Here is a 71,612-nt window from a genome sequence, read left to right as displayed (position 1 = left end):
AACATTGATGGATTTAATCCAAACCAAAATAACAAAATATATCAAACATTAAGCATTTTATTATTTTTTTTGAAATGACATTCGCATTGACATTTCCACAAATGTGGTGATCCACATAGTGAACTGAACCAAAAGCCAGGATTGAGGGGAGGGGGTTAGAATGTACCCAAAGCCAAATTTAATAACACGAGAAGAGTGCCCGCCCAAAGGGCAATCTTGTTCCAAGCATGCAACACGTTCTTCTGATGCACATCATTATTTGGATGGTGCACTGTATAGGCAATTGACAGCCCTGAGTAGGCAAAAAAAAACAACCCATCATGTGCATGAAGCACAAATATACCTACTGCCTATAATTTTAAACACCTCACTGCAGAGGAAAATGTGGGGACAGGAATACTGTACTGTAAATGGTGAAGACTTGTAATACCCCCACCTGGAGGCGGTGCACGATACACATTGACATCGAGAATTTGTGTCCCTCCCTCCCTCTCCTCCTCCCTCCCCCCTCAAGACCACCAGCAAAGATATAAACACCCCAATACACTAATTGGTGTCATGCTGATCCGATGTAGCAAGTCTGAATGTAATCAGCCCAGAACTGGAGGAGGAGTAGCGTGACAAACAAACACACAAACAAACACCATAGCAAAATAACAAAATATATAAAACATGAAGAATTTTCTTACTTTAAAAAATTGCAGAAACAAGAAAAAAAAATTCAAAAATGTAAAAACCAGGAGGGATCCATCCATCCATTGGAACCATACTCTGTGCAGAGTGTTGGAGCTGCCTAATCAGTCTCCTTGACTGTTGGACACAATCCTCGACGAGTCGCCACTCCGCCACAGGATACCAGCAAGTTGGCACTCATTTTTCCGACCTCGGAAGGTTGACAGGCAGAGTCAACCCCACCTGGTATTAATTCAACAACTGAGTGGGATTTGAACTCAGGACCCTTGGATCCCAAGCCCACCACCCAAACCATTAAGCCAACACCAAGCATAGAGGGATGAAATCTCAAAAAAAGCAACCAGGCAAGGTATGAATGACACCACATTACGATTCCACAACACGAAACCACAATCCTCTTATCGTTTACAATCACGACATCTTTTGACGTTCTTCCATCACAATCCCACCAAAAAGTAACAAAGCGAACCAAATGCTTAACCCCGCTTTTTGGCTTGCATGCACAGAGTAATTACACCACTGGTAAAAGGGAATTGAAACACAAACCTCGAGACTTCAAACTAACATTGGTAGGTGAACACCGATTGCAGAGTTTGCCTCTGCATTTTAAAGTTTTGTTCAAGTGGGTATACGAGTAAATAAAACATGATCCCATGAGCTTTCTGGTTGTGCGATTAACAATGCAACTCATGGATTTGCCAGGACCAATTAAATCTCAAACAAACTATTTTTGGTTGAATGTCAATTTAAAAGCTTCAATGTCAAATCGTTTTCTCTTGTTTTAGATCATTAAAAAGAGATATTACATAACCCTGTAGGGACGTGAGACAGGTGTTCAAAATGTTCGACTGTCCCACCCAAAGCAGGGTTGTTGTCATGTACACTCCTCTCAATTTTAATCTCTCTACAGTTCTGGGCTTGAATAAACCAGAGATCTACATCTTGCTAGTTGGAGTTTTCTCGATGTTCATTCTTTGCTTTTGACTCAATTAACTCTTTTATTAGCTCGCCGGTTTAAAGAACAGAGAGCTATAGCGATACCCCGGCGTGAGCGTCAGCGTGAAAATATTATTTACTTTCTAATGTTTTTATCTACCACACTATTTTTTTTACTGATTACAATATACAAATACATATATTGCTTTAAAATTATTTGGATCAGACTTCACTGTAATGCTTTATAAAAAAAAAATATTATTAGACTAGTCCGAAAAATGTGTAAACAGGCGAGCATTGGGTGGCTTTGACACCAACTCTCTGATTTCCCTTTGCATCCACATTCCTGCCATGAACAGATGGTTTCCCAAATAAGTTGCAGTGCCTCAATGTTCCTGTGTTGGAGGAACAAAAATGCATAAACGCTTATGGTCCAAAAGAATTTTCCTACAACATGTTGTGTGCCGGGTACTTGGATGGAAAGAGGGACTCTTGTAAGGTATGTACACTCACAGCATACTGATTGATTTACCTACTTCTGTATGATGTATCTATCAATCGCTGTGGAAGCCATGTCTTCTCTATGATTTTGGGGAAATCCATTTGCAATGCCATATGTGTTTCACAGCCAATGTGTCCTTTAAAGAAAAACGTACATGACACCTTTTCTTCTCTTGTTCACTTGACTCTTTTTTTTCAAACAAGGAATTTAAAAGTTTCATTGCTGATGTCCTTACTCAAATCTTATTATTTCATCTTCTGCTGAATAGTTCTGATGTAGCAAGAATGTGTAACATCCTCCTCTCACTGTGCTGTCTTCCTCATACCCCTATCCTTGTATCCTTTGTACCCAGGGTGATTCTGGTGGCCCACTGGTATGCCATGGGCAGCTTCAGGGCATCGTTTCTTGGGGGAAAGGATGTGGGAGGGAAAGCAAACCAGGAGTTTATGCCAAAGTGTACGGTGCAAAATCTTGGATCGAGGACGTTGTTGATGACAGTTTCAATTCCTATTCCTATTATCACCACATTCGTTCAGGTTCATGGTTCATGAATCATGGAAAGAAATTGCACAGTCACAGCCACAACTGACACTTCCAAGTCTGTCCAATAATCTTAAGATCACCTTCTGTCCTCTTAATTATGTGACAGTTGCGATAATGCCATAATTAGCCAGATTTTTTTTTAAACGTGCATTAATTAATATGGAGCACACATTTTAAGGAATGTACCCTTCATAACACTGTTGGTTTATAATTATTTATCATCCAAAAATGGGTTAATGGATTTATTGCACAATACAAATGCATGTTATTATTTCTATGAGGAATTTCAAGGTTGAAGTTAATTTTTTATTAAAAATTACAAATTTCACGGAAGGTAATAAAATGTCACATCTTTCTCAAGGTATTTGGTTACACACGATTGTCCCATTGATGTAGGAATGTGATGATGCTTTCTACTAGAAATGTTTTTGATGGGTACATTGCCATTTCTGGACAAGTGCTTTGATGTATTTCGCAACTTGTTCTTTGCATTGTCCAAAGAAGTGAAAAATCACAATATGATAATTCTGGACTGAAGGAAGGTTGATTTAGAACTAACCATTCAATCTCTGCTTGAGTGTCCAAGTCCTTTTTTGTTTGTTTTTTTGTTAGTCTGGTGGGATTGAAATCCTTTGGTACCCACATATAACACTAAGGGCTGAATTTATGAAAGGTGTTTAAAAGTTAGACTCATGTCAAATTGCTAATTGTGCAATGATCACCCATTCAATGTTAATCGCCAATCGCTGAAGAGTGATTATCTAATGCAAACCCAATCATACATGTTTAAATAACAAAGAAACTTCCACATGCTAACGAGGGCATGTTTGTGAGTGTGTTTAAGGGTTTGAAACAAGCACTGCACGGGGATAATAAGAGGTAGTTCACATGGGATGGTGAATATGGATGTGTTAGGAGTGCTTTAATTCGCTCAAGAGGAGGCAGAAGTGGACAAGAAGAGGGCAGTTCATCAACGTGTATTGAGAATCTTGTCGGAGAGATGCAATTCTCTGGAGAAGAATGACAATATCAAATTTGTCCGGAGATGCAGAATCTCTAAGGAATAATTTCGTTGTTTGCCGAATCTAGTGCAAAATGACCTGGATCAATGTATGATGAGGGACGATGTGCTGAATCCCCTCCAACAATGGTCTGTGGTGCTGAGATTCTAAGCAAGTTCATGTTTTCAATTGGATGCTGGAAAGATTGTGGCGTTTCACAGGATAAATGGCCATTTATATGCACACAGCTAATCGGCTGCACTAAATTTCAATGTTCAACTATTTTTTTTAAATATTCTACAATTAACAATCCACACATGACCCTGAAACTGCCCTCATCTAGTTTGTTTCAGTAATGTGGATGTGCAGGCCTGTGATCTTTACTGTATCCACTGGCACTCTTTTTGCCACACTGTGATTGAAAATCTGGCCATAATATTTGACTATTTAACCTCGAGCTTCACTTGCTTTGTTTGGTTTATTTCATTTATATACATAACTCACTTTACCATAACACTTTTGTTTCATTGTCATTTGTAAAACCCGACAGACCCTGTAAAGTAAAATAATGTGAAATTGATCAACCTTACATTGTCCACTCATGTTATTGGTCAGTAAAGGGTGTTTGCATGTGTTTATGAAAGTTTACTATATCATGTCTAGGACCTTCTAAACCTATATTTGTACTTCTTACACATTTAAAATTTTATTCTTACACACATTTAAAATTTTATTCTTACTCATTTAAAACTATTTTCTGAGGATTTTATTCAAATGTGTCAATAAAAATGTTGTAGCAACTGCACTATTGTTTTCTTTTTGTATTAACCAATGACAAAATTAGCTAAGATTGCATGTTCAGTTTCAACAAGTTTTAGCATGGGAAGTAGCTTACCTCTGTTGACAAGTTTGTCTGAATCAGTAAACTTGTGCCCATATGAGTCCATATTTGTGCCAGTCACTGTCCATGTCTGTTTGTCAAGTTGATGATCATGTCATAGTTTGCATTAATCAGTGAGCCTGAAGGATTTTTCTTTCAGTGAAGAATCATAAAAATAGAGTTATAATCATAAAATCATAAATAGCTAGAGTGGTCACAAGCATCTAAAAGGATTAAAACGTTTCAGTATTTGCTGTAATTTTCAGATTTCAGTAGAATGGAGCTGGTAACACAAGTTTTCCTGAAATACTTGCAGAAGTAAAATAAATGAAGCTTTGGATACATTTTGTAAAACAGAACTCTGATAATGGGAGCACCACAGTGGAACGATGTGCGGTTCCTGCTAATGTAAATGAAAACCCTCTTCTGTTCCAACTTACGTCACTCATGAGGCATCAACAAAACCCTGAAGCATCAACAAAACTGTAGGGCTGAATCTGACATACGTTGGCATCACACCAACATCAAAAAGCGACAAAATATTTGAAAAACAGAATGAAAAGTTATTGAAGTCAAACATGAAAATCAGATGCTCATTCACTGTCAAATGTGAAAATCACATTTTTTTTTTCAATTTTATGTTGAAGGCTCCAGGCATGGGCTGAATAGTCCTCATCGAGGCCAAGCCTTAAATAAATGAACTGCATGAATCGAAAAGTAAGGAAAGAGAATAGTCTCAGAGTTTTGAGAAAGTAAAAAATCTGCTTTTTGAAAAGGGGAAGGTCAGAAGTGTTTGGGAAGACTTGAGAAGGTAAAGAGTTCCAGAGTTTGGCAGTGGAGGGGAAGAAATAAACATCGTAATGGCTCACCCTTGAGTTGCCAATGGCCACACAATAATCATGTGATGCAGGCTTGTCGAGTATTCCTTGGTCTCGCCAATGGTAGAGGTACACAAGCAGCAAGTTCTTGCAAGCAGAAACCGAAGTAATATCTGTGGAAAAGAGAAAGAGAGCCTACTATGCGGCGTAATTTGAGCGGGTCAAGTTTTGAGGTCACATTGGTAGAGTTGACAAGTCGAATAACTTTGGATTCAATTCTGTCAAGAAAGTATGTGGAGCTGGAACCTCCCAGATGAGAGCAGTACTCTATACAAGGATGAATCAATCCTTTATATAGTTGGAGAAACTGTTCAGAGGAGAAGAATCTTTGACATCTGAGCAGGACTCCTAATTTCTTCGAGGCAGACTAAGCTATTTGTGTAATATGTGGATTCCAGGATAAATTTGATGTTAGAGTAATACCAGGTAAATTTATTGTATCACATGGTGTAATTATAGAGCTTTCAAAGGAGATTGGAGAGTTGAGAGGAGTTTTATAGAGAGAGAGATGAGAAGACATTGAGTTTTAGAAGCAATAAACTTAACTTGATTACATTTTCCTCACTGGGAGATCTTGTCGAAATCCAAATTTAAAGAGGTGACTGTGATGAAATGAGATGTAGATTGAGTGAGGGAAGATGAAGCAGATGGGAAAGACATAGAGGAATGTAATGTTGAGTCGTCAGCACAAGAGTGCATTTGGTTATTTGTGGAAGAAAGAAGGTCATTGATAAAAAGAAGGAAGAGTGTTGGGGACAGAACGGAACCCTGAGGTACACCGCTGTTGATGTTGAACCATCAACAATTATGGAGATAGAGCGGTCAGAGAGAAAGATCGATACGAGAGAGCAGAGTGAAGGAGGAAAGCCGAAAGAGGGAAGCTTGGATATCAGACCCTGATGCCAAACTCTGTCAAAGGCTTTTGAGATATCAAGGCCTCCAACAAAAGATTCCCCAAAGTCTCTCAAAGAAGAGGCCCGACATTCGTAATGTAAGAAAGGATGTCACCTGTAGATCTTGCCTTGTGAAAGCCATATTGGTGGTCAGATTGAAAACTGTGAGATTCAAGATGCTTGAGACAATTGGAATTGAGAAGACATTCAAAAACTTTGGACACAGTTGAAGTCAGAGCAATGGGACGGTAGTTAGAAGGGTTTGAACGATCACCCTTCTTTAGAATTGGCTGTACGAAGGCATGTTTCCAGGTAAGAGGAAAAGTTTGGGTTTTTAAACAAAAACGAAACAAACGAGCAAGCATGGGTGCATGTTCTGAAGCACATTCCTTCAAGACACGGGGAGGGATGCATTCTTGCCCGTAGGCCTTGCTTATGTCCAGAGAGAGGAGTATTTTTTTGACTGCATGAAAAGAGATTATAGGGAAGGACATAGGATTGGTGAGGGGGATATCAGAGAGATATAGAATGTTAGAGTCATCCAGTGTGGAGTTAGAAGAGAAAAAGAACCAAAAAGAGTTGCTTTATCAGTCGGAGAGATAGCGACAGAATCATCGGAATGGAAAAGCAAGGGAAAGGTAGAGCGACAGAAGTCGTTGGAGATACTTTTAGCTAAGGACCAGAAAGATCTATTAGTGGAAGGAGATGAGAGGTTGTCACATTTCTTTTGAATAAAGGAAATGCTTCGCCTCACGAATAACATGTTTGCAATGATTTCTGGCATATGTGAAAGCTGAATGCGAGTCGGAGGAAGAAGAGTTGCTCCATGTCCGATATGTGGCATCCCTTGTATGAATGGCCGCAGAACAGGAATTATTGAACCAAGAATTGGTCGGAGAGATAGATTTGAAAGAGAAGGGGATATAAAGCCTCCATTCCTGCAACAATAACCTCAGCTAGACGTTCAGCAGAGATGGAGGCATCGCCCGAGAAGAGAAGATAGTCTTTCCAGGGAAAGTCAGAAATAATTTTCGTAAACCAGCCCAGTCAGCATTATTGAAATGCCAATACTGGTGTTTCGTCGGAGCAGTCGGAGGAGAAGAAGTGGTGGTAAGTAAAGTGATGTTCACAAGATTGTGGTCAGAAGAACCAATTGGAGGTGAAATTGTGAAGTTGTAATGCAACGGATTGGAAGTGAAGAATAAATCCAAAGTATTGGTTGTGTGGTCATGATGATCTGGGATATGGGTAGGATGGGTGATAGTTTGTTCTAAATCATTAATAATGGGAAATGTAAAAGCTTCAACTTCCTCAACATCCATGTGGGAAGATTTCAGCCACTCCCTGCGGTGTACATTGAAGTCTCCGAGATAGAGAAATTCTGCTTGAGGGTGTTCGGATGTCATGGCCTCATGGCAAGAGTCAAGATAGCCAAAGAAAGCTATAAAGTTTGTAGAATTGGGAGAGCATTAAGTGAAACAGAGAAAGATAGTGATGGTTGGGAAAAGAATCTTAAGCCAAAAGACATCAAAGTTTGGAGATTCGAGGGCCACGAGGCGAACAGCAGGCGTGTCGATGTTGGAGTCGATACAGACCCCTCCTTTGAAGGGGAATCGTGAGTGAAGATTGCAATTTGAAATGTCAGAATTAACATGAGCATCATGTGATAATTGGGTCTCTGAGAGAGGCAAGATATGAGGAGAGGAGCTTGCTCGATGATGTTAATCACAGGAAAGAATTGAAGAAAGACCATGAATGTTGGTGAAATGAATTGAAAGGGTCACGTTAGTTCAAAAGGCAAGGGTCTTGGGAGGGACCGATACTATTTCTGCCTGAGACCCCCTCCGTTGGCAGCAGAGACAGGCAGATCACCGGAAATGCTTCGCACCTCATAATGCCGGGAACTTGGGGGCCATTAACTTTTCGGACTTTATCATATTTATATTTCATTGGAGGCTGTCAGAGGGAAATGATTGGAGAGAGAAATATAAGAGAGAGAAAGTAAAGTGAGGAGGGAAAATGAGTGAGAAAGAAAAATGTATGATGAAAAGTATATGATGTTTGTTTGCAAGAAAGAGATATTAAAGCTGGCCCGGTAGCTATAGTTTGAGTGAGACAGAAAGTAAGACCAGCAGTCCTGACATGGAAAGTGTAAGATGGTTCCGGGTACCACTTTAACACTCCTAAGTCAGAACGGTAGGACCACCCAGAGCGGTTGCTGTCTAAAACCTACTACCTAAAAAACCGGTCTAACCGGATGGGTGTTTTTTTGGAGACACCATCTCCTTACTGGATGGCCGTTGGCTCCCTAAAGGAGCTGATCCACCCTTTATCAGGTGTTGTTTGTTGTCCTGGCAGGGTGTCACAGTCACCCTCTCCATTGGCAAAGCTAGAGGGGTTTCGGTTTAGTCGCCGACTACCCGACCATGCGGCAGGTAGCACTGGGTTACACGTCACCAGTTGGCAGTCAAGAAACCTGACTGACCTGACACTAATGAAGAACATGCTCATTCACTGTCCAACATGAACCATGCCCTACAGTCTACACCAAGCGCCAATGCTGCCGAAGCAGTTTCTTTCACTAGGGTTACAATACTAGATGGGTCTCCACTCTGACATAGGAAGTTAGCACAGGGTTTTGGAATTTGGCTGCTTCGGCAGCCAATAGGAGTGCTTGAATACGGGAATGGTGCCGATGATAGCTCACCTACTCCTCACGAAGGACACCATGGGATCTTTAACATCAGCTAATGCTAGCAGACAGGATGCCCAGTTTAATGTCCATCCAAGGGAGAGTGCACACATTGATGAATCATCTTGTCGATGGAACACTGGGATGACAGTGTTGTGGTTCTGTGAAGCCAGCACTCCCCCAAGGCAATGGCACCCAACACATAGGGTGTTCTTGGGTTCCGAGGCAGGGTTCCTTCTTGGCGAAGCCCATCGGAGTGCTTCGATACGCCTACAGGGCGTTTTGATCCAATTTTTGACTCCTACTTCGCCCAGACTCTATAAACTAACTGCAAAGAGCTGAGAGGCGAGGCGCCGAGTCATTGCCAAGCAGTCACCAAGACATTAGCGAGCAGATGCCGGGTTATCGTCGATGAGTCCCGGGTCATTGCCGAGTCATTACCAAGTCATCTGTGCTCTGCTTCGTCCTCGTTCCTCTTCGCCAGCTTCCTTTCTCAGCCATTCTTCGTTCTGCTCACTCTCAATTAGTATTTACATTTACCTACTTTCTCACACACCATATGAGTTATCTCATCCCACGTTCTTCTTCTCCAATCTTGTCTCCTCTGCTGTGGATGCACAAATACTGAAAGAGCAACCACAGACACGCAATCCTTCATTCTTCCTCTCTGCATTACATTTGTATCTCATTTACACCTCATTTGCACCTCCTACCCACGCACCACAGACACCCCCAGTTTTTTTCCCTCCGAAGTCACTGGAAAGCGTGGGCCCATCAGCCATGCCAGGTATTGAAAGAGGTTGTAAACACCTCAAACTGCCTCTCATCTTTTTGTGCTAATTTCCTCAGTTGTGTTTCTGATGGCACCTGGTATGTTAGATTAATGATAAGATTATAGAAGTTTATTATCGGGGTAAGTGTGCTCTGTGTCCTGCCTTACCTCTTTGCAGATATTTGCATACCTTTTTACCTGCTTATGAAAATAGCCTTTTTTTGTTTAACTGTTTAATAAATTGCTTATCTATCTATAATTCCAGCAATCTGTGTGTGTGTGTGTGTGTGTGTGTGTGTGTGTGTGTGTGTGTGTGTGTGTCTGTGTCTGTGTCTGTGTCTGTGTCTGTGTCTGTGTGTGTGTCTGTGTCTGTGTCTGTGTCTGTGTCTGTGTCTGTGTCTGTGTCTGTGCCTGTGTCTGTGTCTGTGTCTGTGTGTGTGTGTGTGTGTGTGTGTGTGTGTGTGTGTGTGTGTGTGTGTCTGTGTCTGTGTCTGTGTCTGTGTCTGTGTCTGTGTCTGTGTCTGTGTGTGTGTGTGTGTGTGTCTGTGACCGCTGTTTCTCGACAACCGCTGGTCCGATCTAATTGAAACTTGCCAGGTATATTGCTGGGGACCTGAGGATGTGCCTTTTCAAGGTTTGATATTAATCGGACAAGTGCTTCCCAAGTTATGGCCATTTATTTACCAACCAATGACAGGACACGTGCTGCGTCGGCGTGGCCGATGCGCCATTTAGTTACTAATCACAGGACACATTGTTGCGTGGGCGTGGCTGCGTAGGCCGGTGCACGGCCGGCCGACGATGACGTCACGTGCCGTGCTGGTTGCGATGGGGATCGATCGGTGCCTTGGTTACCGTGGGGTAGGAGTGCCAATGGTAAATGGCAGCGAATGTCATGGCAAGCAAAGATAGGGAGGTAAACTTGATTTTAATTAACTCTGTGTGTAAGTATCACAGCAGTTGTTACTTCAATGCAAGCGATAATTTGTGGAATGACGTGAACATTCCGTACGGGCAGCACTACTTTTGGATAGTGATGACTTACTGTATTCTAATAATTTCTCGATTTCTTATCCGCATTTATAGATAAACACAATGCCCCAATCCAGTCATCGTTTATGAGAGCGAAGGAATGGCCTGTGTGTTTGTTTGAAAGTTTTTTTTTTTGCATCTAACATGATCTCTCTTGGGCAAGCCAGGTTCAAAATTTAGTCCGGCAGATATGTGAAATATTCTGGTAGTTTTGTGCCTTTGATGATACAAGCATGAAATTTGGTACACAGTTATAGCATACCCTTAGGAAACATTTTGGATATAGTGACATTCCAGATTACCCCTAGGGTCAAAATGGTGGCCATTTTACAAAATGTCTGCCACGAATAACAAATTCTGCCTACAAGGTCAGCAAAGTCATATGTGCTTGGTGCAAAACACAATGTAGTGAGTATAATATGATTATTATCAACTAGTATGCACATGCTTCATTATCTACTTCATATTTGACTAAAAATATGGTGGTCATCTACGGTGGTCTATGGGGGACACAGATAACAGTTTACCATCGCAATAATGCATGGCTGGAACAAGAGCTCTGCAATATGATCATGCATGTGAATGTTACCTGAATATTGTTTCTGGATATATAAATAGATAAAAAATCAAATTTGGTGAAAGGAACTTAGACTCCATGAATATTTCCATTATTAATTACATACTGGTAGCTGGCAATGTCGCGATTAAATGCATAAATTTGCGAAATCGATATTGATGTACTCACTGTATTAATTTTCATGATTGTATAATAGAAATGTTCAAACTACAATGGTGTGTTCATATTGATTTGGGTTTAACATGGTCCTGTCCAGCGCAAAGAAATAATGTATGGTGGCCTATTGGGGACATCGAGTGACAATCACCCAAGATCGCCATTGTGTATATATGCATTTCCTCTGGGCTGGGGTTCGTAGTTGAAAACATTTTAACTCTGCTATTCTGTTTTCAGGTGATAACTCCACTGTAGTGTACCCAAAGACTAATCCCCTGCTTGGTGGTGGTTCTTCCCAATTTTACAGTGACTGATTGGTGGTGGTTCAAGACAATGGCCAAGCATTTCAAACTATTAGACCCCCAGCAGCGAGGGCCAAGTACATCTGTTACATCAATTAACCAGACAGACTGGAACCTATGTGTGCTGTTTCAGATGGACACCACTGAGCCTCTTCATTGTCCAGCTGACTCCAAGCGAAGCACAGGAGGGTCTGGATACCAGACTCTGGCAGACAACCTCCTCAGGTTCAGTGAGATCGACTGCTTGCCAAAATCTCTCAACATGTCCCGCTTGGACGATGGTGAGGGTATTGAGTCCACCTTCCAGCACCACAGGGCTAAGTGGCATGATTCGTGCAGACTACAATACAACAAAACTCAATTGATTCGGGCAGAGAAGAGGAAAACAACCAGTGGGGATACCAAAGGCGTGACACGAAAGTATACCCATCAGAGTGTGGGCCACACAGAGTCACTGCTCGAAACGTGTTTCTTTTGTGACAAGCCAGCAGGTAACGAGTCTTTGCGCAAAGCTTCTACCTTTGACCTGGACAGACGAGTCAGCAAATGTGCTCTGAAACTAGAAGACAAGCCACTTATTGCTAAACTGAGTGCTAGAGATATGATGGCGCAAGATGCCCTGTACCATGTGAAGTGTCTGGTTTCCCTTTATAACAAAGCAAGGGACACAAAGAGAACCTTGGATGACCAGGATGATATCAATCATGGCATAGCTCTTGGAGAACTGGTGTCCTACATCAATGATGCCCGCATGGACACTCTTGTGGCACCAGTGTTCAAGCTGGCAGACCTAACAAGTCTGTACAACAACCGGCTGAAACAGCTTGGAACAGTCTTGACTGAACGTGTTCACTCGACCAACCTCAAGCACCGGATCATGACATATTTTCCGGACATGGAGGAGCACACGCCTGACCGAGATGTTCTGCGAGCTTTCAACGAGGACATCGGATCAGCCCTTCACAAGGCCTGTGAACACAATGCTGATAGTGATGGTCTTCATCTTGCTAGAGCCGCGAACATAGTCTGAAGAGACATGTTGAAGATGAAGACAGCCTTTAGTGGTTCATCCGTACAGTAGACACTGATGTCGTGGTCCTTGCGGTGACAGCAGCTGGACGTTCTGGACATTGATGAGCTCTGGGTTGCTTTTGGCACAGGAAAGAACTTCAGGTTCTTGGCAGCTCACAAGATGTCTGTGGCACTGGGACCTAACAAGTGTCGAGGTTTGCCATTCTTCCATGCCTTCACTGGATGCGACACCGTTTCAAGCTTCGGAAGCAGGGGGAAGAAAAAAGCATGGGAGACCTGGAAAGCCTGTGATGAGGTCACTGATGTCACTGCAGCATCCTGTGCCTTGGCTGCCACGCCAACTCCTTCAGCCGTAGATGACCACAATGATGCACTGGAGCATTTTGTTGCTGTGCTCTATGATCGCACCAGTAGCCAGGAACAATTCAATGAGTGTCGCAAGCATCTGTTCACCCAGAATGGCAGATCAATAGATACTCTCCCACCAACTCGTGAAGCCCTGAAACAGCACATCAAGAGAGCTACCTACCAAGCCGGCTACTGTTGGGGCCAGATGATGGTGTCCACACCAGAGCTCCCATCGCCCAGTGACTGGGGGTGGGTTCACACCGATAATGGCTGGGACCTATACTGGACAACCCTCCCAGAGGCAACTGAGGCATGTCGGCAACTACTAAGGTGTGGCTGCAAAAAGGGATGCAGAGGACAGTGCAAGTGTGTCAAGGCTGCACTCCAGTGCACAGCTCTATGTCACTGTGGTGGGGAGTGTACAATAGAGTAGAACTGGGACAAGAGAGATCACAGATGATAATTATGTAACATGTACACATGTATCCATGCATCATAGTAGACTCTGTTACCTGGATCTAGAGGTTCCACTGTATAATTTTGACTCTGTAAGTTGATGTTAGGATCAAACAGAAGCACTTCCTCTGAGTTCAAGAGTGTTTAATGAACAACAGTCATTCCATGGTGCTTGAGAACAGTTTTTTGAAGAGTTTGTTGAAGAAAACCGTCCAAAAGTGCAAAAATGCACCAAAAGAATGACCAAATAAATAGTTTACTCACGCTTTGTCACCTTTATTTGCTATTTCTTATTTGCTAGAATCTATATTTAGTTAAATAAAACCACTGGTATTCTTCTTAAATATAGTTGTATCCACATGTATCCTCCTTGTACAACACAAAATCGGCTATTTTGTAAAATGGCCGCCATTTTGGCTCTGGGAAGAATCTGGAATGTCCCGATATCCAAAAATCTTTGTAAGATACTGCCCTAGCAGTGTGCCAAATTTCATGCTTGTATCACTAAAGGCACATTTTTTTCTCATATCTGCCGGACTAATTGGCCTCCAAAGCGAGACAACGACTGGGCATCCTCCATCGTCCAAAGTCTTTCTTTGGCACACCTAATCTCCTATCCACCTACAAGGCTTTCATCTGCTCGATGGAGTACTGCTCTCCCCTCTGGGCCGGCTCACCTGCCTCATATCTTGCTCAGCTTGACGCTGTTGAAACGAAAACCTTCAGTATCATTTGAATTTCTCGGAATGAAGCTGAGTCTATGGGCCATCGCCGACCAACGCCATCAGTTCACCATCGCCGACAGGTCAGTGGTCTCTTTGTCTTCTTCCGCCTCATTTCTGAACTTGCACCCTCTGTTAAACATGATCTCTCTTGGGCAAGCCAGGTTCAAAATTGGCCTCCAAAGCCAGACAACGATTGGGCAGCCTCCATCGTGCAAATCCCAGCAGGATTAAAAACAAAACCTGTCAAAGGGTGGAGGAGCTCCTTGTGAGCCAACGGCCATCCATATCTAGTGCCCAACTGTGTCTGCGGACGTCCTCCTGCAGTTGGGTTACTTTTTGATTAGGAGGTTGGTGGCAGGATTTGCACTCTGGCCACTGTAAAACCCTTCATTCGGCAAAACACACAAACGCAAAAAAATCTGAAAACCCACTCCGTGGGAGTACCTTCTGTGCAGCTTCCCTTCGCAGGGCAGCTCACCGGATGACGGGATTGGGGCAAAGCCTTCGGGACCCCCTTGCTTTGATGATAGGAGGGAAACCACGGGGTAACCTCACCCTCCCAGGTCAGATTGCAGTAGCATGTGTCGGGGTGGTGCTGAGGTGCGGTTCACCAGACGGAGAGTCTACTTGGGTTAACCCTTTGGGTGGGTGCCTGGAATGTCCTATCCCTAAGAGAGGATGATCACCTGTCTCTGTTATCATCTGAGCTCAAGCGTTTGGACATCGGGATTGCAGCTCTCTCTGAGGTTCGGAGACCGGATTGCGGCGAGATAATGGTGGGTGGTTACACCTACTATTGGTCTGGTCGCTCTGATGGTTACCATACCCAAGGAGTTGCTGTAGCTGTGTCCAATAAGCTGACCCCAATGATAATTGAGGTAACACCGGTCAACGAGCATATTATGAGATTAAGGATTCGTCACTCCTTAGGTGTCATTTCCCTGGTCTCTGTTTATGCTCCGACTGAGGCGAGTGATCTCACCGTGAAGGATGCATTCTACGCCACACTCGAGTCTGTGGTTGATCAGTGCCCCAGGCAAGATACTCTTCTCATCTTTGGGGATTTCAATACATCGACTGGAACTGATAGGGACGGTTATGAGGTGTGTGTTGGTCCCCATGGGTCAGGAACTATCAACCAGAATAGCACTAAGTTCCTTGACTTGCAAGAAGTCATGGACTTACAGTGGCTGGTTCATGGTTTCAGTGCCCACAAGCTCATCGCTGGACTTGGTATTCCAACGCTGGCGGTGTGGCAAAGGAGATTGACCATGTCCTCGTTGATGGTCGCTGGAGGATGATCCACAACTGCAGGGTCTACCGGAGTGTCCAGTTCCTCAAGACTGACCACAGGCTTGTTGTAGCAACTCTGAAGTTGCACCTTAAATCCAGGAGAATGGTACCATCCCAGCCTAGGCTGGATGTTGGCAAGCTCAAGGATTAGAGGGTAGCTGCAGAGTTTGCGAACATGCTGAGTAGAGATTTGGGGGGTCTGGTGCTTTGGGAGGTCCTGAAGAATTGTGCGGTGCCTTCAACACCACCGTCCTTGATGTTGCCGGTGGATATCTTGGAGCTCACCGCAGGGCAAAGAAGAATTTTGTCTCTCAAGGGACACTGGATACCATTGACCAGAGTCGCAGGGCCAGGCTGAATGGCAGAGCTGAGCTGTTCAGGGAGCTGAGGCGTAAAACTGTACCTGCACTAAGGGTGGACAAGGAGGCCTATGTGCGAGGAATCTGTGAGGGAGTAGAGCATCACTTGCAGTCAAGTGATTCTCATCCCGCTTACAAGGGAATTCACACATTGCATTCATCCAAGCCCATACCTCCGTGTACTGCCGTTAGAGCAAAGGGTGGTAGGCTCTTGACAGAGGAGTCCGAAGTGAAGGCCCGCTGGGCCGGTTACTTTGAGCGGTTGTACCAGGCTGATCCCCCAACTGTCGAGTTGGACGTCAAGGGTGTTACAATCCCTGTTGCTGACCCTCCAATCAACTGTGGTCCACCTTCGTTTGTGGAATCACGGGCTGCGGTGAACCAGTTGAAATGGGGTAAAGCTCCAGGGATCTGTGGCATCCATGCTGAACTTCTCAAGGCTGATGGAAATGCTGCACTCGTCTCGTTGCATGCAGTTCTGTGCTCTGGAACACAGGCATCATCCCAAGTGACTGGAAGAGAGGCTTTGTTGTTCCTCTCTGGAAAGGGAAGGGTGATCGCCAAGACTGCAACAACTACCGAGGGGTGACGCTGCTCTCAGTGCCGGGCAAGGTCTTTGCTCAGATAATACTTCATAGGGTTTGCCACCATCTGCTTGAGCACCGTCCAGAGCAGTCAGGCTTTACACCAAAGAGGTCAACGATTGACCGTATCCTTGCCCTTCGTGTCCTCACCGAACGCAGACGAGAGTTTCGGCAGGGGCTGCTTGCAGCCTATGTTGATCTCTGGAAAGCGTTCCATTCAGTGAATTGGGATGCCCTCTGGAGGATTCTAGGTCTTCATTGGGTGCCACCAAAACTGATCGATCTGATGCCTGAACTCTACTCTGGTACTGAGAGTGCTGTGAGATGTGGTGGTTCCATCTCTGACATATTTCCAGTTATTACTGGAGTTCGTCAGGGGTGTGTACTCTCTCTCTCTCTCTCTCTCTCTCTCTCTCTCTCTCTCTCTCTCTCTCTCTCTCTCTCTCTCTCTCTCTCTCTCTCTCTCTCTCTCTCTCTCTCTCTCTCTCTCTCTCTCTCTCTCTCTCTCTCTCTCTCTCTCTCTCTCTCTCTCTCTCTCTCTCTCTCTCTCTCTCTCTCTCTCTCTCTCTCTCTCTCTCTCTCTCTCTCTCTCTCTCTCTCTCTCTCTCTCTCTATCTCTCCATCTCTCCATCTCTCCATCTCTCTCTCTCTCTCTCTCTCTCTCTCTCTCTCTCTCTCTCTCTCTCTCTCTCTCTCTCTCTCCATTGGTTGGGACGTGGCTCTGCCGCTGATGCAGTGTCCCCCTTACCAGTACACTGCTGCTCATTTTGCCGCCCTAGGAAGGATGACAGGCTGAGTCAACTTCCTGGTGTATTTTAATTCAGCAACCAACGGAGCTTGAACTCAGGACCCTAGGATCCCAAGCCACCACCCTAACCACAAAGCCAACACCAAGCTTGGGGTGTGTACTGGCCCGCACACTTTTCAGCACTTGTATGGACTCCGTCTCAGATCCTTGGTCAGAGTCCAAGTCTCGCATCCAGAGAGCAAGACTGGAAGCACCAAGGACCTGAAGACTTGGACTTTCGTCCTCCCGCACATGTACCAGCAGCGCCACACCCCATTATCCAATTAATCCATGACTCCCCAGGCCCGACCCAGACGTGGGTTCTCAGGAGGATGCCGGAGAGATCAATTTGCGGTGTATAGTTTGGGAATATTAAGATCTCTGACCATGATTTCACAGATGATGCAGTCATCTTTGTGGAGACTTTAGATATCCTTTTGGGGCCCTCAAGGTGCTGAAAGAGGAGACAGATTCGCTGCATTTACGGGTTTCCTGGGTCAAAACTAAGATCCAGGCTTTCAATGACATCTTGGATGCTGCTTTCTTGTCTGTGCCTGTTTGTGGTGAGCATGTTGAGGTCATGGAGAGATTCACTTTCCTTTGCAGTGATATTCATGTCTCTTTTGGCTGTGGGTCAGAGGTCAATAGACGTCTGGGTCGGGCCTGGGGAGTCATGGATGCATTGGATAATGGGGTGGGGTGCTGCCGGTACCTGTGCGGGAGGACGAAAGTCCAAGTCTTCAGGTCCTTGGTACTTCCAGTCTTGCTCTCTGGATGCGAGACTTGGACTCTGACCAACGATCTGAGACAGAGACTTAATTCCTTTGGTACCAGGTCTCTTCGGAGAATCCTTGGCTATCAATGGTCAGACTTTGTGTCCAAAGAGCGGTTGCTGAGAGAGACTCAAATGAGATTTGTTACCCGCATAGTCTGTGAGCGGCAGCTGCGGCTGTATGGACATGTGGCTCATTTTCCTGATGCTGACCCACACTCTCTCAGCGAGGGCATCTCCTGAGTGGAGGAGGCCAATGTGCCAACCACGTGCCTCATTGTTGCAGCAAGTTGATCAGCACCTCAAGGAGATGGGGATGGGCCAAGCATCTGCCTGGGGGATGGCCAGATGGAGGCCCCTGGAGTACCGGCAGAAAGTGGATGAAACTACGTGCTGCTCTGGCGCATGCTCCCATACCTGACCTGACCCTCTGTCATCCTTCCCCACCTTAATCCCCATTTATCTGCAGGACTCACACAGTCAAGTGGCAACTCCCTCCTCGTGAAACTGCCTAAATTCAGAATATCTGCTCACCTACACTCATTTATTCCTCTTTTTTCCACCTGTGGAACCTCCTTCCACACTCTCTTCAATTTCATTCTTCCCTCCAGGTCTTCAAGACAGTGGTTCACCACCATCTCAGGTCATCTCCCATCCAAAATCATATTTTCTGCACCTGTGAAACCACCCATAGCTCTCTGAAAATTTTGCATATGTGTTTGTGTTGCATATATTGTGCACCATTTCCGTTCTCCCTTATAGCCCTCGTCATTACCTGCATCCCTTGTTTGTCCATCTCCATCCACTTTCTCCCTCTGCCCTGCTGTTGGTGTCCCCCCCTCCCCCTCTTCTCCTGCTGTCCCCCCCCCCCCAGTCTCTTATCCTGCTGTTCCCTTTGTTGTGTTGTGTTCTGATTTTGTTCTGTGCCATCGCACTGCGCAACCTCACAAGAACCAAAACGATATTCCAGGTAAGCTAAAAATGGATTTTGCCTTTTTTTGTTACTCTCTCTCTCTTTGTTGCTACATGGGGGTTGAACGATATTTGGTTATTCCTGCGTTTTAAACAACAATGATGGAAATTAAGTTGGTAAAACTGTGGTCGATCATGTGCAGTATAGCCAGATGTTTCACAAGTCAATACTTGATCTGTCGCTTGAATAATACTATTGTCGAATTCATTATTAATGGTATTTTCCACGATAATAATGTAGTTTTTCACGATAATACTTACCTGCTACAAGTAATTCAATGAATGAATGTTGTGATGATTATCAGGTAGACATGCCTGCATGCCATTCAATTATTTGGCTGAGTTGATTCACACCCCAAATGAGTGAGCATCAAAAATGACGTCATATATCGTAGATTTCTATTCTGGGTAGGGAAAGGGAAACAGGAGAAGGAATCGGTTGGGAGAGGGAAGGTGAGCAGACTGTGGTCAGAAGCATAATTTGTCATTTCCGGGGCTTTGGGGATCCATTCTTTCGAAAAAAAGAAAATCACGTTTCATTGAATTGAGGAAAACTGGAACTTTTTGTTTCTTCCCTCCCACCTTATTCCTCCTGTCCCTCATCCAACTGCCCCCGTCCCACCCCATGTCGTGTGAATGTTTATAAAGGCAGCACAGATAACATGCTAGCCAGATTCTACAGGAGCAGATATTCTGTATCGGCAACAAGAACAAAAAGAAGGAGAAGGAAGCTCTGTGACACCTCCTCTATTCGAGCAGAATGAAACTCCAATATGTACCTTCATTGCTGATGCTGCTGCTGTATATACAGATAGGTGAGATTGTCCAGTTTGCTGGTTTGGGTTCCTCTTATTCCCATATCTATTCATTTTGATTTTGAAAAAAATCTAATGAGTGATCTTTAACTGGGACTATTTTACACTAATGATCTTCAACTGGTCTGTTGTGGCCTTCGTCCCAGTTGTAACAGCAACGCAGCAAATTCAATTGTTGGAAGTGCCTTGTGTTGATATTGTTTCCCAATTAGACATGATTCTTTTTGTATTTTCTAATTTATTTGAAAACTTATGAAAACCTTTCAGAAATATTCAAAAAAAATCCATGTTTTTTTTTATTATTATTATACATGTACACATCATGAGTACTTATGTACCATGAAGACCATGCTTGCTCATGAAGGCTCGTGCACATCTCCATCGGTGGATAGGTATAACATTGGATGGATTGATGTATGCTAACTACCATGGTGTAGTCCACCAAACTACCTCACCTCACCTCAGGTAGTAACTACCTCAACAAATGTTGCTTTACACCACAGGAGGGAGAGGTGCGAGGAGTGTGTGTGTGTGAAGGGGACAGACAGACAGAGAGAGACAGAGACAGAGAGGTAGGGGAGGAGTAAAACAAAAGAGAGAGAGGTGAGGGGTGGATGTGGGTGAGCAAAGAGAATGTGACACGTTATGATTCATGACCGAACACAAAAAAATAAATATACCATCAGAGATGGGGAATCCCCCGCCATTAAATGAAAAAGGTCATACATATTCCAGATAATGAGGGAGGTGAAATGTAAACAAGACACCATTTGGTCATCATCTCGAAAAAGTTCCCCAGGGGTGAGGAATGTAGTAACCAAAAATAATTAAAATCAGATAAGCGGTTTTCCATTTATAACAAAAAACATTTTTTTCAAGATGGCCGCCCCAGTCGGCCATCTTGGATCCGCCCACGCCCAAAATCAATAGGGTTCTTCCTTTTCAGGTGGTACATGTGTGACCCAAATTTCAAATCTATAAATATTGATGCCCGGACGGACGGACGGACAGCCAGATGGACAGCTGGACGGACAACAAGATGACCTGGGTGACAACAATATCTCCCTTCCGCCATGCGGAGGGGAATAAAAAAAAAACTCATTTCAGAACAGCTGTACACCGAACGACACAACATAGTTTGTGAAGTAATCCACTGGCACATCTGCAAACACTTTGATATCTCAGTTCCAGAGAATTTGAAATACATGTGATGAGTATGTATGTACCATGAATACCATGTTTGCTCATGAAGGCTGGTGTATTTCTCCATCAGTGGACAGGTATGACATTTGATGGATTGACGTATGCCAACTACCATGGTGTCATCCATTAAACATATGCATAATCCTGGTGTCTATTCAACTTGCTGATCTTTCTTTTTATTTTCCTCTAAACACCCCCTTGCAGTGCATATAACGAGAATTGACAGTCTGATTGGTGGACAGTCTTGTGTCCCTTATTCTCAGCCATGGCAGGCATCATTGATAAACGAAAAGGGGATACACAAGTGTGGTGCAGTCCTCATCAGTCGGAGTTGGGCTCTTACAGCTGCACACTGTCTAAAAAGGTAATCAATTTTTATCATTACACATTGTCTCCATAGGTACATATATATATATATATATATATATATATATATATATATATATATATATATATATATATATATATATATATATATATATATATATATATATATATATATATATATATATATATATAGAACGAGAGATTGACAAACATAGCGTAGGCTTTTGATGAGCCTACTGCCCTCAGCTGGTATTGAAGTGACTTGTAAGGGACCTCATCTGTACCATAAGAGAGCTGTGTGTGTGTGTGTGTGTGTGTGTGTGTGTGTGTGTGTGTGTGTGTGTGTGTGTGTGTGTGTGTGTGTGTGTGTGTGTGTGTGTGTGTGTATGTGTGTGTGTGTGTGTGTGTGTGTGTGTGTGTGTGTGTGTCATTTTTCTCAGAGATGGATGAATGGATGTTCATCAAACTTAAGGAGGTTCATCAGTGAGTGCTGCAGGCAGATTGTTTATCCCCCTAAAATTGAAAATTTTGAGAAAAAAAAATTCAATTTTTTTATCACGTTATCACACCTTCGCCTTTGTAGTTGTGCGGAAGGTAAAATATTAAATGATCCCCGACCCCATTCCTTCGTGGGTGCTGGGAAGTGTTTTCGGCCCCCACAAAAAATAGATCGGGTAACGCCAGGTACCCGTGCTATTGTATTATAAGATACTGCATTATTTGAAGGAGGAGATTACTTTCTCATGATGCCCAGATTCTTTGGTCTAAAGGGAAAAAAGCATCATCAAGTATGACATCAATGCATTGTTTCTATAATATCAGTGGAAATAGTCGAGACCTGTCAATTTTGCTTCCCAAATTATTTCAGCCAAAAAGGTGAAATTTGACAAAGCAGTCACCTCATGCCAGGAGTGATGTGCTTGAGGGAAATTGAATATCTTAAGTGAAACACAACCAAAATGAATGTTGAATAACTGTTTCTATTTCACATACTTGTCTCCTGCATAGGATTCAGTTTAAAAACTGGAGTCAGTGTAAGGGTGAACAATGTCAACCCCTTTCCTCCCCCTGACCACTTCTCAATTTTTTTCCTTTCTCCCAGCATCCCTCCATGGCGTTCAGTCACCTTACTGCTTGGCAAGTACCACATACGCTCATCCGAGGTAACCGAGCAGAAGGTGCTCGTGAATCGACGTATTGAACATCCCAAGTATGACCCAGAAGCTGTGGACCATGACCTCGCTTTGCTTCGTCTGGCAAAACCTGCACGCCTTTCTCAATACATTCAACCAATCGCACTTCCTGGTCACCCAGCATATCCCAATCAGTCCTGCACTATCTCTGGATGGGGTCTTACTGAGGAGGGTAAGTAATTTGATGACCTTTGACTGGTGATATTAAAGGGATTGGTTCAATGGTGAAATGGCAAATAACTTATTTCCGAGTGTCATTTTTATCTCCAAATGTATCCAAAGTAATAAATGATACGAGTTCCCTTCCAAGGAACTTCAAAGCAGGAAGATGCCGTTGGGCCTTTCAGCCTGAATAATGGTTGCCAATCTATGGTCGTTTGTGTGTGATCAATCCTTTTGAAATGCTGAGCATTAATCAAGGATGCAGCATGGACCATTTTTAATCTGTGTTATTATTTGTACGGGGTGCAAAATGCCAACCTCCCAGACTCAATGCGGATGCTTTAATCAATTACACCACGGCTAAAGGGGATTGAAACACAAACTTCGAGACTTCAAACTAACAGTGGTAGGTGAAGACCAATTGCAGAATTTGCCTCTGCATTTTAAAGTTTTGTACAAGTGGGTATAAGAGTAAATAAAACATGATCCCATGAGCTTTCTGGTTGTGTGATCAATAATGTAACTCAAAGATTTGCCTGGACCAATTAAATCTCACTTGAACTAATTTTGGTTGAATCCAAGCTGCAATGTCAATGTCAAATCGTTTTCTCTTCTCTTACGTCATTAAAAAGAGAGATATTACATAACCATGTAGGGACGTGAGACAGGTGTTTAAAATGTTTGACTGTCCCACCCAAAGCAGGGTTGTTGCCATGTACACTCCTCTCAATTTTTAATTCCTCTCCAGCTCTGGGCTTGAATAAACCAGAGATCTACATCTTGCTTGTTGGAGTTTTCTCGATGTTCATTATTTACATTTGACTCAATTAATTCTTTTATTTCCCTTTGCATCCACCTTCCTGCCATGAACAGGTCATTCCCCAAATGAGCTGCAGTGCCTCAATGTTCCTGTATTGGAGGAACGAAAATGCATAAACACTTATGGTCCCAAAAAATTTTCCTACAACATGTTGTGTGCCGGGTACTTGGATGGAAAGAGGGACTCTTGTAAGGTACGTGCACTCAGAGCATACCTACATAGTTTTGTAGAAATGCATTAATTGATTTAGCTACTTTTGTATGACGTATCTATCAATCGCTGTGGAAGCCATATCTTCTCCATTTGTGTTTTTTGGTGAAATCCATTTGCAATGCTATATGTGTTTCACCACCAATGTGTCCCTTTAAAGAAAAACGTGCATGATGCCTTTTCTTCTCTTTTACACTGTGCTGTCTTCCTCATATCTCTATCCTTGTATCCTTTGTACCCAGGGTGATTCTGGTGGCCCCCTGGTATGCCACAGGCAGCTTCAAGGCATCATCTCTTGGGGGGGAGGATGTGGGAAGGAAGAGAAACCAGGAGTTTATGCTAAAGTGTATGGTGCAAAATCTTGGATAGAGAACACTGTTGAGGCCAGTTATACTTCCTCTTCCGATTATCACCACATTAGTTCAGGTTTATGGATCGTCAATCATGGAGAAAAAAAAGCAGTCACAGCCACAACTGAGATTCTACAGTCCATCCAATAATCTTAAGATCACCTTCTGTCCTCTTTAAGTCTCTGATGGGTGCTATCATGCCAGAATTAGCCCGATTTTTTTTTGACGTGCAAAAAAATATATATCTTCTTCTTCTTCTTTCAGCTGCTCCCGTTCGGGGTCGCCACAGCAGATCATCCGTATGATCCGCATAGTGGTTTGGCACAGGTTTTACGCCGGATGCCCTTCCTGACGCAACCCTGGTCACCTCTTACATCACAGGGATATGGTACACCCATTCTAACCGGGGCATACACCGGGACCAGTACACTGGTCCTCATTTCGCCGACCTCGGAAGGATGACAGGCTGAGTCAACCCCCTGGTGTATTAATTCAGTGGCCCAACAGGGCTTGAACTCAGGACCTTTTGGATCCCAAGAGGCTGCCCTAACCACTGCGTCAACACCAGGCATCAATATATATATAAATATATATATATATATATATATATATATATATATATATATATATATATATATATATATATATATCTTCTTCTTCTTCTTCTTCTTTCGGCTGCTCCCGTTAGGGGTCGCCACAGCGGCTCATCCGAATGATCCGCATCGTGATTTGGCACATGTTTTACGCCGGATGCCCTTCCTGACGCAACCCTGGTCGCCTCTTACGACACAGGGATATGGTACACCTATTTTAACCGGGGTATACACCGGCCCAGTATACTGGTACTCATTATACTGGTATACATATATATATATATATATATATATATATATATATATATATATATATATATATATATATATATATATGCACATGCATTTCATGCTCTCTCACGCTGTCCCTCTCCCTCTCCCTCTCCCTCTCTGTGGTTTTCGTTGTTTCTTAAAGTTACAAATTCCAAACTCAGGATGCAAATACAACTAACAGCTCGGCCTCATAAAGGGACGTGGGGGGCCGGGGGGGGGTAAATTCTCCATGGAAATGTGTACCATGTAGCACCCTCTGGTGGTGGTAGATGGAATTACAATTTCCATTTTTACTTGGTCAGCAAAAAAAGCACTCTTTGCACTGGTGAATTTGTCCTTCTCCTCCTCTCCTGTGAATTTCAGCTGGTTTGATGGACATTAATATGTTCAGTTCGTGAATTTCACCTGTTTTCACAAGGAGTTTAATGACACACTGCTGTTGCACAGCACATGGGACTTGGCCACCATATTTGTTTTTACCCAGAATACTCCAACAAACATTGATGTCACTTCTTATATCTCTTTCCTCGGTTTGACGATATCATTGCACTAAATTTCAATTAAGTATCATTATAATGTTCTGCAATTAACAATCCACACATCACCCTTAAACTGCCCTCATATATTTATTTACCGCACACAAATGAAGCAAAAAGCGGGGTTAAGCATTTGGCTCATGTCTGTCCGTCTGTTTGTCTACAAACGTCAGTTTATGATCGATGAACAACTTATTTAAATTTAATGTTATATTTTGAATTCGAACATGATTCAGAAAACGAACCTGTAGTTCAGCAGTACTTTGGCTCTGAATTTGGCCCAATTGCACATGCACTGGAGAGGAGTATGATTTTTTTTTCACTCTGTCTGCCTGTCTGGCAGTCAAACAAAATTGAAAATCACTCCAAAAAGTAAACTTACTGTTTTTAAGGATGTCATAATTAAGGACACATGCAATAGGCATAAATAACTAATGTAACATTTTAGATAGGGTGGAGTAGTAAGATTGCATAAAATGGGGTAAACCCAGAATTAATTTATGAATTCAACTTTTATAATATTTATTTTATTTAAATTGATTTATGTACTTGAACATTCAAGAACACAAATCACCATCTTTGCATTTTCAAAATCATTCTGTTAAGGAGGAATTGGACATATTAAATAAGGTGGTGCATAAGTGATGTATAAGACTGCTTCAATAGTGCTTAACTTACAGAATTTTTTTTAAACAATCTTGAAAATCATTGTTTTATTTAAATTGAAGTATATACTGTACTTAAACACTGCACGAGGGTAACGTGTTCTATGAACTCTCGAGTTTGTTAAAGGAATTATGGATGTGGAGGTCTGTGATTTTTTTATGTTTTTAATTTTTTTATAACTGTATCCACTGGCACCCTTTTTGCCACACTGTGTTTGAAAATATGGCCATAATATTCGATTGTTTAATCACAAGCTTCACTTGCTTTGTTTGGTTTATTTCATTTATATACGTAACTCATTTTACCGTAACACTTTTGATTCATTGTGATTTGTGAAACCCGACAGACCCTGAAAAATAAAATATGGTGAAATCGACAAACCCAACATTGTTCACTTATGTTATTGGTCGGTAAAGTGCTAATGAAAACTGCTTATGAAAGTTTACCATGTCACATCTAGGATCTTCTTAACCTATAGTTGTACTTCTTACACATTTAAAACTATTTTCTGAGGATTTCATTCAAATGTGTCAATAAAAATTTTGTAGCAACTGCAATATTGTTTTCTTTTTGTATTAACCAATGACAAAATTAGCTAAGATTGCATGTTCAGTTTCAACAAGTTTTAGCATGGGAAGTAGTTTACTTCTGTTAACAAGTTTGAAGGAATCAGTAAACTCGTGCCCATACGAGTCCATATTTGTGCCAGTCACTGTCCATGTCCGTTTGTGAAGTCGGTGACCATGTCATAGTATGCATTAATCAGTGAGCCTGAAGGATTTGTCTTTCAGTGAATAATCCAAAAAAGAGCTAGAGCTAGGTGATGTTAAAACGTTTCGGTATTTGCTGTAATTTTCAGGTTTCAGTAGTATGGAGCTGGCAACACAAGTTTTCCTGAAATACTTGCAAAAGTAAAATAAATGAGGCTCTGCATACATTTTGTAAAACAGAACTCTGATTATGGGAATACCACAGTGAAACGGTGTGCTGTTTCTATGAATGTAAATGAAAGCCCTCTTCTGTTACAACTTACATCACTCATGAGGCATCAACAAAACTGGGGGGCTGATTCTGATGTACTTTGGCACACAACCATCACACTAACATCAAAAGGTGTGCTTTTCATCAAATAGTGTGTATTTTAACTTGCACTATCAAAAACAACACACTTTGCACAAGAAACTATATTCATGCAAAAATTGTTTTATTTGCCTAAAATAAAGCGTTTTTCTCACCTTAGCTTGTTCTGACCCCGATTCTTGATCCAAATAACTATTCTAATGTAGAAACACCTGGTTTTCATCAAGTACTGTGTATTTTACCTTGTACTTAGCAGAATAACACATCTTACACAAGAAACCTTATTCATGAAAAAAAACTGTCTAATTTGCCTTTAACAAGTATTTTTAACACATGAGCTTATTCTCACCCCAATTTTTGTTCCAAATCATTATTCCCAGCAGGAATTCATGTTTTTCATCAATTCATGTGTGTATTTTGGGTTGTACTAAGCGAAACACATTTTACACAGGAATGCATCCATCCATCAGGACTATACTCCGTGCAGAGTGTTGGTGCAACCTAAGTAGTCTCCTTGGCTATTGGGCACAATCCTGGATGGGTCACCACTCCGTCACAGGACACCAGCATGCTGGCACTCATTTTGCCAACCTCGTGAAGGATGACAGGCAGAGTGAACCCCACCTGGTATTAATTCAACAGCCGAGTGGGATTTGAACTCAGGACTCTACGATCTTAAGCCCACCACCCTAACCATTAAGCCAACAACAGGCATACAGGAATCCATATTCATGCAAAAAGGGTCTGATATGCCTAATGCAATAGGTTTTCACACATTAGCTTGTTCTCACCCCAATTGTTGTTCCAAATCATTACTCCAAGCAGAAACGCATGTTTTTCATCAAATAGTGCGTATTTTGGCTTTCACTAAGCCAAACAACACATTTTGCACAATAAACCTTATTCATACAAAACAGATTTATTTGCTTAAAATAAGTATTTTTCACACATAAGCTTATTCTGAACCCATTTCTTGTTCCAAGTCACTCACTGTACTAATGCAGAAATGTATGTTTTTCATCAGACTGTGTGTATTTTAGGTTGTATGAAGCCAAACAACACATTTTACACAACAAACCATATTCATGCAAAAACGTTCTTGTTTGCCTAAAACAAGCGTTTTTCACACGTTTCTTGCTCCAAGTCACTATTCTCATGCAGAAGCACATGTTTTGCATGAAAAAGTGTGCATCTTGGCTTGTCCAAAGCAAATTAACACATTTTATACATGAAACCTTATTCATGAAAAAAACTGTAATTTGCCGATAACAAGCATTTTAAAAACATTTCCTTGTTCTCACCCCCAATTTGTGTTCCAAATCACTATTCTAATGCAGAAACGCATGTTTCTCGTCAAATACTGTGTACTTACGCTTGCACAAAGCAAAAGAAAACATTTTACAAACATGCAAAAATGTTTTTAGTTGCCTAAAACAAAGCGTTTTTCACACTTTTGCTTGTTCTCACCACAATTTTTGTTTAAAATCACTATTCTAATGCAGAAACACATGCTTTTCATCAAATAGTGTGTCACTTAACTTACACAAAGCAAAACAAAGCATCTTACACACTTGCAAAAATGGTTATATTTGCCTAAAACAAAGCATTTTTAACACATTCACTTGTTCTCACCCCAATTTTTGTTCCAAATCACTATTCCATGCAGAAATGCATGTTATTCATCAAATAGTATGTATTTTAGCTTGTGCGAAGCAAAATAACACATTTTCAACAAGAAACCTTATTCATGCACGATATCTCAAAAATATATAGCATGTTATCTCAAAAAGTTGCGGACGGATTCAGATGAAACTTCATGGACATGTTGGGTGTGTGACAAGGAAGAATTGACAAGGAAGAAGTGGGTCCATGGGATGATACGCTCGGGTGGGCCTACACGGAAGCCATGCAGGTTCGGTATACGAGTGACGTCACCGGGGATCTCGCGGCACGAAAGCCGGGTAAGGAGCGCGCGGTTCACGTGGGGTACACCGCGAATGCGACTGCTCATTGCGAAGTGCAGCGTGACGACAAGGCCCCAAGTATCGTCCGACGGAAGGGAGGAACGAGCAAGTCGCAGACCGCCACCTTGGCGGTGCAAAAAAAAACCCCTCGCTCCAAGTACACGGCCCTGGCCAGGATGTGGCAAGCATCCTGTTTGGGCATAGGAGCATTAGTTGGCGAGGTGGGTTTAGCTTAGTTATACCAGCCTCATGGGGGCATGAGCCGTCCTTCATGGGGCCCGTGGACTAGTTAGTGGGAAAGTAGATTTACATTTCGAATGGATTTGGGAGACATGGACGGACATGGAATGTGTCTTGGGGACGTAGCTTAGCTACGTAGATTAAATGGAACGTGCATTAGAGTAAGGGATGACGAGGGAGCATGAGATAGTTAGATGAAGATAGGTAGAGTGTGGAGTGAATGGATAAATTGAAAGAAGCATGTTGAGTGAGTGTGGGTCTGCGGGCCCAAGTGTGTGAGTGGAGTGAATGTGGTATGCATGGTGCGAATGAATGGTTGGGGGGAGGAGTGAATCCCACCCAAGGGACCCCAGGGTCAGTGTAATGTTAGTTCGTGGGTTAGTTAAATTTACCAAAAGGAGGTCGTTTTATTGTTGGTGTGGGAAGAAGGCTCAAAACCTTTTTGAAGGGTGCAGGAGTCCATTGACCGGCTGGGAGCGTGGCTGTTGAAAGGTGGGTATTGAGTAGAGGGCACCCCGGGCACCGCACTAGTCGGCCAGAGTCGGCCAACGGTCCAAGAGACCAGGATAGTGTAGTGGGCTTCGGCGACCCACGGAACGGAACCCTGAGCACCAAAATGCCACGTGGGCATCGGAGGGGGGCAATGCCAGGAAGGGCAACCCCCTGTGTTCATAGGGAGCAGGTAGGCTCGGAGACAGTCTCAGGGCCCGGGGGTGTCATAGTTAGAGTCCGAGAGGAGGGAAATCCCTGCCAAGTGAGCCACGCTGCCCAGCCATGAAATTGTGCAAGGGCATGAGTGAAAATTTGTGGGCAGGACCCAAATTAATATGGACACCAACATAGGCGACGGGAATCATGGTTGTTAGAACCCATAGTTTAAAGAGCCAGGCATATGGAAAAGCCCCGGGTAGTTTAAAGTTAATAAATGCAAGGATAGTTAGGAAATGTACCCTTTCACACCATCCATCCCTTCGCTCTCCGTAGGCCACTGGACCCACCTTGGTAAGATGGCTGAATTATGTAGGAGGTTATTCTGAGGCTTTGTTGGGCCTCGACACAGGACACGTCTCTCCCTTAGTCCCCTCCAAAAAAGGAAGTTCGGGATTGGGAGGAGATGGACAGGATAGGTTAGCCGGACAAAGACGATAAAGGGGGTTAGGGAGACGAAATTATAGAGAAAAATAAATAGAATAAATAAATAAATAAAAGGGGCTAAATTTTGTTGTTTCGTTGTTGCAAATTAATGGAGTGGGTATGGACAAAGACAGGCAAAGGCGATAGGTTGAGGGGAGACGGTAGGTTAGTTCCGAGCCCGTTTTCGGAGCAGCCGGCACCACCGCACTCCCTCCAGAACCTCATGGGACCAGACCAGAGGCCGGCCAGCTTCATATGCCAGCCTGTGTTTGTGCTACATCTGCTGGTCCGCATTTGCCATGCCTCGTTGCCTTCCTTTTGCTTTGACCCCATGCCTGCTGCCCTTATTTGCATTTGCCCTTGTGTCAACCATTTCACCATGTGTGCCAGGATCATCCAGCAAGTGTTTTGCAAGGACTGCCCTGCAGGCAGCCCCATCATTCATCATTTTGTGTGTTTGCATCATCTCCATTTGCATCCAGTTCATTCAAACGAGACAGGGACTGCATTGAGCAGCCGGCTACCTCCCTGTTCTTGCATAAAGGCCACTTCAAATGGCCTGTGGGATGGCGCATGGCCTGCAGTGTTAGGGTGAGTTGCCTCCAGCAGCTGGGGTATGAAAGGAACAAGGAAGAAGGTTCACTGAAAGGAACACTCAAGGGGGACCTTTTGAGCAGGCCCTGAGGACGACTGACCTTCAACTGTTGTGCACTCAACCACATAAAATGACTTTACTTGCTGTGCTTCTTTCCCACAGATAACAGGTCCTGGGCCATGGTTAGTGTAAATAGTTAAAATTGTAAATAAGTTATTGACCCACCTGTTGTTTGTCTTAGCGCCGGCAATGAAGTTAATTCATCTGTCTGAGTCTGATAGTTTAGTTACGCAGCGCACTAGGTAATTTATTTTTGGGACATGTATGAAAAAATGTTGCACTCAGGGATCAGTAGGTAAATCGTATGAGGAGAAAACTTACACATGCTGGTCACACGAAAATTTGACGACTCGGGACGAGTCTGTAAAAAGGGGAGGGGGTAGTGTTGCGAATTTGGCAGCTTACTGCACAAAACAGCCAGGTCCTATAGATCAGCTGTATCGGTAAGTATGTGTTTCTAGTTAGGGTCCCGTCCTATGTTTAATGGGTGATTAATTGTGCGTGCGCTGTGAATTATTTTGATAGAATATAAATTACCAACAACCACAACAACGACACCTGCCCTCACTTCCTTCCACCATCATCCACTGGCACCATTGCATGCTTGCGTGTCAGCATGCACGTGGGCAGAGTCCAGTGTGCTAGGCGGGGTTTCTCTGGACGTTAGTGTGCTGGCATCGCCCCAAATATGGGCACAAGCGTTGCGCTCTGGCTTAGCCCCAAGTATGGGGACAAGCGCTTCGTTCTGGCTTGGCTCCAAATATGGGCATAGAGCATTCTCTCTGCCCAATGAGAGAGTGCGAGCAGGGGACAAGAGAGGCGCGCGTGGGTCAAACGAGAGTTGTTGTCGGAGGAATTGTCTTCTGGTCTTCGGACGTCTGGTGGTCTTCTGAAGCCAGTCGTCGCCTTCCTGGGGTCCCGCCAACAGAGCGTCTTCTCTTGTGGCCTGTGTGCCTGCGAGCCTGTCCCGCGAGGATCGCCTGCCTGGGCTTGGAGCGGCATTATGTGGTGGGTTCGAGTACTGCCACACCGGATCGTCAAAGACCGCAAGAGGCCGGAACGTCTGAGAATAGGCTCTGACCTCCAGCTCGCCTTTCTTCGAGCTGGAGGCCTCCAATAAAGACCTGATGGGTCCGTTTCCTTTTGGGTGTAGGTGTGTGTGTGTGTGTGTGTGTGTGTGTGTGTTTGTGGCGCCAGTCTATTAAGTAAAACTGCATAAGTGTTTGTACATAAATTGCTCTTCCTTCATTATTCGGTAAACTCTGCCTTCTTGCGTGCTCCCCCGCCCCATTATAAATAAATATCCCTTTTCTTGAATGCTCTAGATCGTTTCTGTGTTTTTTCATTGGCTTGGCACGGTGTGTATTGAGGAATAGCGAGGACGTAAATTATTAATTTGGTCCGACGAGTCTTGGTAATCTCTGCTCGGGTTACACACGGTTCGGGCTCGGTAACAGCTCGTTCCTCTCGAGGTCCGTCGAGGGTGTGAATTCCCCGGTAGCTTTGTCCGCGTGGGTAATTTGGTATATTGAAGTTTGGCAATTGACCCTACCCCACGCGGTCGAATTATTAGCGATTCATGGTCCAGTAAGGGATCCTTGCCTTTCGGTTCCGGTGTGTTCGGTGGAGCCGACTCTACTGCTCCCTCTAGCAGTTGTGCTCGCCACCGATACCCGGCCCTGTAACAATACTACCTAAACATTACCTTCGCAACAACTACACCTCCAAGAACAGGATCGCTCTGGAAAAACAGAAATATTACATCAACAACATTATCAACATTACAACACCAACACGATCACATCGGAGAAAGAAGTCGTTCGAGGCCTGAGGCCCATATGTGCTCTGGCCTTTTCAAGGCCTGTGACAGCCATCGGCTGCAACCTTTCGTTATATATTTGATAATCCTTGTTTTGCACTGAAGGGAAAACTGAAATAGAAGGCATAACGATTGTGAATGAGATGTATCAGTAGTTTATGTTAATGCATGCATACGTGGGTGCACCAGAGCATGGTTAAGGAGAGTCATGTGACCCGCCCATGTTCGAATGTTGTGTTGTGTTGTGCTGTGCCTGTGTCCGGATTAAACCTGTTGTTCCCACTTCAGAGTCTTCGTCCCTGTCCACGGAGAACATTGCAGAATACTGGAAAACGCTTCCACAGATGGCTTGGCTGAATTCTGGATGAGCCGTTGGGTGGTGGAGGCCCCGAGAAACGTGTTGGGTTGTGGAGGCCCCGAGGCACGTGTTGGGTTGTGGAGGCCCTGAGGCACGTGTTGGGTTGTGGAGGCCCTGAGGAACGTGTTGGGTTGTGAAGGCCCTGAGGCACGTGTTGGGTTGTGGAGGCCCTGAGGAACGTGTTGGGTTGTGAAGGCCCTGAGGCACGTGTTGGGTTGTGGAGGCCCCGAGGAACGTCTTGGGTTGTGGAGGCCCCTAGGCACGTGTTGGGTTGTGGAGGCCCTGAGGCACGTGTTGGGTTGTGGAGGCCCTGATGCACGTGTTGGGTTGTGGAGGCCCTGAGGCACGTGTTGGGTTGTGGAGGCCCTGAGGCACGTGTTGGGTTGTGGAGGCCCTGAGGCACGTGTTGGGTTGTGGAGGCCCTGAGGCACGTGTTGGGTTGTGGAGGCCCCGAGGCACGTGTTGGGTTGTGGAGGCCCTGAGGCACGTGTTGGGTTGTGGAGGCCCTGAGGCACGTGTTGGGTTGTGAAGGCCCTGAGGCACGTGTTGGGTTGCGGAGGCCCCGAGGCACATCTTGGGTTGTGGAGGCCCCTAGGCACGTGTTGGGTTGTGGAGGCCCTGAGGCACGTGTTGGGTTGTGGAGGCCCTGAGGCACGTGTTGGGTTGTGGAGGCCCTGAAGCATGTGTTGGGTTGTGGAGGCCCCTCGGCACGTGTTGGGTTGTGGAGGCCCCGAGGTACTTGCTCTGGTTATCCTTGGATAAATTCGGCCCTGGCCTTAATTGAGACGCACACACGAATAAACACATTTGCAAAACCCCATCTCCCGCTGCGACGGTGGACAAGCAAACCATTGAAGGAAAAGGAATTCCGTTCGGTGGGGGGTATTGTCCCTCAATCCCCTCCCACCCCCAAATCCACCAGTGGTTCGGGTCCATTTTTCCCGAAGACCTGAGCTGCGGAGATTCTGGATGCGCTTCCTTTTAATTCGAGGAGGAAAATCGGGAGGGACGTGCTGTTCAATGGTTCACGGTTTGGGTTTACTGTCCTACCGTAGTGTTAACACTGGACACCAATTACAATAATCACCTATTCCCCATTGAATGCCATCTTAACGATGTGGTCTCTGTGCAGTTTCCCAGTTTGTATCATTCATCTCTGTTCATTTAAATGCACTAAAAACAACACGAGGATCACAGAAACATGGAATCGGTGTTTCACACTTCGATCTCTTCATCGTCCTTTACGACGGTTTAGACCGTCGAGGTTTGTCATTTTCTTCAGCTGCTTCGTGTTAAATTTTTCGCTGCCTTTTATTTTTGGGAAGTCTTCTGAAGTTAACGTCTCCTTTGTTTTCTGCACATGGCTATACAGTACAGTACGTCATTGCCTTGAATAGGAAACCAAAAAACAACAACAACAGCGACAACAACACTAAAACAACAACAACAACGACGACCAGATCCGCAGTTAAACAACAGGAATTATTCAAACTTCCGGTATCCCTTGTTGTTTATTATTTATTTATTTATTTATAGGCACAGTTGCCTGAATGCAGTTTCTACAACACGCTGAGGTGTGTTCCCGATTTTTACGGCTCACGATGTCCCGGCCAAGTTCCGGTAGGTTGATGAGTGTGAAACGTTACCATGGAATCATCATACACTGTGTACTGTGTACTGTGTACTGTATACTGTATACTGTATACTGTATACTGTATACTGTATATTATTTAGTATTGAGAGCCGAGGCACTCGTTCGTGGTACTTGCGATAAAAACTTGAATTTCGAACAAAAGCGAAAGGTCTTCAAAAAGGGTCTTTCCATGGTCTCGAGCAAATATTAATTAATTTTTTTATTTTATTTTAATTAAATGACTGTTATAAAAACGTCGTCCTGGTGATGTGCACGATGCCATGGAGAGCACGCACACCTCCACCACGTCGTGCCTGATCCATGAGAACATATCGGACCCAATACATGTTTTATCATCCCACACAGTACGAAATCGTTTTTGGTCCTTTCAATGGTGAAGAATCACTTTAGAAATCAAATAATTCTCCTATCCAGATCCGTAGTCCGATCTTCACCAAAAGCGAACGAATTCGTCCTTGTCACACACCCGGCATGTCCACCACGTTTCATCCGGATCCATCCACAACTTTTTGAGATATCGTGCTACATATCGTTTGTGGCCCCATCTCTCAATGGTGAAGAATCATCTATCTATAATTCCAGCAGTGTGTGTGTGTGTGTGTGTGTGTGTGTGTGTGTGTGTGTGTGTGTGTGTGTGTGTGTGTGTGTGTGTGTGTGTGTGTGTGTGTGTGTGTGTGTGTGTGTGTGTGTGTGTGTGTGTGTGTGTGTGTGTGTGTGTGTGACCGCTGTTTCTCGACAACCACTGGTCCGATCTAATTGAAACTTGCCAGGTATATTGCTAGGGACCTGAGTATGTGCCTTTTCAAGGTTTGATATTAATCGGACAAGTGGTTCCCAAGTTATGGCCATTTATTTACCAAACCAATGACAGGACACGTTGCTGCGTAGGCGTGGCCGTTGAGGAAGAGATCCTCAGTTACCAATGACAGGACACGTTGCTTGGCGTTTTGCACCCACAGTATCTATCTTCTATCTATAATTCCAGAAATCTCTGTTTGTTTGCCTTTTAAAGCTTTGAAATTAATCGGACAAGTGGTTCCCAAGTTATAGCCAAGTTAGAGCACGTTCCCCATGACGGGTTACAACGTACGGACTTCTGTATAGTGATGACTTACTGGATTCTAATAATTTCTCGATTTCTTATGCGCATTTATAGATAAATAAACACAATGCCCCAATCCAGTTGTCTTTTACAAGAGCGAAGGAACGGCCTGTGTGGTTGTTTGAAAGTTTTTTTTTCTTTTTTGCACGTACGGCCACGCACGTATGGCCACGCACGCACGGGCATGCGAGAGCAAAGGAACGGCCTGTGTGGTTGTTGTTTCCTGCACGAGGTTTTAAAGTTTTTTTTTTTTTTATTTTTTATTTTTTTTTTGTTTTGCACGTATGGCCAGGCACGCAAGAGTGAAGGAATGGCCTGTGTGGTTGTTTCTGGCACGCGGTTTGCAAGTTTTTTAAATTTTTTTTTGCATGTACGGCCACGCACTAGTTGAACAAATTCTAGTAGTCGGACCCGGATTCGGATCTTCACCAAAATCTAATCAATTCGTCCTTGTCACATACCCAACCTCTTCATAAAATTTCATCCGGATCCGTCCACAACTTTTTGAGATATCCTGGACACAAACAGATAAACAGAAATGGGTGAAAACATAACCTCCTTCACCCCGGGCGGTGGAGGTAATAATTTTAAATGTAATAACACCACCCCCTCTGTAATTATGACCAAAATAATTCAAAATGTAATAACTACCCCCCCCCCCCACCCCTTCAGCTGTAATAATGACAAAAATAATTTATAATAATGACAAAAAAAGAATTAGAAATGCAATTAAATGTAATAGCCCACCTCACCCCCCCCCCATAATAACGACAAAAAATTGAAATGTAATTAAATGTAAGAAACCCCCTCCGTAATTAACAAAAACAATTTTAAATGTAATAACCCCCCCCCCCGACCTCCCTCCATAATTATGACAAAAATAATTTGAAATGTTATAATCCCACCTCCGTAATTACAACAAAAATAATTTGTAATGTAATAACCCCCCCCCCCTGCCTCCACTCCAATCTCCTTTATAATGACAAAAATGATTTGAAATGTGAAAAAGTGTAATAACCCCCCCTCCCTCCATAATAATTTAAAATGCAATCACCCCCCCCCCCCCAATAACCAAGCTGTGACAAGTCTTTAATCTATTTGAGGTCTCCAGTGTCGTGGGTTGCGCAGATCATATCAGCCTCCAATGTAATGGGCTGCGAAAGACAAGGGTACATGAACACCAGTTAGCCGTACATAGAGAGGATCCGCTCTCCCAGGTCGCAATGCACAGCATCGGACAAGGGTAAAAGACCATCAGTTCATGTTCACTGAGGGTGAGGTGATCGGACAAGGGAACAACCAAACGTCCAGACGTCCAGACGTCCAGACAGCTGCACGAGGCCCGGTATTCCAATGACAATTCGATTAAGCGATATATCTATTTCATTACGTCACCAGATGAACATCCGTAAACACACGACACGTACTAATCACCCCCGAACACTTTCACAAAACGTATCAAGGAAACAATTAGGAGAAGGTATTTGATCATCTATTCACAAATCTGATGCAGTATCTTGAATGTATTTTTCAACTGGCAGGTTTATGGTGGTAACCTTGAGCGAACGGACATACAAAATTATCTCTCTACCTTGGAATTGCCGAAATGTTTGCTTCAAAGACTTTTTCAGTTGTTTTCCCCAACATTTCCAATATTCCCCCCCCCCTCCCAACCCCTCTCAGATATGGCTCGTTTTCGAGAGGTCTTTAAGCTATCCAAACGCCTGGTAGTGCTAACAGGAGCTGGGATAAGTGCGGAAAGCGGTGTGCCTACATTTCGTGGGCCTGGAGGATATTGGCGCCAATGGCGGGCACAGGTGAATACTTGCTTTGTATGTCTCTTGTCTGCTTCTTGTTTTGCTTACAACAATCTAATATGGAGGTACAGCATTTTGCTTTCAAAAGGATAGGAAATGGACCAGTTCTAAATTCCAACCTTTTCCAAAAGGTGATTTGTTCGTAGAAGATTTTTAAATGCATCAAAATAATCTAAGATATTGTTCCTGTGTTCTAAGTTGTACATACAGCCGCAGGTCGTCCCAGTGTCCTGGCAGGGCACGTCAACAATGGCCGCAATGGCTGACTGAGTCAGTGTCTACTGCTTCGATACTGTGCTGATGGGGCCTCAGTCGGCCCCATCACCCCGTTGCGCTGATTCGGTGCCGTGCGCCTGGTCTCTCGAATTAACGGCCGAGCGTAGTCGGTGAGGTTCATGATAGTCTCACGATACATTGGTTGCTGTTTCTAAACAGCCCTTAAAGGACTTGCTTAATTGCAATGATGATCACGACTACTCAAATTCACTCCGAGACGAGGTATATTTAATTTCAAGATTGGTCACACGGGGGACAGGAATACAAGAAGAAATGCAATTATAATGTCTCATTAAAACTCCTTAACCCTTACTGGTACACACCCACAAAACGAGTGATTGGAAGAGTTCTTAAATATCCTCTGCTTTATCAGGACCAACCATTCCACGTGAGAAAGACAACGGATAGAGGGGCCAGACAGGATATACCTGAGATATGCCATGAAACACAGCTTGAAACTGATAAAACTGGGCAGCCCGGCCACGTTCTTGCACGAGTTGTGGTCCGGCCCATGGGGAAGTGGAGAGGTGTGGCTGGCGGGGTTGGGGCATGGCTCTCGTAGCAAAATGGCCGCCAGTCGGCCATCTTCGATCTGATCTCGAAAAAAATGGCATGCATATGTAAGCCATCATTCATTATCTGTGTGCCAAGTTTGAACAACATTGGTAAATGCATGTCTGAGAAATGGTTGAGGACACGTTCAACATCAGGCTTTTTACAACTAAAATGGCCACCAGTCGGCTATCTTCGATCGCATTGTGAAACAAAATGATGTGCATATGTACACCACCATGTGTTGTCTGTGCTAAGTACGAATAAAATCAGTCCATACTTGTCCGAGATATGGTTGTGTACGCACGCATGCGCGGACACGAAAATCAAAACCAAATCCATAAGCCCCCGTTTCAGACTATATACAACGGGGGCTAATAATGCCATGCTCTATATAAAGCAAAAGGCTCACCGACCAAATATCTTCGCACTGTACAATGTATTCATTTAGTTTTTGTACATTTTCTGTAATAGAGTAATGTATATGTAAATATATATACATGTCTTACATTTACTTATTATTTGTGCATATCCTGTGTGTGTTTCTGTAATTTTTGTGAATAGTGTACATCCATTATATTTGTTTAAAAGTACGTTGTATTTGTCATGTTGACTATATTGCATTAAGTTCTGTCAAACTTCCTGTCTATGCTTTAGGAGCTGGCCAACCCTGATGCATTCTCTGCAAACCCATCTCGTGTTTGGGAGTTTTACCACTATCGACGTGAGCTCATGGCAACCCGCAAACCGAATGCTGCTCACCGGGCACTGGCCTCGTGCGAGGAGCGACTGCATGCCCAAGGGTGCCATCTTGCTGTGGTGACTCAAAACATAGATGAGCTTCACCATCGTGCAGGCTCAAAAAATATACTCGAGCTCCATGGTAAGGAGAGGTGTTTTTTGTTGCATTCAGGAATTTTTAATTTGTTGTTACTTCGAAGGTAAACGGTTGACAAAACCTCCCCACAACTTCTCACGTAACCGCATCAGGATTTAAGACCCAAAATTACCCAAGGACCCAAAAGACCCTTAAAACTCCACTATAAAGTAATAAGTTGTGTGTGCATGTACATGTTTGTGGGGCATGTTTTTTGTGGAATGTGACAAACCAAAATGATAGTCATGACATGCTGAGTTTATTCGGCGAATTAACTCCAAAAAAAATCCATTAGAACTCGCATGTTTTCAAAGCACACTGTGTTAAGGCATATAAAGCAGCTTAATATGTCCTTCCACCACAGCATGGCATTCTAATTACAAAATAAACAAGAAAAGGCAATCGGATTGCAGACGCTCACCAGGACTTGTTTTTTGTGGTGTTTGTGTACTGGTGCGTTTCATTATTAAGTAGAAGGGCACTCGGTAGAGCGCATACTTCAGTCACATCATGCCTGATCCATGAGAACATATCGGGCCCATTACATGTTTGAACTAGAGGGGGGAGCACTCGGGAGAGTGCAAAATCTCCGCCGCCAATACTGCTGGGTCACTCAAGTGAACCTTATATCTTATTCATTAAATATTATGTCAACAGTGCTGAGAGTTATAGTTCTTTTCTCCATTTTTTTTTTTGGGGGGGGGGGTTGGAAATCACTTAAAACATGTAAAAATGCAAAAAAAAAAAAAAAAAATCAAAATTTTGTTGAAGAAAAAGTTGCAAAAATTTTTTTTTCTCTAGCAATTTTTTTGGGGGGGGGTTGGAAATCACTTAAAACATGTAAATATGCAAAAAAAAAAAATTTTTCTCAAACTATTTTTTTGGGGGGTTGGAAATCACTTAAAACATGTAGAAATGCAAAAAAAAACATTTTTCTCTAACAATTTTTTTTTGGGGGGGGGGGGGGGGAAACACTTAAAACATGAAGAAATGCAAAAAAAAAAAATTCTCTATTTTTTGGGGGGGGGTAAAAAAAATTTGGGGGGGGGAGGGGGTTTGGAAATCACTTAAAACATATAGAAATGCAAAAAAAAAAAAATCTAATATTTTTCAAATAAAATCGAAATTTTTTTGAAAAAAGTTGCAAAATTTTCTAAGTTTCTTTTTTTGGACCAAGTCCAAAATCTAATGGCATGATCCTTGGACCATGCCTAATCCCCCCACCAAGTTTCGTCGAAATCCGTCCAGGAGTTTTTCCGTAATACTGTTCACAAACAAACAAACAGAAAGGGGTGAAAACAGTAACCTCCGATCTTCGATGGCGGAGGTTAACTAGAGGGGGAGCACTCGGGAGAGTGCAAAACCTCCGCCGTCAATACTGCTGGGTCACTCAAGTGAACCTTATATCTTATTCATTAAATATGATGTCAACAGTGCTGACAGAGTTATAGTTCTTTTATCCAACATTTTTTTTTGGGGGGGGGGGGTTGGAAATCACTTAAAACATGTAAAAATGCAGAAAAAAATCGAAATTTTGTTGAAAAAAAAGTTGCAAAATTTTTTTTTTTCTCAAACAATTATTTTGGGGGTGGGGGTTGGAAATCAATTAAAACATGTAGAAATGCAAAAAAAAAATTCTCTATTTTTGGGGGTGTAACAATTTTTTTTTGGGGGGGGGGGTTGGAAATCACTTAAAACATATAGAAATGCAAAAAAAACATTTTTTTTCTCTAACAATTTTTTTTTGGGGGGGGGGGGGTCCAAGTTCAAAATTTAATGGCATGATCCTTGGACCATACCTAACCCCCCCACCAAGTTTCGTCGAAATCCGTCGAGGAGTTTTTCCGTAATACTGTTCACAAACAAACAAACAAATAAACAGAAAGGGGTGAAAACAGTAACCTCCATCCATCTTCGAAGATGGTGGAGGTTAATAATAGACATAATTTGAACTGCCACTTTATAAGTGCTAACAGTGATGACCAGGTACAAAGATGTCCCGTTTTGATGCAATGCCGCTTTGATCGAACACCTGACCCTGACCCGTGATGTTTATTCTTATTCAATTGAATTCAGAATGGGATTACAATAAATTCAATTCAAATAAAGTGGAAGACCAAATAGGTACAAGTTCTGCATTGGAGTCATCAGAAGGAACCCGAACAAGCAAAAAGCAAAGATGAAGTCATCAGGAGGAACCTGGATAGGATTCGGGTTTCAGCTGCTCCTCCTCTACCCACAAACCCATCCAGGTGCAGCTAAGTGAGCCCTATTCAAAAAATAAAATAAACTAGAACTGCCACTTTATAACTGCTGGCAGTGATGACCGGGTACCCAGTCCGTCCGCCTTTGATACAACATGGGACTTTCTGCAGATGACAGTCGCAAAGTTTCGCATTGAAAGGATAAGCGGTGCCAGAGAAAACATTATTTAATAGTGATACAAACACAGGCCTGCTTCGACAGGGCGCGGAACAGACGAGTTACGAACCGGGCAGCACAAAGCGTTCAATTTCGTTATTACTGGCTTCTAGATTCAAATAATTAAATAATTCTGGCTCCCAAACCGCGTGACCGATCAGGTTGAAATTTTAAACTTTTGTTTCGCATGTCACCTGAATTATAAATGTGAAGTTTCGCATATACAGAGGCAGCGGTTCCAGAGTAAACATTAATTAATATTTATCCTTCAATCCAAGATGGCGGCCAAACCATGTGACTTGTGATGTCATAATTTGCACCACGTGTGCAAACACGATGCTGGATGAAAACTGCAAATTTTCCCTTCTCCAGGTGAAGCAGTTCCAGAGAAAACATTATTTAATATTTTTCTTAAAACCAACATGGCTGCCAAACCCTGGGCCTGATCCCGTTGAAATTTCAAACCCTCATTCCGCATGAGCGTTCCACCATAAACTTGATGTTTCACATTTATTGATGCAGTAGTTCCAGAGTAAACATTAATTAATATTTTTCCTTCAATCCAATATGGCTGCCAAACGTTGCGTCGTACCTCAAAAGGGGGTGAGAACTTTTTATTCGTCATGGAGAGGCAGTCATAGTGGTCGAGTTTCGCCTGGATCTGTTCAGCCGTTTCAGAGAAAAAGATGTTTGAAGATATTGTTTTTCAATCCAAGATGGCTGACGAACCATGTGACCTATGACATCCGAAATTTATATTCTGCTTCCAACTGGGTATTGGAACACGATTGTGAAGTTTCATGTTAATCGGTAAAGGTGCGTTTTTCTATCCAAGATGGCCGCCAAAGCATGTGACGTATGATGTCATAATTTTTACCATGCGTGCATACTTCCCTCTCGATGATAATTACAAATTTTCGATTTGTTTGGTTAAGCGGTTCCAGAGAAAACATTATTTAATATTTTTATTAAATCCAAGATGGCGGCCAAACCATGTGACTTATCAATTCGAAATTAACAAACTTATATCGCCTTCCTGTCCTGAATACAGTTCTGAAATCTCCACTTCATTGGGCCAACGCTTCTGGAGAAGATGTTTGAAGGTTTTCGGGTTTTTTCAAGATGGCCGCCAAACCATGTGACCGATCAAGAACAAATTAACAAACTTGAGAAAGGACCTCATGGGGAATATATGTGTGAAGTTTCGTCTTAATCTGTCTTGCCCTTCTGGAGAAGAAGATTTTAAAAATTTATTCATTTTCAATCCAAGATGGCTGCCGAACCTTGTGACCGAGGATATCATAAATTTAAATTCTGCTTTCCATCATCGACCCGAATAAGTGTGTGAAGTTTCGTGTAAATCGGATAAGGTCTATTTTTCTATCCAAGATGGCCGCCAAACCATGTGACTTCTGAGGTAAAAATTTTTTACCATGTATGCAGACTTGAGGGAGGAAGGCACTTGCAAATTTTTGCTTCGATGGCTGATGAAATTCCAGAGAAAACATTATTTAATATTTTTCTTAAATCCAACATGGCGGCCAAACCATGTGACCTATCACTTCAAAATTAACAAACTTGCATCACATACATGTCACGAATATAGTTCTGAAATCTCGCCTTCATTGGACCAGCGCTTCTGGAGAAGAAGATGTTTGAAGGTTTTAGGGTTTTTTCAAGATGGCCGCCAAACCATGTGACGTATCAACAACAAATTAACAAACTTGAAAGAGGACGTCACGGGGAATGTACCTGTAAAGTTTCGCCTTAATCTGTCCAGCCCTTCTGGAGAAGAAGATTTTTTTAAAAAAACACTAAAAAACAAGATGGCGGCCAACCACGTCATCGATGACGTCAAAAATAACATTTTTCTTGATGAATTTTGTTGTAGATGACGCTCAAAATTTTTCAGATTTTTCTTATATGGCGTTCTACTTGACGAATTTTCACCGGTATATCGCTTCACCTATGACGTCACGAAAAATCACACGTGTTCCCCATAGGGAGCTTAGTAAAATGTATCAAACGAAAAATTTTTCCATTGCACGGTTTTCGAGATACAGATGTCCAAAGTTTAGCGCTTTTTTCAAGATGGCGACCGTACCACGTGACCAATGACGTCATAATTATAACGTGATTGTGCTATCAAAAAAGATACACACTATGGTGAAAATTTCCTGTCGATCGGACTTAGTATTCCAGAGAAAATGATTTTTAAAGCGAAAAAGGGTGCAAAATGCCGGCGGAAAAATAATAATAATAAAAATAATAATAATGCGTAATAATAAACAGAAGAAAAACAATAGGGTACCCTGTACTCACAGGGTACCCTAAAAAGAATCCAGATCCAAAAAAAAAATTTCTCACTGCAGGGCCATGCGTCCGATCAAGTTGACATTTAAAACATCTATTCCCCATCATTACTAGATCATAATTCTGAAGTTTCACGTCGATCGATGAAGCAGTTCAAGAAAAATAATAAAGAAACATTTTTGCTCAATCTAATGTGACCTACCTACCAGACCATGTGACCTATTAAGTATTCGTGAACACCCTGGTGTCCCCCAAGGCTTGGGGAACGTGGGTGAAGTTTCCTCTCACTCTGTCCAGCTGTTTGGGAGAAGATTTTTAAAGGTTTGAGGTTAAATTCAATGTGGCTGTCAAACCATGTGACCCACAACATCAGAGGTGTGAACGTTTTGTTCCTCATGGATAGGCGGTCATATCTGTAAAGGTTCGCCTCAATCTGTTCAGTCGTTTCAGATCAGATTTTTGAAGGTTTTAAAAATATATATAAATATATGGCTGCCAAACCACATGACCAATGTCGTTATCTTTTTTTTTTTTGTGGACCAAATTATCCCGAGATGACCCTGAAAAACAATTCATACTGATCGGCTGTAGCGTACTACGTATGCAATTATGATGTCATAACAAAGGAATATTCACATTTATTCAAAAAAAAAATCATAAAAAATATATTCCCTACCAGGAGTACTTGCCATGTGGCAAGTTTCAATATTTTCCTTGGTGCAGTTTTGAGATACAGAAGTCCAAATGTTTCCTCTTTTCCATCATGGCTGCCACACCACGTGACCTACAATGTCATAATTAATCATTAAAACATTCAACATGAGTAGTCGCTCCGATCGTGAAAAGTTTGTGTCAATCCGATAAGCGGTTGTAGAGAAAAATACTAAAGTTCTGTGCAGACTAAGACTAACACAGGCAGACAGACAGACAGACAAACAGACCCAAATGCAATACCCTCTCCTCTGGCAAGAGTAACAACAAAACAATAACATTGTGACAAAGCATATATTCATTAATACTAATAATATTTATAACAATAATAAGAATAGTAGTTTCATATGGCAATAATAATAATGAACATATAATCCCCGCACTGGCCCCAAGCACATCTGGGCTTGGTGAAAGGCAAGCTAATGCTCAAGCATTACAGCAGCCAGGTATGCAACAAGGCTGTGAAGACCAATGAAAATTTGGTCCATCGGACCAACGGGCCCACTAGTTATATAAATGGCTCATTGGGCCTCTTGGTGATTATGACATATGATCAATTATTGAGGTCTACAAGGGCACGTTACAAACTTCTTTCTTTGTATATAAAAATTGTGCAACAAAATTCACACGATTTGTGGTATTTTATCACCATTGCGATTTTAGCCATTTTTAAAGTTGTACTTGAGTTTGTTAAACATTTTCTTTCGAAGAGTCCCTCCCCCAACTTGCCCCCACATTTAAGTTTTGGCTTTGCTTCATATGCAGTTGATAAAATAATGTTTAATTCTGATATTGGTGCCATTAGATTTTTACATTTTTGAGCTGTTCACATTTTCACTTGTGATGTGTCTATTGAAACACTCAGTGTAGCCTTCTTTTGTACCTTATGTCTCTCTTTCTCTTGCCTTTTTCCCTTCTTTCTTGTACCTAAAATTGTTGAACTGATGTGTTGCAGGAAACCTGTTTAAAACGTGTTGCACCGTGTGCCAGGATGTCCGAGAAAACCACACCAATCCTATTGTGCCCTCACTTGCTGGCAAGGGGTGAGAGAAAATACCAGTATCCCAAAAAACCCAAACTGTTGTCGGATCTCAGGAGGATTTGTTTTTTTGGTTGTGAATGGGAACGAAGAGGTGGGTTCCGGATGGTATACGGTGCTTTGTGTTAATGTAAACAGGCTCTCCAAATTGTTTTCAGAGATGTATGAAGATTAGATGGTTGGAGTTAAATGCATAGAAAGTTATTGGGTGGGTGGAGGAGGGATTGTGGGTTATGCAGATGGGCATCTTATCCACTACCGCTATAGCTGATGTTTTGTTTCCCATTACGTCCAAGCAGCAGCTGTCCCTGTGTGGTGCTGTTCTTAACTCCCAACCTTCCATGTTTGGAAAATAATTTTCCTTGCTTGTGCTTTTTACCGCTTTCACTATCAGTTTGCTTGAGCACTCGCCCAGCATATTTAGCCCAATACCAGCCAAGCTTGGGTTTATTACCTGTTCCCAACTGTTTACTAGCATTTTTAAAACAAAACATGGGAACAGTAATAAATGTACCTATTGTGTGATACACACAGTCAACTGGTCAAGACTATGTAACATAGTCTTCTTCTATGTATGTGTGTATATATACAGTGTATGTGTATGTATGTATATGTGTATATATATATATATATATATTATACATATCTTATTTCTAATCTAACTCTGGCCTGTGCTGTGGTTCCAGCACAGATATTTATAATCTGTGCTGGTCATGCTCCTCGTATTACTTGTGGTTCCGCTTGGTGGGTCCTCCATTCCGCTTCGCATTCACCTCCATCGCACCTCATGCTCACTTTTGTGCTCCCTGTTTTATAATTTGCCCACGACAGCGTATCCCAGCACGGGTGATGACAAGTTCTTCCAGCACCAGATACATCCGTGGCAGATATATATATATATATATATATATATATATATATATATATATATATATATATATATATATATATATATATATATATATATATATATATATATATATATATGTTGTTACGGTTTTTGGAAACTTACCCCAGAGAGTGAGCATACATTGCTCCAGGTGACCCGAGGATTAGTTATTTCTTTAGTGTTTGTGTAGATTGTCCTTGGCCCCTTGTCTAAGGGTTGTTCAGGTAACATGCGTTGACGTTAGGTTTGTATTTTCCTGGTGTTATATTCCCCCCCCCCTCCCCACCTCGCTGCTCCTTTCAACAATCCCTCCTTCACACCATCAGTCAGTTTGAACAATTACCCAACACCAAACCTCATTTTGACAGTCCTTCCTTTATTCCATCAGTCTATTTCAACAATCCCCCAATAACCCCTTTCATCAAACCTCATTTCGACAATCTCTCCTTCATCCCATCGGTCTTACCTTCGACCCCACAGCTGTTCGGTTGTCCCTCGGTCCGGCTGTATCCCTCTCCGTTTTCACTCCATTCACGCATTGTTTAATTGGGCACATTCGGTCCATCTGTGGTCAATAATCCTTCGGGCTGATCGAATTACCTTCACCACATGGAACTGTGTTTAATCTCACATGCATGTTCGTGGCACAAAGCACAACACTTGATATTTGTGGCCTGTGGGACGGCTCCTCTCGTTTGGTGCAGTGGAGCACTGTACAGAGAAAGTTTGCGTGAGAGAAGGGGGATAGAAGGCACCCGCATTGTCTTTCACGCGCCAAGTGGCGCGGCAGGGGCTGCATTGAAAGTTCCCTCAGAAACAGTAGCATTTTACACAAGCTGTGTTGTGGATACACCCACATCAGCAGGTGCCAGATAACAGAGCTTTACCTGTATGTTTTATCATGCATTAGCAATGTGGGATTACATAAAGACATTCTGGTGGGCAGTGCTTCAAGCTGAACTGTCACAGGATAGTTGTTGTTATATTGCCCTCCAACCCATCAAATTCCATTCTATCCTAACACCTGTCTTTGAATGGTATGTAAATCCGCTAGTATGGAAATTAATAAAATTGTAATTTGAGGGGATGCATTTGGGCATTGAGGAATGGTGGATGATGGAATTGCTATGATTTTAACCCCCCCTCCTTCATTCTTGTGCCTTGTCATTCAATGAAAAATAAGAACCCCTCTCTATCCCATCCTAAATGGACATCCTGCGACCGTATCCCACCTCCCACCCTCACCGTTCCATTGAAAAGTGTTATTTTATAATATTGGACTCGTGCATTATGGACAGAAATGTCTTTTTACCTCCACCACCTGTTTGTTTGTTACCAGCTCAATGTCCAAGGTCACATAAATAGTCAATTTTCATCAGCTTCACTTCACATCTTTGGATATACTGAATATAATACTGAACTACAATGTCATTCTTCAACGTTGCGAAGTTGACATGTGCTTCCACCCACATTATTATTGAAGGCTTTTATGAAAGAAAAAAAGGCTGCCAAACAACGTGATCGATGACTTAATCACCCCCCCCCATACAATTTAGCCTGAAATGACCCTGAAAAATTTTCATGCTGATGGTATAAAGCATTCGCCGTATGCACTTATGACGTCATCACGAAGCCACCGATGACATCATCACTTGTAGAAAGAGCAATCGGAGATTGCAGACGCTCACCAGAACTTCATTTTGTGTGGTGTATTTTGTGTACTGGTGTGTTACGTAATTAATAAGAGACATAATTAGAACTGCCACTTTATAACTGCTGGCAGTGATGACCGGGTACCAAGACGTCCCACTTTGATTGGACACTTGATCCTGTCGAAGAAATTAAGTAATCCTGTACATGAGTCATTTGTAACATCGTAACAAAACCGTAACAACATCCTGTACATGAGTCATTAAACAAACAACATAAACAAATACATATGCACATATGGAGGAATCTGTAGAGAAGAACAGTCTTGCTCCAGATCTCTGAGATACATGGAAATGTTGACTTCTTTATATTGTGTTCAGTGAGATATAATTCTTTTTTATTTCCAAACGCTGATGCCACAGTTTATATTCCCAGGTGGAGATCATCTTCAACCTTCCTGCAGCCCCCAGCTTGATTTGGTTGTAGAATTGTAGCATATATTTCAAACCCATATGTGTAGGTTCTCTCCCGGCACAGAATGACGCGCAGAATGTGATGTCAAACTGCAACCCTTTGGGTATTCTGATGGATTTCTATATTATGGAGGTTAAAAGTCAGTCTGCTTCTCACAGACTGGGGAAATGTATACTATCTTGAAGCAATTAGAGCTCAGTGAATACATCTAGACATTTCTTTAGAACCACATTCCAGTTGCTCTGAAATCATTTTCCCTATCCAGCTTTTTCATTAACAAAAAAATCATAAAAATCCCTTAGCAAACAAGATAGTTTTTAAATGATTAAAGTTTTAGCTGGAAGGTCAACCTGTTTTAAACATCTTTACTAGACAGATTGATAATCTTTCAATACGGAGGAAAGATATGATGATGTAAATTAAAATGGATACATGATCAAGCACATAAAATCGTACCATATTTGAGTACATTTCCCATTCCAGATTTATAACAACACATTTATTTTAATTAACAACATTTTATTCTTGTTTTCATCACCCTCAAGCTGATTTATGCTAATTTTGAAGAAATTGCATCGACAACCCTGACCCAGGCCCGTCTCTAAGGAACACCTATGGTAGGTTGCATCAGCGGTTGCAGCAAAAACAGAAAATTAGCAGACAAAACGGACCTACGGACAGACAACCCGAAAACGTAATGCCTCCGGCGACCTCGTCAGCGGAGGCATAAAAACACGGGTGGACGGTGAACCCTCGTCGAGGTCAAGTCTTGGTCGTCCCCTGTGAGTATGTCTATTAATTACGTACTGTTTGATGGAAGTTGGCCCGTGAGTACATCTCTTAATTACTTATTATTGGACCCTGACTACGTCTATTAATTACGGACTATTGGAACACATCTTTTAGAGATGTATACCTTTTGAGCCCTTACACCTTTATACCGCGAAGTCCCTTTAAGACGCTTAATACCATTTATAAGCCCAACACCCTTTTTAAGGCCCCCTAAAACCCTTTGGACCCCAAAGACCCTTATGACCTCTAACATACTTAAGACCCCGAATACCCTTTAATACCCGATAAGACCCTTTTGACCCCTATGGCCCTTTATAACCTTAAGACCCTGTAATCCCCTGAAGAGCCCGTTTGACCTTCTGCTATAACACTTGAGGTTCACTAGTCATAATCAAAAGCCCCCCCCACACTCCCCTTTGGTAAACGACCTCAGCACCAAGCTAAAATGGTGCAAAATATAATTAAATTTATCCTTTTTTCAGATTCTGCTCATCTTGGTTAGTGGCATTGGGAAAAGCCACACGTGGCAAAGAGAAAACGGTGTCCATGACAATTTCACCACATTATAATCAAATGGGATATTTTGGTGTTTTTATTATTGTCAAACCTCAGGATTTTTTTCAAGATATCAGAATGAAACTTACACAGCCTATTTGTATGCATGTTGTATATAGGTATAAAATCGGTCAAAGGTCAAGGTCTGTGCTGTCTAAAACATGTAAAGCACCTATTAGGTGGCATTTTAGAAAATGTATCAACCAAATTTGTTATGCATAACATTCAATCATGTAAAACACATCATAGGTAAAAAAATTCCAAATGACCAAATTGCTATTTCCATGGCAACTATTGTTTATTTGGATTTCGCAAGTATTGTGCTTTGCACGACATCTTTCTTGTTTCTGTCTGTGTGCTAGATCTCAAAAAGTTGTGGATGGATTTGAACAAAATTTGGTGGACAGGTTGTGTGTGTGATGAGGACGAATTGATAAGATTTTTGTGAAGATCCAGATCTGGATATTATAATTTTTAAAGTAATTCTTCATCATTGAGAGATGGGACCAAAAAGGACATACAGTATAGTATGATATATTTAAAAAGTGTGGATGAATGATCACAAAAGTTGGTGGATGATTTGGGTAGGTGACGAGAACGAGCCGATTCGATTTTGGTTGAAGTCCGGATGCAGATATGGCTTATTCGTGGGATATAAAATGTAAACTGTTCAGCCTTGCAGAGGTATGTGCTCTACCGTGTGCCATTCTAGTTCCAGCATGTTTTCCTTGCATTTTCATGTAAATGCAGATTTATGAGCAGAGACAGTCATGCGCTTCATCTCTCTTGCAGAGCTCCCAGTCCTGATAATGAAGATGCTGGAATTGATGTGGAAGACCTGCCCAGGTATGGAGTCATGTTAAGAAAACATTTGTTTTGACTTTAGGCAAGACCTTTCTGCATAAATTCAACTGGAGAATGTATTTGTTGACATTTTATCTCAGCTGCTCTTATTTACATCCTTGGACAACAGAGTGCGAGTTGTAATTTTACATGCCATACATGCGGAATTAGTGCACTCATTCAGCACGAAGGTACCTTTATCAAATTATTTTCGATCAGATCACTCATCAAACCATGGTTACACATCTTGACCACAATCATGGAAACCTTTTGATTGTACTTCATATCATTACCATCTCCATTGACACATATGTTAAGAGCAGCCACCGTTTGTGACAAGAAACAACATTTTGCTTTGTAGGCATTCATCAGTTTCCATCACTTGTCTCTTCCCAATCGCTTCACACCCCCTCCCTCCCCTTCACTTTGTTCTTATCGCTTTATATCTATTGAGCCGACGTTAACTGTACTCTGACAGGATGATTAAGAGGAAGTGCATTGTTTGGGTTTGGCATTTGGATTGAACTTCTCATGATGCTGAGACAGCAGGTTCAAATTGATGTCCTAATTCGATCTAACAAACTCTTATTGATGTGTAAAACAGCATTTGGGGGGGGGGGGCTACAAAGCCAAGGCTTTGTACAAGGGGGCTACAAAGAACACTGGATGGATCAGGATGCAATAGAAAAAAAAGGAACAGTAGAGAAAGAGAGGGAAACACAAACAGCAGGGTTGAAGGACAATATAGAAGGAGATTTGGACAAATAAGGGATGTGGGGAGGAATGAGAGGCTGGAGTGGGCAAGATGGACACAGAAGCAAACTCTCAGAATGGAAAAACAGAAAATTTGGAAGGGGGTGGGCTTTAGGTAACAGTGGTATAAAAGATCATGATTTTGGATGGAAAAGATCACTATCTCAGATGGTGGGAAGCAGCCGTCTTGAAGACCTGGAGGGAAGAAAGAGATTGTAGAGAATGTGAAGTTGAGTCCACAGGCGGGGGAAAACGAGGAACAAATGAGTGGAAGTGAGCAGTGATTCTGAATTTTGTGAGTTTCACCAGAAGAGGGTTGATGGTGGATCGTGTGCACCCTGCAAAACCTGGGTGAATAAAGCAAGGAAGTAGCAGAGGGTGCAATTTCAGAAAGGAGGTCGTAGAAGACAGAGACCATCGACCATTTACTCGGCTTCATTGCGGGAGATTCCAATTATATTGGAGGCGTTGGTTTCCACGGTGTCAAGCTTATGAAGGTGTGAGGCAGCGTGGCCTGTCCAGAAGGGAGAGCAGTACTCCATCAAGCTGCCGATGAATGCCTTGAAGGTGGATAGTTCAGGTGTGCTCAGGAAGGACTTCGTATGATGCAGGGTTCCCAGTCGGCAACAGGCTTTGGAGGCCAACTTTGAAATGTAGTTTGCTCAAGAAAGATCATGGTTGATAGTGAGACCAAGGAATTTGAGAGACTGGACTTCCTCAAGAGGATTGTTAAGAAAGTAGATGGGAGGGCTTGCTATACTATCCGGTCCTTTTGGAGACAGAGAGAGACAGAGAGAGACAGAGAGAGACAGAGAGAGACAGAGAGAGACAGAGAGAGACAGAGAGAGACAGAGAGAGACAGAGAGAGACAGAGAGAGACAGAGAGAGACAGAGAGAGACAGAGAGAGACATAGATATATATAGTTGTCAGGATTGAGAGATTTGTCAGGATTGAAAGATATATTCCAAGTCTATGATTATCTTGTGATTTTTGTCAAGGTCTGAAGAGAGGGAAGAGGCTGCAGCCTGCCTGTCAGCAGGAAGAGGAATATCATGGCAGAGGGTGGAGTTATCAGCAAATAGAGGGGATTTTTCAGAGATCGTTGATGAAAATTAGGAAAAGGATTGGGGCCTGAACACTGCCTTGGGGAACTTCAGCCTTGACAGGGAGAGGAGATGAAAGGATTCCGTTGAGCCACACGTTGGCTCCGAGAGTAGAGGAAGTCAGTAAGCCATTTGCCCTGGATGTCATAGGCAGATATTTTGGAGAGCAGGGCGGGATGCCAGACTGTATCGAAAGCCTGAGATATATCGAGAGAGACTGCCCTGATCTCATGTCAGACATTGTGGGCCTCCATCCATTGTTGAGAGAGTGAAATCAGCATGTCCAAGGTGGAGTGACCTGATCTGAAACCAAATTGATGATGTTGGAGAAAAGGAAGGATTTCATATCAACTGAAATGATGGATTCCATGACCTTGCTGATGATTGGAAGTAAGCTGATCAATCTGTAATTAAGAGGATTGGTTCTTGCATCTTTTATGGAATGCAGTGATGTTTGCTGATTTCCAAGCATATGGAAGATTAACGAGGGTGAATGATAAGGTGAAAATGGCAGAGAGAGGATGTGCAAAAGTAGCAGAGCAGGTTTTTGGGACATGTGAGTTGGTGAATTGAGGGTTGCCAGAAACTTCTCCACCTTCTCAGGTGCAAAAAACACATTCCGGGAGCAGTCGAATACGACGAGGTAGGAAGGTGGGTACAGGCAGTGAGAGGATCGGGACAGGATTTGGAAGCAAACACAGAATTGAGGCATGCAGCCTTCTCATGAGCTGTGTTGGTTGTGATGCCATTTGAAGTGAGGGAAGAGATGAAGGGGAGTATACTCCAGAGTCAAACTCAACAAGTCACCTCCAGGTTTTAGTGGAGGGAGACAAGTTTGAAAGTTCATTCTTGAGGTTGGACTGATGTTCTCTGGCTAGCCTGAGAGTGGACACACACTTGTTACGGGCTTTGTGGAATGATCTGAGATTGCCTCCAGTCGGATTTGCCTTCCAGGAAGAGAAGGAAAGTTGTTTAAGAGCAACTGCCTCACCACAGGATTCAGTGTACCATGGGTGGGAAGAAAGGTAGGATAATTAATGATTATATGGGATGGAACTGTGCAGAAGAGAGAGCAGGTTTCTGTGGAAGAATTCCCAGACTGATTTAATATTGGCAGTGGGAGATAGAGGAGACCAGTCCTGAACTGTGATGGCTGTTTTCAGTCCCTGCCAATCTGCCTGAGTGAACTGTCAGACTCGCCAGCATTAAGGCAGCTCTCTGAGAATAGCCAGAGAGAAGTTGACTCTCACCAGCATTTGATCAGGTGAACCATTTGGAACAGAGGAAGAATAAAAGACATTTGTGGGGAAATTTGTCATCAAGTCAGAAGGGAGCCATTGGGAGAAATCTGGGTCGGAAAGTTCATAGATCGAGTCAGTCCCATGGAGTCACAGAAGTCTTTTGCAGAAGTGCCATGAATGGTGAGAGAGGTACCAACACCCAGCCAAGTTGCATGGTGACATTTGAAATCACCACATGAGGAAGAGAGTTGAGATGAATGCTTAAAAATTGGTCCGGGTTGTCTGATAGAGAGATGTAAATGGAGTCGTCACTGTTCGGAGGACGGTAAAACACAGATGAACAAGAGGTGAGAGCAGATGGGAAGTCACAGCAAAGGTAATCCTGGGGGTTGGGAGGCGTCAGATCAGGACACTGACAGTGAGAAATTGAGTTGTTGATGTAAAGTGTAACTCTGTCACCAGGGCAGGTTCAGGCCTATCAAATTGGAGGAGATGATAGCCAGGGAGAGACACTAAAGGAGACAGGGACATCTTGTGGGAGGAAGGATTCTGTTTACAACATGCCTGTCGCTGCTGTGCAGATGCCAACTACGTGGATGTGGTGGGCTTTTAAGGCCACACGTCGTCTGGTTTGGGGAAAGCTTGGACGAAGAAATAATGAACAAAGTGTTTGAAGAACTTGATGCCTGCGATCTGTGTCTCGTGGTGAGATTATTTTATTGACTTGTTTTTTTTTTAGCAATGCAATATATTTTTTATTTTTCTCTTTTAATATTTCTCCCTACATTTCATCACAACTTGTTTTTTTCTGCAAGAGCAAGACTTATGAAAGAGCCAAGTTAAATTAGCAGAGAGAGAGACAGAGACAGAGACAGAGAGAGATTGATTGATTGATTGATTGATTGATTTTTATTTTATTACAAAAGTATAAAATAAATTTCTTTTTTCAACAGTCAAAACCAGGAAAAAATAAAAACAGTTACAAACACTTCTGTTTGAGAGGAGACCATAAACAACAAGAAGTTAATCTAGCAAAACAAGCACAAAGGAAATTTAATAAAGGGTGGAGAGTCAGCACCAAACAGCCATCAGATATTTTGCAAAAATTATCATTTATACACCATAATTTTTTTTTCACGTTCAAGTTGGCTGGAAAGAGTGTAACAGTGATATTCAAGTTTTATCCGGCTTTCACAAAGTGCTCTGATTCGCACAGTATCGGTGCTGAACAAATCATTCTTTATGTTTGATTTCCTCGCCTTTAAATTGTCATTTTTGCTTGGGAAATTAAAAAGTTTGCAAGGATCGTTGTTTGGAGGTTAAAGAGGCCACTTGGACCAAAAATGAATATTTGAAAACTAAAGTCAAGGGAAAGACAGGCAACTAGCACTCTCAAGAGAGCTCGTGGCATGATCTAGCTTAAAGAAGGGAGTTAAACGATTGCATCAAACATATGCATGGACAAGGTTTCACCCTGTCCGCAAAATTGACACTGATCGCTTATGAAAAGAAGTGGATAAGAGAGTTCATGGGCAGTATCGAACATGCAATTCTCCAATGGAGATCACCAACATGTTTTGGCACAATTCTTTAAAAAAAAAATTCCATCCCCAATTTTGGGAGAAAAGAGTGTATGGCAGAACTGTGGACCACTTACAAGGTGTGGGGCAGACAAGGAAGGAAAATAGCTTTTAAGCATTGTTGATACAAGGTTTTACAGCTTTTACTGGAAAAGGAAAAAGCGATCAGAATTTATCAGTTCTAAGCTTTCAGAGACAGAAAAAAGGAGGTTGTGGAAGGGGAAAAGACTCGGCTCAGAGGGAGGTACAGGATGATCCGACCAAGATTGGAAGGTATAGTAAGTCCGAAGCACTGATCTTAAACACTTGTCTATTTTGCGACAGGACCTAATAGTAGTCACTGAGGCAATAGCAGCAACACTAAGCCACTTAAAGTATCATTAACCTCTGCCATCGAAGATCGGAGGTTACTGTTTTCACCTCTCTGTTTGTTTGTTTGTTTGTTTGTTTGTTTGTGAACAGTATTACGGAAAAACTCCTCGACGGATTTCGACGAAACTTGGTGGGGGGATTAGGTATGGTCCAAGGATCATGCCATTAGATTTTGGACTTGGTTCAAAATCCAATATGGCCGCTATGGCGGCCATTTTGAAAAAATATTTGAATTTTATTTTTTTTGCATTTCCACATGTTTTAAGTGATTTCCAACCCCCTCCCCCCACAAAAAAAAATTGTTAGAGAGAAAAAAAGATGTTGGCAACTTTTTTTTCAACAAAATTTCGATTTTTATTTTTGCATTTGTACATGTTATCAGTGATTTCCAACAAAAAACATGCCAAAATTATAATTGCGGCTGATTTTGGAACTTCAGGTGGATATACCCATGTAAAATCAATTTCTGTCTCAAGGAATCTAGTTATGACGAATTAATTGAGTATGTAAAAGTTAAAAGTAAAAGGGAAAGTTGCAAACTATAACTCTGAGCACTGTTGACATCAAATTGAATGAATAGGATATCAGGTTCACTTGGGTGACCCAGCAGTATTGGAGGTGGAGGTTTTGCACTCTACCGAGTGCTCCCCCTCTCGTTGGCATTGTTTTCATGGTGGCACACTTTAGTTATTGATGTAATGACAAACTTCTGTTTTTTATAAACCTATTGTTATCAAAACCTTCAAACGGTGTGTTGTGAAACAGTACCTCATTCAAAAACATGGATCGCCCACACGTAGTTTGATCACGATGGCATGTGAAAGCTTGCCAAGCATTTACCAGACTTTGATAGAGTGAAGAGAGTGAAGAGAAATCAACCTTGGTCAAATCTATTAAGAAAAAGCTCCTGAACATGACCAAAATTCTCAATTTGGCCCAAAATATGGTTTGCAAGTCATCTCAAGGTAAAAAGGGCTCATGCAAAAAGGACCATATTGCACGAAGATGGAAGGCCATAGTTCGGCACTTTATGTTGACAAGGGTAGAGAGAGAGACACACAGAGAGAGAAAAAAAACCCCACAATGAAACCAACAAGTAAGAGGTTGGGTTAGGAAGTGTTAATGGGGTAATAAAGATCATTGGTCAGGTTGGGGGATGACGTGATGCGTTGGTGCACTGCCTGCTTGAAGCACTCGAGGGAAGAGTGGGACAGAACAGCCTCTGGAAGGTGTTCTCTCGGATTGTATTGTGCCACTTGGACTTGCTGTACAATTAATTTAGTCACAAAGCTAGTAAATAAAATTCTCAGCAAAATAAAGTTTTTGTTTCTTTTAACTCTTATTTTCAGAAGCTGTCAGTCCGTTACCATGACGTCAGTCCATTACCGCAGCCCTTTAAAAGGGCCTGGTAACTCCCAGACTCGATCCAATTGAATGTGGTACCCTTTATTGTGCATAACTGGTCTTACTTTACAAAATAAAATTGCACCTTTTCTGCCTGGGGTAGACATTTCAGAAACTTTTCACTCAAAGCACGTCATGTCTCTGAAGTTAGTTGCATAAATGTCAGTCCGTTACCATGTAATTAGTAAATCAGTGCACCTTAATTAGTCAGACAAAGTCTGAGAAATATTGTTGCTGAAAGAACCTCCTCATGTCATGTCATCAATATATAACAAAAAAATTCTGGAAATTTCAAAGAGGCCAAGATTTTAGGGTCTATTAACTCCTAAATTTCCCTCTGATTTGTCAGTCCGTTACTCATGGAATTGCCCTCCTGTATCCATCTTGTCTACCCATTGCATCTGCCACTACCCCCCATTCCTAATTCTTACCCACATCCCTTGTTTTTCCATCTTTGTCTATTTTGTCCCTCTGCCCTGTTGTTGGCATTTCCCCCTTCTCCTTCTGTTGTTTCTTTTGTTGTGTTGCGTCCTGATGTGTTCTGTGTTCTAGCTCTTCCATGAGCCCCGACTTTGGATCCCTAAAAACCCCTCCTCATTCACTGGATCTGCCACCAGAGAGAAACCAAATGGAGTTGTTGCCATTCCTGATGCAAAGCAACTTCCAACTGTGCTCAGGTTTGGATCCTTTCTGGCCAGGGCAATGTTGCGATGGCACCGTTTCTCAAGAAGTTGGGAACTGTATGTGATCTGGCAATGCAATCTATGAATACAGGTCTTGTGGGAAGTGGGTGGTTGTCAAAATGTGGAACAACAACAACATGACCCAAAAATGTCCCTACGGTATGTTTCGCCTGTCAGGTTACCCTGTACACTGACATGGTCAAGCTTACAATCGTAACAAATCTGCCACCAAACAGGATGGACTATACAATGTTCATGGGTGTTTCGGCTGTCAGGTTCCCGCCAAAACGAGTTCTACCATCACTTGCCTGCTGGAGAAATCTGCTTTCATCGGACAAATGGATCTTTCTTCAGGAAGTCAGATTTCAGTGTTGACCCGTCCGGCCTCACGCCAAGCAAGGCACTTGTTGTGAGAAGGCATCCTATTGGTCTGCTGGCTTTATAACCTGCACCACAAAGCTGTTTCCGAACTGTTCTTGTGCATAACCTCCGAGGAAGATTCCGTTCATGCTGTCAACACTATGCTTGCCACAAAAGGAACATGTCTGACAAGTCTGATCAGTGCATGGAAGGTTCTTTCATTTAAGTTTGAAAGAAAATTTCAATTTGATTCAACATACATATGTATATTCATAAGCAACATTATTTTGTAGGTGTGCTTAACCTCTTTTTTCCATGTGCATATGTTACATATTCCACAGATATTTTATAAGTTTTGTGCAGATGGCTCCATCCTGCTGAGAGCAAAAAGGTAATTATGCAGATTTAGCATTGGGTTTAGTTAAACTGTATCCTCATCATCAATGTACCGTACTCTTCCCAGAGCATTGGTGCTGGCAACATCAGTTCCTGGGGGGTTCAGCATTGTGTCAGAGCAGGATTGTCTAATTTGTTCAGGGTGTTGGCGAGAACTTGCTTAATCTCCGCGAAGGCCACTAGGATCTTTCACGTCCACTAATGCTTGCAGACAGGACGCCCACTTTAACGTACAGCCGAAAGATGGCACACGCATTGATAACAACCAATCACCCTGCATGCACAATACCAGAGTGACAGTTTAAAGGTGGGCCAAGATCCGAACCCAGGCGAGGCAACAGAGGTGAGTGCACATACCTCTTGTGTATCTTGCCATCCCTCAATATTTTTCTTTTGCTTTTATAATACCCCCCTGATTTGCTTGATTAATGACCTGGTTTGGTCTCACACTTTATTCCAAGAATTTTAATGACCCACTTTTTTCTGGCTCGTTTTTGGTACTTGGTCTATCACCCCTTTCAGGTGGGAACCTCCTCCCTGGTGTATCCTGCTGCAATGCTGGCACCACAAGTTGCGAGCCGTGGGGTGCCTGTGGCGGAATTCAACTTGGAGGCAACACCAGCTACCACCAGATTTGGGTGAGGAGGCTAGAAAGGTCCTTCCCATTCTTCATCATCATCATAATCATGTACCATGCCCAATGCAAAGCGTTGGTGCTACCGAAGCAGTTACTTGGATACAGTCCTGGTCAGGCCGCCACTCTAACTCCAGAAGTCAGGGCAGGAATTAGGAATTTGGCCAGGATGCTGGTGATAGCTTCCCTACCCTTTGTAAAGGACATCTTTAACGTCAATCCGAGGGACAGCACACATACTGATGAAACACCAGGATGACAGTGTATAGCTGGGCCAATATTTGAACCCAGGCTCGACAGCTTAGAGGTGAGTGTGCATACTTCAAGGCCATCCTGCCAGCCCCTACCATCATGAAGAAATGCTGAGACAAGAAAAGTGGGTAAATAATCCATTATTATTCAAGATGCATTGCATTGTGTTCATGAAGGGCACAAGGTTTTGAGCATTGTTGGTATGAGCAAGTTGCCCGTGCCCACACAGGATTCTAAATGGGGTCGGGATGCAGGTGGCAAAAAATGCAAATGGCATCCTCTGTCATCGAGCCGGCAAGCTGAGAGCAACAATTCACATTTATTGCCGCATCTGATGCAATTTAAATTCTCTAATTTGAAACTGTTTGTTCGATACATGTAGCTTTTTGATGCCTATGGTCTGTAATAAATAAAATTGTATTGGTGTCAAAGCCAGTGACCAATTGCAAATAAATAGCAGGATTCTGGGTCTTTCTGGTATTGACTCAATTCTGCGATTTATATTTTGTTGCAATTTGGTTCAATTCCCATTCCAATTGCTGAAAATTGTTGAATATTTTTTGTGTAAATGTTGTGTTTTCATGAAGGCTTTTGTTGTCACAATCTGACTTCACCTTGACGTACGAATCCACAAAACACAATATGCCATATTTCACACTCTAATTACCTCATTGCAAGGCCATATCCCAACCAGTCTTAGAAGGCAATGGCAAACCAAGTGTTGAGGATTGTGATCCCATCTCTCTGTCTTCCAGGTTCCATTTTGAGGGACCTTGTGGACAAACTCTGCCTGTTGCACTTGCACCTTTCGAATGAACCAGATGGAGTCATTTTTTTTGTCTTTTTTTGCAGTTGCTTCCTTAAAGCCTCTACCTTGCAATATCTCTGACTATATGATGAGACCTTTGACCCCACATTGCTCACCGAGTGTGGTGCTGGTGTAATGCATGGTCTAGACTCTAGATCCTTACAATGAGTGATGCATTCATGGTTTGTTCTTCACTCTTTTTTAAATATTGAGAAAAAAAATTTGAATGTATGAAATGGATCGAGTTGCCTGCTTTGGAGATATTTTTGATGACCTTGTTTGCAACTGCAATTTAATATTTAAATACCATTTTGCAAGGGTTAATGGTCCTTCGAATTTGTTTTGAGTACATTACAGTAAATGCAAAGGTAATGGACAACAATGGTGAGGAATATGCACTTTTTTAAACTGGAGCCTCGGGGTGCAAATAGTTTTTTTTCATTCCATCAAATATGATGGCACCAAGACCTATTTGTTTGGTACAACTTTTTATCAAAGACTAGCAAATACCACGTGTCGCTTTGTTGATGGGAGTACTGAGGAGGGGGAGGGGGAGAGGAAGGGTGAGGGTGGGGGAGGGGGGAGAGGAAGGGTGGGGGAGGGGGAGAGGAAGGGTGAGGGAGGGGGTGAGGGAGGGGGAGGGGGAGAGGAAGGGTGAGGGTGGGGGAAGGGGAGAGGAAGGGTGAGGGTGGGGGAAGGGGGAGAGGAAGGGTGAGGGTGGGGGAAGGGGGAGAGGAAGGGTGGGGGAGGGGGAGAGGAAGGGTGAGGGTGGGGGAGAGGAAGGGTGAGTGGGGGAAGGAGGAGAGGAAGGGTGAGGGTGGGGGAAGGGGGAGAGGAAGGGTGAGGGTGGGGGAAGGGGGAGAGGAAGGGTGGGGGAGGGGGAGAGGAAGGGTGGGGGAGGGGGAGAGGAAGGGTGAGGGTGGGGGAAGGGGGAGAGGAAGGGTGAGGGTGGGGGAAGGGGGAGAGGAAGGGTGGGGGAGGGGGAGAGGAAGGGTGGGGGAGGGGAGAGGAAGGGTGGGGGAGGGGGAGAGGAAGGGTGAGGGTGGGGGAAGGGGGAGAGGAAGGGTGAGGGTGGGGGAAGGGGGAGAGGAAGGGTGGGGGAGGGGGAGAGGAAGGGTGGGGGAGGGGGAGAGGAAGGGTGGGGAGGGGGAGAGGAAGGGTGGGGGAGGGGGAGAGGAAGGGTGAGGGTGGGGGAGAGGAAGGATGAGGGTGGGGGAGAGGAAGGATGAGGGTGGGGGAGAGGAAGGGTGGGGGAGAGAGGAAGGGTGGGGGTGAGGGAGAGGAAGGGTGAGGGTGGGGGAGGGGGAGAGGAAGGGTGAGGGTGGGGAGGGGGAGAGGAAGGGTGGGGGAGGGGAGAGGAAGGGTGAGGGTGGGGGAAGAGGGTGGGGGAAGAGGGTGGGGGAAGGGGAGGGGGAGAGTGAGGGTGGGGGAGGGGGAGAGTGAGGGTGGGGGAGGGGGAGAGTGGGGGAGGGGGAGAGTGAGGGTGGGGGAGGGGGAGAGGAGGGTGGGGGAGGGGGAGAGGGAGGGTGGGGGAGGGGGAGAGGAAGAGGGGAGGGGGAGGGGGAGAGGAAGGGTGGGGAGGGGGGAGAGGAAGGGTGGGGAGGGGGAGAGGAAGGGTGGGGAGGGGGAGGGGGAAGAGGAAGGATGGGGAGGGGGGATGGGGAGAGAGGAAGGGTGGGGAGGGGGAGGGGAAGAGGAAGGATGGGGAGGGGGGATGGGGAGAGGAAGGGTGGGGAGGGGGGAGAGGAAGGGTGGGGGAGGGAGAGGAAGGGTGGGGGAGGGGAGAGGAAGGGTGGGGGAGGGGAGAGGAAGGTGGGGGAGGGGGAGAGGAAGGAAGGGGGAGGGGAGAGGAAGGAAGGGGGAGGGGGAGAGGAAGGAAGGGGGATGGGGGAAAGGAAGGGTGGGGAGGGGGAGAGGAAGGGTGGGGTAGGGGGAGGGGGAGAGGAAGGGTGGGGTAGGGGGAGAGGAAGGGGGAGGGGGAGGGGAGAGGAAGGGTGGGGTAGGGGGAGAGGAAGGGTGGGGTAGGGGGAGAGGAAGGGTGGGGTAGGGGGAGAGGAAGGAAGGGGGGGAGGGGGAGAGGAAGGAAGGGGGAGGGGGAGAGGAAGGGTGGGGGAGGGGGAGAGGAAGGGTGGGGGAGGGGGAGAGGAAGGGTGGGGTAGGGGGAGGGGGAGAGGAAGGGGGAGGGGGAGAGGGAGGGGGAGGGGAGAGGAAGGGTGGGGGAGGGAGAGGAAGGGTGGGGGAGGGGAGAGAAAGGGTGGGGGAGGGGAGAGGAAGGGTGGGGAGGGGAGAGGAAGGAAGGGGAGGGGAGAGGAAGGGTGGGGTAGGGGGAGGGGAGAGGAAGGGTGGGGTAGGGGGAGGGGGAGAGGAAGGGTGGGGTAGGGGAGGGGGAGAGGAAGGGTGGGGTAGGGGGAGGGGAGAGGAAGGGTGGGGGAGGGGGGAGAGGAAGGGTGGGGGAGGGGGGAGAGGAAGGGTGGGGTAGGGGGAGGGGGAGAGGAAGGGTGGGGTAGGGGGAGGGGGAGAGGAAGGGTGGGGTAGGGGGAGGGGGAGAGGAAGGGTGGGGTAGGGGGAGGGGGAGAGGAAGGGTGGGGTAGGGGGAGGGGAGAGGAAGGGTGGGGGAGGGGAGATGAAGGGAGGGAGAGGAACAGTGGGGGAGGGGAAGGCAGACGTGCGGTGGAGTGTTAATTACGATTCATATTGTCTCATCAAAATGCTTCTGCATCAAATAACAGTGAAGATGGAAGCAGAGCAATGTCTGAAATCCATTTTCTCGTGGTCGGTCTAGAAATATTGTCTGGGCATAAACAACGCCCGGACATGTTCGGAGATAACCACCCGGAGCTAAGGTGTCTGGAGACAAACACACCGCCCAGGTGTAATCACTGCCGAGAGAGAGAGAGAGAGAGAGAGAGAGAGAGAGAGAGAGAGAGAGAGAGAGAGAGAGAGAGAGAGAGAGAGAGAGAGAGAGAGAGAGAGAGAGAGAGAGAGAGAGAGAGAGAGAGAGAGAGAGAGAGAGAGAGAGAGAGAGAGAGAGAGAGAGAGAGAGAAAGAGAGAGAGAGAGAGAGAGAGAGAGAGAGAGAGAGAGAGAATGAATGAATGTGGGAGGGTACTGCTTTGTATCAGGCGGTGGCGTCGTGAGGATGGGACAGAGGGAGAGACAGGTGGGGAGGAGAGTTATCAGAAAGAAAATATTGTTATGGATCTGGAAACCATGTGCATTCAACATACCGGTCCCAAAAGTTAGTTATGCCGTTAAGTGCATGTGAGATAGAACCCCTCCTTTTGTCTCGTGGGAGAATCAAAGGTATGCGTTGCGACGATTTAGGTCGGTTACATCTTCAAACCACATATTCTCCAACGCCACATCCAGCCGACCATCCAGTCTGCTACCGAGCGTGCGCTTTGCTCTCCAAACCAAAAACCCCGCCCAGGAAGGGCATGCCGTGGACCCCTGTCCAATCGAGGTGGACGGTGACGTGTGCCTCACCGAAACCCTCCCCAGGAAGGGCATGCCATGGAACCCTATCCAATCAAGGCGGACAGTGGCGTTTGCTTCACGGAGCTCCGCCCCGTACGAAGGCTCTTTTGTTCTCTTTCGTGGGTATTTAAGAGAGGGGTGCGTCTGAAGAACGAGAAGTGTGAGAGCTGTGTGGATCCAACGAGAGTGAGAGGAGACGTCGTCACTTGTCCGACATCACCACCACCGCCAGGAATACAAGTCAATTGTGCGCCATCTCCCTGGCTTTCCATGGGGAGAAGTGGGTCCCATCCGCGACCCTGATCTCTGCCCGGGGACTCCATCTGCTCCACGCGGGTTCCTCCACGGGCACGAGCCCCCGAGCCGGACCACCATTGACAGGTGTCGCACCACGGAGCACCCCCTACCTACCTCCAGTGTGCATGTACCCTGCCGAACTGTGACCCCCAGCTCATCTCTCCTCTGGCTACAGGGGTCTTCAATATAGCATCTGTGTGTGTGTGTGTGTGTGTGTGTGTGTGTGTGTGTGTGTGTGTGTGTGTGTGTGTGTGTGTGTGTGTGTGTGTGTGTGTGTGTGTGTGTGTGTGTGTGTGTGTGTGTGTATCTCTCTGAGTGTGTTGGGCCCGTCTTTAAGTAGAACTGTGTATGTGTTTTTATTTTATCATTGTAAATATTTCTTGTATATTCGCGATAAAGGTGGGTTTTCACGGGACACACAAACGGTTCGCGAAGGATGCGAATGTCGAAAAAATGGCAAAGTCCAACATTCGTATTTTCGGCTCCAAAAGTTCGCCAAACATGCGCGGGGGTTCGGAAGCGTCGTCAATTGTTCGCAGGAGTCGTTTTTTGTTCAGTGGGAATTTCAAACTTTTTTGAAATTCCCGCCGAATAAAAAACGACTCCTGCAAACAATTGACGACGCTTCCGAACCCCCACGCCTGTTTGGCGAACTTTTGGAGCCGAAAATACGAATGTTGGACTTTGCCATTTTTCGACATTCGCATGTCCTGTGAAAACCCACATTAAGTCTTTCTTGTGTCTTTCTGTTTACTGTAAATAAATCATGTTAGAAATGTTCCCAGTCTGTTTCCGTCCCTTCTTGCATTGGTCCAGCATGGTTCAGATCTGAGTTTAGGCGGGGTTTTATCCCCTGTAATCGGTCCATTTTAGCCGGGACGTCCTGGGCAGGCCCGCTCGATTGCATCCGAGTCGGAAAGGTAGGTGGCAGAGTGGTAGGCGGTAGCTGTAATTTTACCACTGCCGCTAGAGTGAATCCGGTTCGGCCAGGCGTTCCGAGGGTGTGGATCCTGGTAGCCGAGACCGCGTGGTTACTTAGGTACATTGGATCGAGATAAAATAACCCTACGCCACGCGGTCGAGATATTGGCGTTCCACAGTCGATTAAGCATCCCGCCGGCTCGCGGAGTTATCCGAGCGACGGCCTACAATTCCGGGAGGTTGGTTAGGAGACGACGTAACCTCCCCCACCTAGTGGTCGTTCTCGCCACCGATCCCCGGCCCGCAACAATATACTTTACGAACGACACACACGTACATTATAGAATTCCAAAATCCTCATTTTTTTACAAGAATTGTCAGGTTTGTAATTGTTGGAAAGCAGATAAATCTCAATAGCAATGAAAAACGCATCTCAGCGGTGCATTGTCAACTCTGGACTGTTGTTTAACCCAACAGCTTTGTACGGTAACCATCATGATACGACTGCTATGCATGGTTCAAAAATAAAACGCACCTCAATCGTGTTTGGAAATGCAAGGCAACACGAGAAAAGGAGGAGAGACGGTGAGATTAAGAGGCCCACAGTCAAGCATCTGTCGTTGTCCCACCAGGAAAAAGAGGTGAACAGATGGCTCGATGTCCAGGCCCACATTGCCAAGCAGTTGTCTGAGTCCCACTAAGAAAAAGAGAGGAGACCCTCTGGTCAAGAAAGTAAAACACATATGTCTGAGGTTTTTATTGCTGCTACCAACCAAGGTCCTGATGACATATGTATCTACTGTCGTCGTTTGATGTACCACCAAACGATACTGCTATTCAACATCAGTTAGAACGACAAAACGCTGAAGAAAGTCCTTTCTACCCAAGTTTATGCATGCCAGTGTGAAGGGGAAAAATGTGGATATGCAAAACCTGTGATCATGCTCTAAAAACTGCAAACTAGCTCTTTCACAAGTCTCGACTCCATGTATACAAAAAAAACAAGGGAAAATGTCTGCTCAGGCTAAAGCCAACAACCTAGACCTTGTGGATTTCTCAATGGAGTTGTCAGACCTAAATCCTTTTGAAATTCTGTTGATCTCACTGAGGATCCCATTCATGAAGATGGTGGCACTCTCTTGTGGCAAGCAACCTAAAATTCAAGGCCTACAGTAAATGTATTCACAGATCTCAAATCTGTGTGCACCCTACTGCGTATGTTGCCATCACAAGCTCTGATGGTCCTTTTGAAGCTCAAGAGAAAGCTGGGTCACAAAGGTCAGAACATGTACCAGCATGTACAACCTGCTAAAATTCTGCCTGGTTTGCAGTGGTTAAAGGCAAATAATCCACTGTATGAAGACTGAGAGATGAACACCAATTGGTTGGATGATGCTTTACAAGATGACGTTCTCTGGGAGACATTGCCATCAGAGCATTGTCCACCAGTGCTACAAACAGGCAGTGAAACCAACACTCGACAACCAGATGTACACCAAAGAATTATAAGCTACTTGTTATTTTGTACAGGGTGTAACAAAATTCTGGAATCATAGGTTAGTTAGTTGTTTTTTTTTTCTTCAGGATAGAACCTATGAAAAAGGGTCGCACTATGGAAGACAAAGCTGAACTGGTCCTCTTACATGCCGCAGGTTTAAGCCAGAGAGAAACTTGTCAAGAATTCTATTGCCGACATCCAACGAAGCCCATGCCTCAAAGAAGAATGGTGTCAAAGTTAATGAAACGATTTTGTGAACCTGGAAATGTGGCAGACAAACGAAGAAGTGGTCTCCGCGCTCAAGTATGGATCCTGATCACAAAGTAGATGTTTTAGCAAATGTTGCTGTGAGCCCCCATGGATCAATGCGAAAAATTGGTCAAGACAAGAATAAGTCACATGTCTGTTGCATGCATTCTAAGGACAAACAAATTGCCACCCTTACATGGTTTGATGCATGCAAGAGCTTTATGGGGATAATTGCGGCAGAGGTGAAGAGTTTTCTGATTGGATAACACAACAGGAATTCGTGCAACCTTCAATTTATCATGGTATCATGTTGAGTGATGAGGCTATTTTATATCTCACTGGAATGGTAAACGGTCATAACTGCCATTACTGGGCGAATGAGTCAGAAGAGACCCATGTTCAGAATGATCTGAGAGTAATGGTCTGGTGTGACATCCAAGGAACAACCTTACTCGGATCATACTTTGTTGAAGCGACTGCAACTGGAGAAACATATGTAGCACTGTTGAATGAAGTCTTAGAGCCTTACTTGGTCGATATTCCGCTTGCAACGTCATGGCGTTTCTGGTTTCAGCAGAATGGGGCACCTCCACATTTTGCCTTGGTAACTCGGCACCAGGACGATGGAACGGTTCATGAAGATCAGTAGACCAGTGGAATGCCCCCCGAAATCACCATACTTGACTCCTCTAGATTTTTCTAATGCGGCTATTTGAAATCTGTTGTGTATGCCAACTGTCCACAAACAGTGGAGGCATTGAAAGAACATATTCGAGAGGAATGTAACAAAATCAATATGGATACATTGCACGCAGTCGTTGAAACCACAAAACGCCCAGTTGATAACTGCAAAGCACACCATGGATTACAATTTGAACATTTGCTCGAATAAAAGCCGATGATTCCAGAATTTTGTTACACCCTGTATAATACAGTGTGTATGTGCACGTACATGTCAGTTGTGTTAAATTGAACACTCACATGCACTGGACAAAGATTCCTCAAAGCCATCACTGGTCAACCGGATGTACACCCAGAGAATTGTAAGTCTTGCATTATTTGTGCATGCATATACATAAATAACTCAAAAAAATTAGATGGAGAAGGCCATTTGGCCCATCATGCATGTGTCACAAAAACACCAGCTCAAAAATAAATCCATCAATCAAACTTCATTTCATTATGGGGATGGCGAGGGAGGAGTGGGGATGAAAAAAGTGCAGCAGGTTCAGGGATACCACCAGGGTGTGATTGTTGAACTGTTGAACTTTGATCTTCACGGATCGGATCGTCACGAAAATTGTTGAACTTTGGCACCAGAGGAAAAGTGTCATGCAGGTGCAACGTCTTTACTCGAGACATTTCGGTATCCACTTGCACCATGCATCAAATTTTCGGACAATAAAGTGCAGAATTGCAAAGTTTACCAATGTGGGAACCATCTGTGACCTTCACAAGGGTCACAGAGGTCGGAAGGGGACAGGTCGTAATGAAGAAAATGTGGAAATGGTGAGACAGGCGGTTGTTCAGAGTCAAAAAAATCGATTCGACGACTTTTTGCCGAGACAAACATTCATAAGAGCACCGTTCAGAGGATCCTTCGCCAAGACATTCATGCCTTTCCATACAAAATTCAAACGGAAATGATGCTTACTGATTAACAGAAACACCAACGACTAGACTTTGCAAATTGGTTCTCAGGAAAGTTGGAAGAAGATGCAGACTTCCTCAAAAAACTTCACATGACGGACGAATGCCATGCTCACTTGTCCGGGGAGGTAAACAAGGAAAACTTTCGGTACTGGGGAACTGAAAATCCTGGTAATGCATCAACTGAACTGGTGCCTCGATCTGTTCTCAAAGTCACCATGTGGGTGGCGGTTGGTTGGTGTGGGATAATTGGTCCATACTTCTTTGAAGATGACCAGAGACGCACTTGCACGGTAAACCAGAGGAACTATCGCGAAATGATTCAGGAATTCTATCTGCCTGAGCTACGTACTCAGGCCCGAAGGAGAAACAACCTGATCCAGATGAGAACCCAGTGGTTCCAGCAGGATGGAGCACCGCCCCATACATCCGGGGAAACAAGGCGTTTTCTCAACCAACATTTCGAGGGCCGCTTTATCCCCCTCTACGAAAACGTTGAGTTGCCACCGTATTCCCCTGACCTTACTCCTCCAGACTTCTTTTTGCGGGGGTATCTCAAGGACAGGATCTATGGAAACCCTAGGCCTCAGACTCTTGATCAGCTGAAGGAATACATCCACCGAGAAATCCAGAACACTCCTCAGGAAACGTTTCCCAAAGTGATGGAGAACATGACAACGCGTTTACAGGCAGTGATCGGACAGTGTGGAGCCTACGTCGAACATGTGGTCTAAAAGAAAACGACGATTCTGTACCAAAATTTAAATTTTGGTGGCAATTTGGACATTAGTACAATAAACTTCAACATTTCAGCTTTCTATCCAGCCATATATCTTTTTTTAAAATATATGTTATGACCATCCGCTTTGCAGATTAAAAGTTGTATATTTTTTGGTACACCCTGTATATACACACACGAGAACATATTGGGCCCAATACATTTTTTAAATATCATGCCATACAGTACGATAGCGTTTTTTGGCCGTCTCTCAATGGTGAAGAATCACTTTCAAAATTAAATAATTCTCGCATCCAGATACAGATTCGGATCTTCACCAAAATCGAATCCGTTCTTCCTCATCACACACCCAACCTGTCCAGCAAGTTTCATCCGAATCCGTTCAGAACTTTTTGAGAGAACGTGCAATATATCATTTTTGGCCCCATCTCTCAATGGTTAAGAATCAATCAAAAAATTCCAGTAGTCGGATCCGGATAATCACCAAAATGCAATCAGTTCGTCCTTTTCACACACCAAACCTGCCCACAAAATTTCAACTGGATCCGTCCACAACTTTTTGAGAGATCCTGCAGATAAACAGACAGAAAGGGATGAAAACATAACCTCCTTCACCTTCGGTGGCGGGACCGGATTCTCCACCAAATGCCCTTCTTTCACATGCTACCTCCAAAATGTTCAGCCGATGCAACATCCAACACGTTCAGCCGATGCCACCTCCAACATGTTCAGCAGATGCCACCTCCAACACGTTCAGCAGATACCACCTCCAACACGTTCAGCAGATGCCACCTCCAACACGTTCAGCAGATGCCACCTCCAACACGTTCAACAGATGCCACCTCCAACACGTTCAGCAGATGCCACCTCCAACACGTTCAGCAGATGCCACCTCCAACACGTTCAGCAGATGCCACCTCCAACACGTTCAGCAGATGCCACCTCCAACACGTTCAGCAGATGCCACCTCCAACACGTTCAGCAGATGACACCTCCAACATCTTCAGCAGATGCCACCTCCAACACCTTCAGCAGATGCCACCTCCAACACCTTCAGCAGATGCCACCTTAGTCGGGTGAATATACTGATTCTGGCTCACTTTTCCCCATGTAAGTGAATGGGGGATTTTCAGCGATTCATTTATTTTCCCTAAAAAGTAAACCCCCTTTTTAGCCCAAGGTATATTTATTTGTCTCCCCTTTTAACCGAGGGGCACTCTATTAAAATAACCAATGCAATAAGATAAAGATTTGTTCAAGTAGCAAAGTAGTAATGTGATTTCTTGAAGGTGATTCTGAAGAAATATCTGAAACATGTCAGCCTAGGGACACTCTTTTTCAAATAACCAATGCATATTGTTTAGCTCACTCATTGAACCTATAAAGATTTGTTCATTCTCAAATTCCTTCAATAGTTTAATTTACTTTGCACAATAATCCCCATCTAAAATATTTAAAAATAAAACATTTGAATCTTTATATTTTTCAAGATACCCCTTTTGTGTCATTATGAAATGATATTCTTCTCTTAATGATCTCGTCTGACCACCTCCTGAGCCTCAGATTATTTTTTGCATAAACCACGCCCACTTTCCATGAGATGTTTCATAAGCCACGCTTATTTTTCTAAGCCCCGCCCGCTTTTAC

The 71,612-nt window shown here is 43.7% G+C and overlaps 4 protein-coding genes across 5 annotated transcripts in view; 3 read left to right on the top strand and 1 right to left on the bottom strand.

Moving 5' to 3' along the window:
- LOC147021671 (trypsin-2-like) overlaps positions 1-4,480 on the top strand; it is a 9,221-nt gene extending 4,741 nt beyond the window's left edge. The window contains exons 4-5 of the mRNA XM_085891900.1: positions 1,989-2,128; positions 2,484-4,480. Coding sequence (XP_085748026.1) covers positions 1,989-2,128; positions 2,484-2,720 — 377 coding nt within the window. The 3' untranslated portion in view covers positions 2,721-4,480. The remainder of the gene's footprint in view (positions 1-1,988; positions 2,129-2,483) is intronic.
- A 15,328-nt stretch (positions 4,481-19,808) lies between these two features.
- Positions 19,809-24,681, top strand: LOC147021670 (trypsin-2-like). The gene is made up of 5 exons (XM_085891899.1): positions 19,809-20,000; positions 21,408-21,567; positions 22,633-22,895; positions 23,759-23,898; positions 24,158-24,681. Exons 1-5 carry the CDS (start codon positions 19,946-19,948, stop codon positions 24,413-24,415), a joined length of 876 nt encoding a protein of 291 aa, XP_085748025.1. The 5' UTR covers positions 19,809-19,945; the 3' UTR covers positions 24,416-24,681.
- A 10,346-nt stretch (positions 24,682-35,027) lies between these two features.
- SIRT5 (sirtuin 5) lies at positions 35,028-61,517 on the top strand. Of its 2 annotated transcripts, XM_085891895.1 has the most exons (8): positions 35,028-35,203; positions 38,023-38,156; positions 39,642-39,867; positions 46,262-46,349; positions 51,498-51,551; positions 55,228-55,351; positions 59,964-60,079; positions 61,083-61,517. In XM_085891895.1, exons 1-8 carry the CDS (start codon positions 35,134-35,136, stop codon positions 61,141-61,143), a joined length of 873 nt encoding a protein of 290 aa, XP_085748021.1. In that variant the 5' UTR covers positions 35,028-35,133; the 3' UTR covers positions 61,144-61,517. The 2 variants fall into 2 exon arrangements, with proteins under 2 accessions (XP_085748021.1, XP_085748022.1); XM_085891896.1 differs by lacking the exon at positions 55,228-55,351.
- On the bottom strand, positions 37,395-47,947 carry LOC147021669 (uncharacterized). The gene is made up of 4 exons (XM_085891898.1): positions 47,701-47,947; positions 45,272-45,379; positions 38,861-39,024; positions 37,395-37,493 (listed from the first exon to the last, which is right to left on the bottom strand). Exons 1-4 carry the CDS (start codon positions 47,797-47,799, stop codon positions 37,469-37,471), a joined length of 396 nt encoding a protein of 131 aa, XP_085748024.1. The 5' UTR covers positions 47,800-47,947; the 3' UTR covers positions 37,395-37,468.
- Positions 61,518-71,612: the final 10,095 nt, after the last annotated feature.

Source organism: Eptatretus burgeri, chromosome 8 (assembly GCF_056783735.1).
Source record: "Eptatretus burgeri isolate ZD-2024b chromosome 8, Ebu_testis_v1, whole genome shotgun sequence".
In the NCBI taxonomy this organism is placed as follows: domain Eukaryota; kingdom Metazoa; phylum Chordata; class Myxini; order Myxiniformes; family Myxinidae; genus Eptatretus; species Eptatretus burgeri.
Note: the sequence above shows the minus strand (reverse complement) of the source record. Positions and strands in the feature narration are given on the sequence as shown.

Bases quoted from the DNA above. Each gene is read 5' to 3' on its own strand.
- SIRT5 (XM_085891895.1), top strand. From the start codon at position 35,134: ATGCAGTTTCTACAACACGCTGAGGTGTGTTCCCGATTTTTACGGCTC. The intron at 35,204-38,022 runs GTAGGTTGATGA...AACCCCTCTCAG, and splicing joins GATGTCCCGGCCAAGTTCCG to ATATGGCTCGTTTTCGAGAG. The intron at 38,157-39,641 runs GTGAATACTTGC...TCTATGCTTTAG, and splicing joins GGCGCCAATGGCGGGCACAG to GAGCTGGCCAACCCTGATGC.
- LOC147021670 (XM_085891899.1), top strand. From the start codon at position 19,946: ATGAAACTCCAATATGTACCTTCATTGCTGATGCTGCTGCTGTATATA. The intron at 20,001-21,407 runs GTGAGATTGTCC...ACCCCCTTGCAG, and splicing joins GCTGCTGTATATACAGATAG to TGCATATAACGAGAATTGAC. The intron at 23,899-24,157 runs GTACGTGCACTC...CTTTGTACCCAG, and splicing joins GAAAGAGGGACTCTTGTAAG to GGTGATTCTGGTGGCCCCCT.
- LOC147021669 (XM_085891898.1), bottom strand. From the start codon at position 47,799: ATGGACCGAATGTGCCCAATTAAACAATGCGTGAATGGAGTGAAAACG. The intron at 39,025-45,271 runs GTAGGGAATATA...TTTCGAGATCAG, and splicing joins CCACATGGCAAGTACTCCTG to ATCGAAGATGGCCGACTGGC. The intron at 37,494-38,860 runs GTATATCCTGTC...TGTCTTTCGCAG, and splicing joins TGTTTCATGGCATATCTCAG to CCCATTACATTGGAGGCTGA.